The sequence below is a fragment of the Macrosteles quadrilineatus genome, unplaced genomic scaffold, assembly GCF_028750875.1.
Source record: "Macrosteles quadrilineatus isolate MER2022 unplaced genomic scaffold, UCM_ALF_1.0 Scaffold_5__1_contigs__length_97177068, whole genome shotgun sequence".
NCBI classification, from domain to species: Eukaryota; Metazoa; Arthropoda; class Insecta; order Hemiptera; family Cicadellidae; genus Macrosteles; species Macrosteles quadrilineatus.
Genome location: NW_026542598.1, coordinates 3,864,795 through 3,918,004, shown reverse-complemented (window position 1 = coordinate 3,918,004; position 53,210 = coordinate 3,864,795). Strand labels below are relative to the sequence as shown.

Genomic DNA, 53,210 nt, shown 5'->3' with positions numbered 1-53,210 from the left:
GCTCTAATACCAGCTGGTTTCAGTTTTGAGTTGTGTGACGTATCTTTTGGCCTGGAGCCGGAAATCTTAGGGGGTGAACTATTAGAGATTGATGTCCCTAAGGATGCTGCAGTTCATCAAGCAATATCTTCATGTGGTTTTTAAACTCCCCAAATATTCATTTAGAATAAAAACAAAGAAAAAAAACAAAAAACCTAAAATTGAAAACTACAACAAATTAAACCTCGCCTAAGTTATATAATGACTTTGGATTCACCAAATAATCAAAACAGCGTGAAAAATTTTCATTTATTAAGTCCGCGCGTTTGATAGGTCTAGAATGTTCAATCCACACAGTAGCTAAAGCTACTAAATATACCACCGGCGACTTCCCATTGACGTGTTCGCGTTTGCAAGCGGTGTTATAAAGGGTTGTATTTGTTCGGCTACGGTATAATCGCTCATGCTTTCAATTTATCGATCCTTCCTTGGCGAGGGTGCTGACTCTAAGTTCACAATGCTGGTCGATTCTCGACTGTGAAGGTTAAATTGATTTATCGACTAATCAAGTACCCTGAAGAATCATTTCATTTGTCGGATTTTGCTCACGGAAAAATTCGTAATACACGACCTATGATTTTTAATGTTGAAGCTAGTTTTGACTATGGACACTCTACAGAGAAGAAGACATTTTTAAAGAGAGCTATTATAACTTTAATTTTAATTGAGAGTTTTTCGTATACGATTTTTTAATAAATTATTACATTAAACCGAAAGGGCAACAGGTAGTAAACTATGCAATTAGAGACCCTATACAACTGATAGCTTATTTTTAGGTTCTGATAAAATAAACTGACATTCTTACATCCAGTGGAGTGTGTATGATGGCTGGGTAGCTGAGTGTTAATAGTGTTAGCCTAGCTATAATGTGTTGTCGGTTAGACCATGGACCAGCTGTACAGAAACAGATGATAAAGACATCCCAAAGGGTTACATATTAACAAAGAACACTTTACGCTACACTCACCGCGCATCAACACAACATTCAGATTATGTACGTGCAAGAAGTATGTGGCTGCCTAAACAGTGACCACTGTCACAGAACATCTACCTACAGCCTTATCGAATTTCCATGTGTCTGATTGGGGTTTTGCTAAAAATAGATCCTTCAATATGTCAGATTTACTCTATATTTAAATAACATTATAGGTTAAACCCTTAGGTTTGCTGCTACAGGGAAGGCGATAGAGTGTTTTTTTGTGAATTGTAAATATCATGGGACAAAAAAACAATTAGTTAAATATGATCAGAATACATCCATAAACAAGCAAATCACAACAGTTGATTCATTCTCCACAAGAATAACATGCAGATTTTAAATTTACAATTCTTTGAATTTCATCCGTAACCATTAAACGTGAAACAACCCTTCAATATACTAAATTCTTTTTCAAGCTCAACAAAATTATTTGGAAATAATTTAGGAACATTTAATGTTTTGAGTGTAAAAATAGGAAAACTAAATTGTATTCCTATAAACTCCCCCATAAAACGCTGTTCCTATAATCTAATTATGGTGGTTCGCGAACTTGGTCGGATGTTTGTAAGTTTAAATGTTTGTACTAAGTTTCATAAAATCGCTTGATTTATGCAAACCAACCAAACTGTTATTACAAACCAACGGTCACTTAATGTGAATTTATTCACAGGAATGTGTTGATGTCCAATACCCATCATTTATTATCAACTAATAAAGCCTACAAGATGATCAAATTCGAGCAAAACCACTCGACCACATGAACTATATCAGAGTTCACCATAATTATGGAACAGAGGTTGCTCGGAAACATCACCACAAGGACTATTTTATCAAAGTAGTTAACAAATCTCTTTGTGACTTGATAAAATAAGGAACCTTGTCTAGTAAGTAAATATCTCTAAACAAAAAGTATAATAGAACGACCCTTGAAACGTAATAAATCAGTAAATATTCGTGTACTTTACACAGACGATCCGTTTATTTGATAAAGCGAGGTAATCTTTTAAATCGCAGTTCAAACACACTTTGATCTTTCGTTTGCGTGATCATTGCTTTCTGAATTATTGTACAAAATAACAACTCTGCAGGGTGGTCTGTTAGGTTTGATACTTGAGGTCAAGGATACAGTTGTATCAGTAGATTCTACGTGATACTTCTGAGAGAATTTTAGAAAAAATATTTTATCATACGCTTAGTAAATACAGCACTTATATTCAGCATCTACATTTTATAATAATTAAGTTTAAAAATCTTTGTACAGCTAAATAAACAGTTCTACTGGACTGATTTTGTCAATAGTTTTTGTTAGAACTAGAAGACTAATCCAAACAGCTGATCGTTATTTCATAAAATGTAATAGTAATATTGGTAGAAAATTGGACAAAAATCGAACAAAATTGGGTTTTTATGGATCGTTATTTAGTTTTCGAAGAAGCGAGGCCATGTTGTTATAGCCAAAGACACTCTCACCAATCCAGTAAATACATAAAATGATTTGAACCTTGATCGGTACTCTAGTTTTCTAGGAGTAGGCCGCGTAAAATGGAATTTTGGCGTCACAGACAGAATGACAGAATGGACAGACAGACAGAAATTAAGATAAGAATCGTTTCGGCTTTCTTAGGCTATGTACAATGTACAGACAAAACTATAATTTTATTTATATAGATTTATGGTGAAATATATAAAAAAAACATGTTAACCATGATAAATACATTAAAAACTGCTTTTCAAGTTTCTATTTGTTGCCAAGTTTAGTCTGCATCTTTGAGTATTTTCAAGAAGGTAGTAATTTGTTGGAAATGTTATTCTCTTTCAGGATATCACATTCCACTTTGGTCAATTTCCTCACCATTTAAAAGTTATATTTCCGAAAGAGCGACCTCCAAATTTAGTGATGAGAAAATACTGAATTAGAGATATTTTTGTTAAACTTTGTACAACTAAATCTACAGTTTTTCTGGTCCGATTTAATTAATTATTGTGTCGTTGGAAAGCTTAATTGGTGTAAATATGCAAGAAAGTTGGACCTTTTTAAGAGTTATTGTAGTAATGGATATGGCGGTATGCATCAGCTGATCATATGGAACACGAGTTAATAATTTAACAGCTGATTGTTGCATTGTTATTTCCTTGACCTTTCTGTGTTTATGTTTTGTAAATAACGCTTAAATATAATATTATGTGATTATGTACTATTTTTCTAGAGAGCGTTGTATTTAACCACAACGGGATCTGTTGCTAGTGGTTTAATAAAACTATCCGTCATGTCCGTGATAGCACATATTAACTAAAAGAGTGTACGTTTAATCTAAGATTATAGCAACTTCGGAAGCCACTTTATAGAGTTGTATATTTTGAACGCCACCGTCCTTTTGATTATTCCGAACTAAATGACACCTCATTGTAAACTATATCAATTTTTTATATCTTCAAATGACATATAGTGTGAACACTTAATTAAAAACTATCTTCAATATCACACTCTGTGAGAACCTCATTCAACTTGATTCTCTGTGAGAAAAAACTGATTGGTTTATATAAATGAGACGCTTTAATTCGGTATCCAAAGTTGATCGGTGTAATTAGTTATTTGAAGATCTGTTAGGTATCGATACACATAACAATGAGGCATTAAAAAACGTTATTAAATAATTTATTAACTTTCAACATGAAAGTTGATAATGTATGCATTGAATCCACGAACGAATTTTCTGGGTTTTCACAGTTTTCTATCAAACTATGACATTTTGTTCTATAGTTATGGAGTTGTGATGCACTCTTACATTAGATATTCAATAAAATATCACCGCTAATGTATGAAACATCACGGAAGGCTTGACACGCATAGTATAATAATGTTTCCACGTTACCATATGTAAATAAGTCATAGGCTGCATGATACAGTGCTATTCTAGTAACACACGATAGTAATTGCACTGTTGCCATATCATTTGGTAAAAAGCATCTAAACAACTAGGTTTATATGGTAAATTTATATATTTTTATTATTGTATTTCCGATCACTTTTTCTAACAAAATTTGAGAAGTTGGTGTCGTTAGATACAGTTAAAAAAGTCCCCAAAAGTTCACGGGTTGAAGAAGGTTGGGAATTAGGATATACTCCTAAAGATTCACATGGTTTAGGTTATAGCATGGTATGAAGTAAATATTAAAGTAGTTCCTAAATTCCTCCCATTGCCTTAGCAGTCAATGGTTAAGCGGTAAAAGTAATTGTGATATTTTATTAGCAAAATCACAAAAATTTGAAATAACTCTTGGACCATGGTTTTTACACATTGAGGGTCGTACCATATTGCTTCAAGTTAAAAGAACTATAACATACTACATTTTAATCTAAATCTTTTGAGTAGTTTTTTGTGAAAATCTGATTTTCCGTTATTTAATAAAAAACGAATGCCAAAAAATCATACAGTCATATTGCTCTAGCAGCAAACAGCAATTTTTCATTTCACTTGGCTTCGGAACAACTATTTTCAGTTTCCACAAAAAACGGGTATTTCTATCCAATACTCAAATTCGAACATTTTGACGAGTACAATACTTTCTCCGTTTAAGCCTACTACGTTCAGGGGGGACGAATTAAAAATCGAAAAACATCAGATCCACAAGCATTGTTTGTAAATTTTACTCAACAATAAAAAACTCGTTTCTGACAAGCTTAATGCCAGCTGTAAAAATCATCTTAACAATTAATTTAATCAACTATTTTAATTTAATCGTTATCCAAACTCCTAAAAATACTCCATAGTCCAGGAATACCCTACTGACTTATTTTGTAAACGAAGATCATGCTTAACTTATGCAAGCAATAGCTACTGCAGTTGTCTTTTAATAGATTACACTAATCATTGAATAAAAATTTGCCCTGATGTATGTCGTGTAGTAACTTTGTCTTTATTTAGAACTATGACTGAAAATACTGACTTATATCCAAATCAAACGTAAAAGACTGACGAAGTTCATAAAGAATTTTGCTAAATTTCATGAGCTTTTTCCTTTAGCTCCAGTTAGCAAGCCTATGGTAAACATGACTTTTAATAGTTCTTAGTTTACATAATTCGAGTATCTTTCAAAAACTAAATGACCAACTAAACTCCTATATACAGTGTATATAAAGTCTGCGTAGTGGCTCAGAGTTTACGTTGACTTGGCTAGTGATTGTAAATGGTTATTAAGGCTTGTCTTTAAATATAAAGGCTAGTGATAGTACCTCGAGCGGGAAGATGCTATTTGTCATTGTGCTATTCCTTAATAATGCTATCTTACAAAGGTCGATGGGAACAAAAGCTAAGCAAAAAATACCAATGGCGTAAACAAGTTAATGAAATAATAAATTAAATTAAAACAGCTCGGGACGAAGTTTACGTGTTATATTATTTACACCCTATTTTTAACTTTTCGACACTGACAGGATCGTTTGACACCAACCCATGTAAATCATTCTAGACTAGTGAAGTCGCGTGTGTTATGAGAGGGGAAACAGTTTGATCTATATATTCCCTCGGTTCAGGTTCCCATAACGGGATGTATTTAGTCCCATCTGTAATCATGTGACGTATTGTGCCAGTGCAGATGCAGATAAAACTTAAAATGTCCTAAACACACAACCTAAACAACAAAAATTCACCGTCATTATTTAGGTAATTCACAAAATAATTGCAACGAGAGCACGCCCCGTGGTCGAAAAATCGACCAAAAGTATGTATTGTACAAACTTCTCTATTTTCATCCCACACTGTAAATAAAACATGTGATTGGAATGTCTTCCATTTGTTTTGATTTTCTGTTTATATTGTCATCACCATAGCAACCCATAAGACCCATGTTAATTTTTTTAAATTTCAAATTCATTTTTTGTGCTTATTTTTGAGCCTATTTTAATTTATAAAGGGATTCTGCACACCTACAGGAAAATAGCTTTCTAACGGTATGCGTAGATTTTCCCTACGATACACACGAGCTGAGAAAAAAGTTTTTAAAGAAACATGCTTGCCTATTAATATATAGACTAGTAGAACCCCGTCGAAATCGACGGTTAATCTTGAGGTTTTATGTAAATTCAGCTAACTGCGATAGATAGAGTGAAGTCATAAAATCTTAGTTAAATGAAGGGAGGATAAGCATAATAATAAGTGTGACGATTGTGTTCCCTAAAAAACGTGATTGATGAATTCCTTTAACACAATATTTCCTACCTTTTTATTGGCATTAGGTTGCCTAAAAGGGTTTTTAGGAGTCTTATAATTGTTTGTTCATGAGTTTGTTTCATGTCAAAGCCACTTTCACTATATGGGAGAATTAGTTCATATAATTAGTCTATCATGTTACGGAAAGAGTCAATATTTATTACTAACAACTAATTCAATCTGCTTTAGGAAAATCATTCAGATTGTATCCGGATTTATAAGTAAATCTTCATCTTTGGTCATAAAATACAAAATTTTATCAGCATATTAAATCAGTTTTTTTTATTTGATAAAATTTGGTTTAAAGGTCTAAAGCAGGATTAACTTGAATGAGTTCACGAATCAGCATTATCGGGCCATGGGAACGGGGGTTTTACGGAGGGTTTTATGGGGTAAAAATTGTTTTTTCTCGTTTGTGACCCTCAAAACACAATTTTTTCCAATTTCTGTCTAGAATTTTTTTAAAAGATATAACAAATAATTTAGTATATCAAAGTGATTTTGTACGGTTATTGGTAACGGAGAAAATTCAAAAATTGTAAATTTAAATTCCCATGTTATTCTTATGGAGAATATTGTAAAATGTTGTAGTTTGCTTGATTAATGATACATTTTTTATCAAACTTGGCAAATATATTTATCTTGCTAAGCTATTGTTAAAAAAACACACACTTTATTCCTTGTAGCAGCAAACCTATTTACTCGTTAAACCTAATGTCATTTGAATTTAATTGGAAATCAGTTCAGACAAATGGAAATTCGCTTAGTCGGCAGGTTTGCTACGGTGGGGGTATTTAACAATATAACAACTACAATAAGAAATCTATTTATCATCCAGGAATGAGGCGAGTTTTCCGTCGATTATAGACCTACTGATTGGGATTGAAATCAATAGAAAATATACAAAATTACACATAATTCATTTGCCCATTTCCACTTGGTGTAACTTCTACGAAATTTGTATGTAAACTCATATGATAATAAATAGTCCAGTGCAATTAGACAAAAAATGACCTTGACCCGGACAAAATTGATAACAGGCTGAAAATTGGTGGAAACGTTCATAACAATGTCCTGAGTGGCCCACACAAAGTCCCAAGAAATCCCAGTTGGGGAACGGCCGCCATCTTGAAAAAACTTCCGCCATCTTGGAAATTTAGATTTTTTGCAGTATCTTTTGAAGTAATTGTCCCAAAGACATTATTTATGTCCCAAATTAAGCGTTTTGAACTCATGTATGAGGGTAATATATAATTAAAGAGTTTAATACGTTCTAAGCATAAATATTATTTATATTATTAACCTAAAAATATATCTATAATAATTATATAAATTTACAAATTAAAGCTTTTTCTCTTTTGTTCTTAATAGACTTCTTAAAGCCATTAACCCTTTCGAAATTTCTTGCAACCTACTATGCTTAGTCTTTGGAATTGGTTAAATACGGGGAGAATAACAAGTCAAGACCACCCCCTCTAATATTTTTCTTATTAAATATACAGAAATATCCTTTTGGTGGTCTTGCAATCTTAGTAGGAAGTTTCATTTAATAATTTTGAAATTTTTGAGTGTCCCTCAAAAGGGGGAATTTCGGAGGTAACTCAAAAATATTAAAGTAAATCCTATTCAAGTGACACCTCATCTTGAAGTGTTTACAAAAACTTAAAGAATGGTGAAAACCAGAATTTGCTATCTCTTCTCTATCTAAAATGGTAGCCCGTCAAAAGTTTAATGACTATGACATTACTATTACATTAATTTTCTTGTGCAATAAAAATTAATTTCCCTCCCTCTAATTTGTTCCTAAGTAAATATTACAGAGTAATCCTTTTGGTGGTCATGCAACCTTAGCAGGAAGTTTCATTTTATGATTTTAAAATCTTTGAGTATTCTCCTTTGTCCAAAATGGTAGCCATTACAATTACGAACCAATATTACTACTGATTTTCCATAATGTTTGACGGGCTACCATTTTGGTTAAAGATGAAATAGCAAACCCTCCATGCATCAATACATCCATGCATCGTGGTGCAATTAAGACCATAAGGGTTGTTGTACTGTTTCCATGAATCCATTCCAACCTGGACTTGGTTTGTTACTCAGTTGGTAGTTAATGAGCCATAGGGTGTCAGCAAGACAAGCATCTACAACTATTTTTGGTTTGGAAAGGGATATACTGACAACTCCCAACACTACGAAAGATGTCCCAGGCTTAGGCAGACGTTGGTAAGGTGTCAATGGCTGAAAGCCATGAGATAGAAGGACACTTTTTGCTTTTGGGATTGTAGATCGTGGTACAGGAGCATTTGCATTGACACATTTCGACTGGTGATATCCACCAATGGCGTGAAGAGTTCCATGTCCATCAAGTGTTTTAAAGTTGTAATCCGCGTTGTTGAAAACATACTGAACGTAAGTTCCGTAATTTATTGAAGGTAAGACATTATCAGCTATCGAAGTCTCATAATTGACGACCTTCTTGTATGTCGAGCAAACTCCAAGCTACGATAGAATGTTTAACGGCAACTTCGAGCCATACCGTCTGTGAAGCTCGAGCAGCAGGGGCAATATGAAAATCGTGGTCTATAGCTGCAGCAATATTACCTATTGCATGAGCTATATTAGTTGTCTCCTCTTTAAAGCTTTATCATCGTTAATTGGATATTATATTTATATTTAACCAATTCCAAAGACTAAGCATTGTGGGGTGCAAGAAATTGCAATAGGGTTAATGGCTTAAACAAGTCCATTACGAAAAAAATAGAAAAAGCTTATTTTGTATATTTATATTAATTATTTAAGATGGAAACGCCCCTATGAGCGTATTTTACCCAAACATGAGTGAAGGATGAGTAGGATGAGTGGCGCGATCTTGTGGTCTTGTTAGTGACTAAGGCCGACATGTTCCTTAGACACAGATGTTAATTAATATCCCATACAGCAAATGGCAATTAAGGGACCTACAGTTTATAGTGGAATCCGAACCACATTTTTTCCTTGTAATTAACGAATTGGTCTAATTATTAGGATAGTACTGCGGATAGTCGTAGTACTCACTAGTGCGGACGTTAATCCACACCAGGGAGCATCGCATCCACCGTGCATGACTATAAATATCCACAATTCGTATAAAATGGGGGACATAACCGTATCTATATCATTATTATAGATATTTTTTAGGTTAATATAAATAAAATGAATGCTTAGAACATAATAAACTCTTTAATTATATATTATCCTCATACATAAGTCCAAAACGTTTAATTTGAGACGTAAATAAGGTCTTTCGGACATTTACTTCAAAAGATATAGCAAGAAATCTAAATTTCCAAGATGGCGGAAGTTTTTTCAAGATGGCGGCCGTTCCCCAACTGGGATTTCTTGGGACTTTGTGTGGGCCACTTAGGACATTGTTTTGAACATTTCCACCAATTTTCAGCCTGTTATCAATTTTGTCTGGGTCATAACCTAATTGCACTGGACTAAAAAACTTGTTCAGGGGTTTTTCAATCAGAATTTTTGTTTTTCGTCGGCGCGCGGTACTAGCGGTTATAGTAGTAGTTTTCTATGGGTACGGTACTAGCCACGACTTGTAAAATTTGTTTGGAAATAAATAAGAACCAAATTTAACTTTTAGCTTATTTCTGTGTAAACAAGGAAAGCAAGTTACTCAGACTTAAATAATATTACGTGGGATTTCTTTCAAACAATGATAAGTTTTAGTAAAACGTAAAATACAAATCTAAAAGGTTGCCTAAATGCTTAAACAGAAATATAATTATACTAACTTATATATAAATTGTAAAATGTAAGAATAAGAAAGTGACAGTCGTACATCAATAAATATATGAATAAAAAATAGAAAAAAACGTCAATCAACAAATAGTTAATTTTGTTAAAAACGACTGCAAAGGCTTCACCAAGCTACTAAATAAATTACAAAAGTGTACTAACTTATAATCTTCGTAAATTGATCAATAAAACATTTAATCTGTTACAAAAAGCATATGTGTAGGCCTGCAACGCTACTAAAAAATAAATTAAACATCTCAGCATTTTAAAATCTGATAACAACCTGTACGTTGCGGTGTTGACTGTACCGTGGTCTGTAGTGCACTGAAATCTGACTGAGGTTAAAGTTTGTTGTGGTGGTTGCCATACAGAGGTCAATGCCCAACAATCGATCAGCTGTTACATTGTTGCCCTTCTGTTATTTCACTGCTAATTAAATCAGCTGATAGTGAGGACAACCACTTTCCATTACACCACACCTGCCTGCTACCAATCACGACAAGTTGCGTCCTATCATGGCGATGGTTAATCGGTATTGATTGTATTGGAAACAAATGATCAGAGTTCAATAGATGTGATTGGCAGTAAGAGTTTTAAATTGTTTTTTAAGTAAACTTAGGAATTGGTATGCAAAATGTATTCTGTTAGGTAAGGTTAAACAAACAAACAGTGCCATCTACATTTTCTCTCAAACTCATTGCAATGACACAAAATGACAGACAAAAAAAGGAAACTTACTATATAAAATACCATTCACTTATGTTTAAATGGAGTAATATTACAACTTACATAGTTTAAGCGATTGACTTAAACAACTTTAGTTTTTTAAATTATTGGCTGAATAATAAACACGATGATTAAAAACAAAACGTTTAAAGATACATTAGGCATTTATTTAACTACTCATAGAAGAATTTTGAAGAGGTAAATGGAAGATCATTCATAAATAATAAAGTTCAGGTATCACATAAGTTGCAATAACTTTTGAACCGTAAATTTTACACCAATGGGGATTGTACCATTTTGTTTGGAATTATGAGGACAGTGGACTATATCATAATAAAATTAATCAAAATATACAGGCTACTCTACAATGGACTCTCTATTTTTTATTGAAAATCCAATTTGTTTGTTAATTTATGTTTTTTTATAGGAAAATCAAATATTACAATCACTTTTAAACCGTAATTCTGACAGCAATGGGATGTGTACCAATCTGTGAAGAGTTGAAAGGGCTATACCATATACGGTACTACATTTTAAATTTTAATCAAAATCATTCAGGCTATTTTTGTAAAATTCCGATTTTACCGTATGTTATGGGGGAATCACCATTAAAAATAACAATTTATTCAGACAATTTTACCTTTTCAAGTACCCGTAATGTAGCCTACTTTTTATAGTCGTCACTTTTCTCGAAAGCGACAGTTCCTCTGCCACAAAATCTCAGTTTTGTAGAATTTCTCTTTGGAACTACTTAACAAGACGATTTGAGGGTTCATCAGGAAGTTGGAAAAAATGACATAGCACATTACAGTCTTGCGTTTTACTGTATAATACCAAGGGCAAACAGCTTCAATGAGCATACTTAAATTTATTCAAATGTAAACTTAAAAGCCATATTGAAGTGAAATTTGTTTTGTAGTTTTACACGAGCTGGATAGATGAAATCTGAGAAACACTTAATTTTAAATACATTTTGATTTACTTATTTAGGTAAACTGTTCCATCAATGAAGATCAGTTGACCGATATAGCGGTGATAGGATATGGTTACCTTTGAACAGAGTATCTATCTATCAATCTTTTAATGGAAGTTTATTTTCAAAACATTATAGGTATTTTCAATCATGTAAATGAGGTGAAGCAGCATATAGAAATTTCTTTTCCTACAGTCATCTGACAAAGCGGGCTTCCTTGCACTGATTATAGTACAGAAAGTTGCAGATTGCTGCTTTTACTTACTTTTCCCGCACACCAGTATTCCAACCAAACAGCACAAAACAGCGTGCTTTTATCATGGACGTAATCCGTGTACGCTTGGAGATAGGTTGGCAAAACTTAAACTCATTTCGTTCAACGCTTGAATTTAAACTAATCTAAAACGTGTAGGTAGTATAGTGTTTGTAAGACTAATTAATTATATGCTTTATAATTACTGTAGAAGAAATATAATGTGTAACACGAGTGCAAATTGCCTTTGCTGGACTCGAGAAACTTTTCACACTCGCCTTAGGCTCGTGCGTAAACATTCCTCTTGTGTGCAGCAAAGTGCCACTTGCACACTAGTAACACAAAAAATTACCATTTTCTTCACCGTGGGACATCCATTACAGTAAAATTCAGAAGTGATTTCCTTATGATTATTCATCCCCAGGATGTGTTCTCCCAATGGGATTTTCAATTTTGTCTCATATTTTGTTTGTAACACTGTACATTCTGAAAAGGATCCTTCAACCTTGGAGCTTATCACAACTGGAGATGGCCACTGACTGATCTGCCACTCATTTCTATACGACACCCGTAATTTTTCGTACAATGACCAAATAGAGGTCACTTTCCAAATAGCTTAAGGCGGCTCCAGACATGCGCCATTGGCCAAGCACCGCCGAATCGGATAGGTGGATAGGTGTTTGTCTATTTGGCAAGCAGCAAACATTCGTGCTTGTGTTTTCCGTTCATTGTCGGTATTTTGCACACATCAAAGTGAACAAATATTTGTTATCCCCAAAACAAACAGTTGCTCGGATAACAATACATGTGTGAGTAGACAGACGTCTGCTCGTTAATCGGCAAATAGCAAGACATCTAGATCGCCGAATGTCAAATATTTTGTGCTTGGCGAATGGCGCATGTCTGGAGCCGCCTTTAGGTACATTCTTATCTTCGTGTTTTCACCCAGATGTGAAGCATGGGCAAATTAAAAAGTCGTGAATAAATATTTGGGTATTTTATATCCTTCAAAGCATTGGTGATCTAACTAACAAATTGGTAAAATAGGTGTAAATGAATGTTTTGTATAATTCGTCATAACATTTAATTTATTTGGTTAAACAGTGATACACCACTGAGCAGTTTTAAGAGTATACATCAAAAATATTAAAATTAGTTAAAACTGAAGTGCTCAAACTTAAAAACCGACATAAACTTAAAAATCTACATAAAAATTGCCTTTAAGGAATGCCATTTTTACTAAAACAATATAAAACAAGTAATAAAGGTCAAAAAGTGTAAACTAATTGCACATACTCACATTTTAATTCAGATTTTCAAATGTACAACTTATAAAACAAGTAACTGTTTTGGGATGTACTGGCAAATTTTTTTTTAAAGTAACATATATACTTTGGGGACAATCTACTTTTTACAAAGCATAAAATATTTACTACCAACATTTACTTAAACTTTATTCATTCATTAAATTTAAGCAACCCTAAACCCTAAATATACCTTGGATCAAGGCCACCCAATGACTCATCACATTGTAAGGCATTCAGTTTCATTACGTTGTAACAACAAGAAACTTAGAGTTTCCAGAACCACAATACAAACATTCTACTTCTAAGTAGTTTTAAAAAAGTCATACAAAGCTCTATAATATGGAAAAATCTTTTAAAATCATTATATTTGTAAAACGGTCAATATAGACTTTTTCTTACTCTTTATTTTATATTTTATACTTTATGAAGGAATTAAAAAATATCTTACGTTTAATAACAAAACCTTTTATACCTAGAAAATTCTTTGACTAATAAAATTTATACTTTTTTTTATAGTTTAAATTAATGGAAACATATGGAAACAACAAGCATTTGGATGTAGTTTTCATCAGTAGCCGATAAACTAATATGGAAGTAAATTAGATCAAATACCAAGAGAAATAGGAAAAAATAACAATGAGACATAAACTGTACACAGCAGAATAGACAGGGCCGTATGTAGAATCTATGAGGCCCCCAGCACCTCACACCAGCTGAGAGGCACCTCTATTCTGATTCTTAGAGAGGGATAAGAATAAAAAATAGTATTACTTAAACTCGACCCATGGTTTTTGACAATCTGATTAGCGATAGGCCTAGGAGACTAGCTAATTAAATAGTTGCATTTAATTTTATAATAATAATATTAGGGGTCTGTAGGACAAACCTTTCAAAATGTTCAGATCTAAGGCCAAAAAAGGTCGGGTCGGGTGCTTTGGAAACTATTCATTATTTCTATAATCAGTCCAAACGACTTCTACAACCACGGCAAAAAATTAAAAACAAATGAAATTGATAATGAAATCTTAGGTCACGAGAAAATCGTGATTTTTTTTCAAGTTTGCAGTGACATTATCTTTGCCTCCCAAGATTACAGCAAAATCATGGACGTCTCCTGTGGCAGCAAAAATCATGAATATCTTTTGCGGTCAAGGAGGTTTTATCATTGTCTCTTGCGATCGTGGTAAAATTTTCTGTCAGAAACCTTAGTAGATGCTTTCATTGATCACAGAATTAAAAGCTCAGATCAAAAATCAAACCCCTGATAGGTTATCAGTGAAATTCACTTTTAAAGAAAAAAAGCCCTTAATGATATCCCTTCCCAGGCCGAGGCCTTTGGCAACCGCCAAGGGAGATACGGCCCTGATAATAAAAGTAACAAAGACAAAAATACAATTTCCTAGTGAGTTGATACAGAACTAAATAGCAATCAAGCAGTCATTTTTTTCAAAATCGTTCAATTTATTATTGAGGGAGATAATACGATATGATAATAGAAGTAAAAGCAGATTTGTGGGAAAAATATACTACATGAAATTATCTAACATAAATTAATGCAAAACTTACAAAGCTTCTAGTGGCTAATTGTACTCAGTGTTGCAAACAATAACACAAAATTATAAAATATAAAAATACATTTCTCCATTGGTAGCCTGCTGTAAATTATTTGTTTCCTTGCTACAATCAAGAATGAACAGAGAATAGTTTTGCTAGATAGTGCATTATCACAGATATCACATTATATAGGTTACTCATTAATTACATTGATTACAACATAAAAACAATAATTCTTTAACACACATTATGGTTTTTTACGTCAGTGTTTCAAAATGAATATTGTTTTGAAGCTTTACATAGAGAAGTTATATTATAATGTATTAATAAGTTATTACAGTGCTCTTCTGCCAATCAAAAGGTTGTGCATTCATTTCAGAGAAAAGATAGTTCAAATTTGACCAGCTATCCCTGATCATTGGTCTTTAAATAAATGATCCTGGCTAAAAAAACAGCAACAACAGCACTCAGTAAAGAATTTTCACTCTATTATACTATATTCATTTTGAAACACTATGTATTTCTTAACATAGATTAAAAGTGGAAAATACAAAGTATAATGTAAAGTTAATGTATTGTTCCAAGTAAAATCTGACAATACTAATTTATTTAAGTATTTTTTTTTAAACTTTTGAAGCCAAACATCTTTTAGATATTTCTAAAGCTTTAAATCACAGTTATACTAAAACCATACCTACTTATTGTTCTAAAATAGTATAATTCAAATAGAAAAACAAAATAAATATTACAATATAAAATACTTCTTATATTTTCAATATTCACGAGCGTATGATTATTTGTCATGAAACCAAGACCACATGCATTTAAAATGACAATGCATTAAATACTGACTTAAATTAATTATCGACAATAACATGTTTCAATTAAAAAATTGAAAATGCAACCATTACATAACAAATATCGGAGTGAGTAAATAACAGTATATATGTTAGACCTTCTTACTTATTTGATTAAAATTGATCAGTGTAATTGCATGTAAAACCTCATTAACTCGCCAATTTGTGGACTCAGAGGTAGTCAAGTTTGGGGGTTGTCCAGTATACAGATCATTGATATTATTTAGTAAATTACTGCTGACAATTTATATTAGTAAAACAAAGTTAGCATACCGTTTCGGGACTCGGGTATGAAATTACGTAAAACCTTGTTATGTTATGCAGATAAATTTTTGTAACAAAAGTAAATAAGAATTTCAAATACACTTTTTAAATTTTAGTTACTATACTTGAAGAATATTTTTTGCTTTTCATTGCGTTGTGAAATTGTTTTCTGTTTTCAAACCGTGACATTCATATTTATTGGCACAACAGAACATAAAAGTATTGTACGATTATCGAGAGCGAACTACTGCATAGTGTTTTTTGTATAGAACTAATCATGTAATTCAATTAGTACCTACGCCTCAACATTACCAATTACGATAAGCTTGACGCGGAACCAAGATAAAAACTCTCTTTCTACATTTTTCAAGTGTAAAATCAGTATAAACATAATTCCATCAAATTACGAGTTTTTGAGTAAAATAAGTATTGATACTGATTAGACCAACAGATCAAGATTGACTTTTACTGATGTTTGATCTAAAAATAATTTAGTTTTTAACTCACTCCACTCATTGTTATACTTAATATAGTCTAGAAATCTCACTCGATTCTTGTTGAATTGAGAATGTGTTGCAAGAGGGATCGCTAGTACGGCCAATAGCATGGCTTGGTGATTGAGTCCGCAGAGAAGATCGACTGAACGGCGCTGTACGTAGCAAACGCTCCCCCCACCACCCCTATGATAATCAGCTCCCACATGTACACTCTCATGTGCATAGGGATAGTCCTGCAAGTAGAGAAACCACAGTTAGATATAAGGCTTTGACAATTGGAAGTAGACATCTAATCAAGAGTATGAGTAGACAAATATGAACTAACTGTAGCAAATTTAATTTTCATTCAAACAGACATAGAATGAACCACTCACATAGTTATACACTCTAAATTGTATTTCCTCCTAATTTTTGTTGTTGTGACAGTTGATGTGACATAAAAGTTGCTACAGTCTACGTTGGTTCGATTTAAAGCAAGATCCTTACTGGACCTAGATGCCAGGTAACAAAAGGTAAACGTTAGATTGCTGCAAGCCCAGGGTTTTGACCGTTCCCTTATGAAAAACGCAAATAAATGCCTTTGGTTTCAAAACATACATAAAAGTTACGTTCACAGTTTTGACACCATCAAGGGAGACAATGATATAACCGTGTCAACGGAAGATGTTCAAGATTTAGAAGTAACCTGGAAAGATTTTAACGATTTCGGAATTACCGTACCACAAAAGACGGTCATGATTTTTGCAATGGCTTTCGAATTTGCCGTTACCTCAGAAGATGGTCATGATTTCACCACGATGGTAGAAGATGTGCTCATTGCTATTGCCATTATTGTGAGAGACATTCACGATTTTGTTGTTACCGCAGATAATACCTACAATCTCACCATGACCTCTGAAGATGGTCTCAATCTCGCTGAGACTGAGGGAGGTGTTTAAGATTTTGCAGTGATTTAGGAAGATGTTTACAATTTTCCTTTCACCACAGAAATGTTCTCGAGTTTGCTATGATCACGGATGACAAGTTGACTGTGATGTTTTAACAGTCAGGATTTTCATTTCCTAAGGGAGTTTCATGACTTTTGGTACCATTTTTCATGACATTGAGGCCAAGTACCATTTGGGGCACCAGTGGCCACAGCAGAAAGTAAGTAAGTAAGGGAGTTTCATGAACGTTTAGTGTGTTAATGCAAGTAAATACAATTTTTGTAGGTGTTCAATCATAAATTCATCTTAAATATTACAACAAAAAATAACTAAAATCACAAAAATTCACACATAATTCAAAGTTTTTCCCAAGTACAGTACAACCAATTCAAGAATTATTCCCAACTTTACTGGAATAAGTTACCTGGTCTGTTGTCACCTTGAAATATAAATTTTGGCTATATGAAAGCAAACAAAATTGTGAACAGAATCACAGTATAAAAAACCCAAATAAAAAAATAGAACCAAAAACATGTAAATGAAGTGATAAAGGAACTTCTACTGATGAAAAAACTAACAAAACAATAAAATCATTACTTTTCGGGCCACTCAACGTTCTTCTGGTCGCAAAGCCGCATGTAGAACAACGGTGGCAGCACGAACGTAGTGAGTGTGATGGTCGACCCTCCGACTAGTGAAAGGATCTTGCCAAACTTGGGGATAGTTTCTCCCACCACCACCATGAGCAGCACCATCAGGGAGCGAGTCACACACCGCTTGTAGCAGAACTCTGTGTACATTACTTATGTGTTATTGTGTACTGTTGATTCACTAACTTAACAGTATAGTTAGTAAAGCATTTTCATGAAAAAAGAACTGATAACTAATAGGACAAAAAGTGTGAAAAGTGTTCATCGTCTTAAGTTCATTTCATAGACCAGTTTTAATAATGCACATTTAAAGTTGGATTGTGAAAAAATTAAAGGTAATTTAATCCTGTTTCTTTCCTTTACCATAAAAACATTCAGCACCTTAAAATATCTACAAATAGCAACCAATTTATTTATACTTAACATAATTAATCAAACAAATCAACATAAATCTTTTATTATTTCTAGTGCATTATTTTTCTTTCTCAGCATTATAAATTGAAACCTTAAAATAATTACCATGAGGCACTTCAAACACGTTCTCAACGAGTTGACAAACGGGGTTGACAACAATGAAGAACGCCAGGATGAGGTGGACGGCCATCAGGATGTTGGCGAACGAGACAAACATCCCCCGACTAACTGACTGTACGATGTTGTCATCGATGTTGTCTCCATAGACGAAGTATCCCCCCACCACCACAGGCATGTACAGGCACAGCACCACTGAAACGTAAACATTCATAATAAAAAAAAAAAAACTAAAATCGTTTTACAATAAACAAATACTTCTTGATTATTATCACAAAAAGCTTTATGAAGCTGACTCCATCTGGTAAGGCTAGCCTTAAAATGGCATTGAGTTACCCAAAATATGAATCAATCTAATAATATAAAATCAAATCAAAATATCTCTATTTTGCAGAGAAAATCTGTATATTTCCCCTTAACCAATTTTCCCTTTAATTTCTGGTAGTAAAAAAATAAAACAATACCAAAATCTCAGCAAACCAATTTCCAAATTGTAGGTACATAGTTACAAATTTTAAAATTGTCTGATAGCATTTTTAATTATAGCTGATAGCTGTATGGGCTATTAATTAACAGCTGTGTCTAAGGAATGTCGGCCTTAGTCACTAACAAGACTACAAGATCGCGCCACTCATCCTACATTCATCTCCATTCATACTTGGCTTAAAATACCTACTATGTATGGTCGCCATTTCATTGAACAGTATTAAAAGTATTAACAGTGTTAACAGTATTTACCAAAATCTTAAACTAAATTATGTCAGATTTATTCCATATTTAAATATTAGGTTTAACAAATACCTAGGTCCACGAATTGTGGATATTTATAGGTATGCACTGTGGATGCAATACTTTCTGGTAAGGATTAACGTCCGCACGAGTGAGTACTATGACTATCTGCAGTACTATACTGATAATTAGACCAATTCGTATATATCAAGGCAAAAATGTGGTTCGGATTCCAGTATAAACTGTAGGTCCCTTAGTTGCCATTAGCTGTATGGGCTATTAATTAACAGCTGTGTCTAAGGAATATGTCGGCCTTAGTCACTAACAAGACTACAAGATCATCCTACAAAGACTCATCCTACAATCATCTCCATTCATACTTGGCTTAAAATACCTACTTTGTATGGTCGCCGTTTCATCAAAAAGTATTAAAAAAAGTATTTGGATTGTAAGTTAAACTGTTTTGCAGGGGTGCCCATCCCCCCTAGACTCATGACGCAACGCAACCCCCCCCCCCAATTGAGCAACAGCCCTCCCCTACCATAAATGAAATAATCCCCTACCATTTTAAAATTTAAATAAGTCAATGTAGTTGTTCTAGTTGATTTTACTTCCATGCTCTTGAGATATAATGGCAACACAGTTCTGTGTAATCTAGTAGTAATGAAATGTGTAAATCTCACTATGTACTTGTTTTGTTACACATACTGTTCATTTTATTGTCATTGTTTTTTTGCCGTGTTTTGTTCGAGTTTTTTTTTTGGGATCTCTCGATTATAAGATGCTTTCTGATAGTCTTAGAACACACACAAAACATTACTGTAGGCTAATCTAGTGAAATGGGTTGTCCTTCAATAAAGAATATTGAATGTGCAGGACAAGTATTAAAACTATTAGTCCGGCAGAATTGACCCGAACCTGGTTTTGTCCTATTAAGTTTTTTTTATTGTTGATATGTGATATCTAAGGTAAGTAGACCCTAAAACCACCGGGTACTTTTTTGGTACCCTTGGGCAACAGCCGCCATCTTGGAAAATGGCGGGAAACGTAAATTACAGTGTAAGCTTTTACTTAAACCAATGTAATAAAAAAACTATTTAAGATGGAACAATGCATGTTATTTTAAAATGATTATGGTTAAATTCCCTACTCAGAAATACCATATATTAAATATATATAATTTGTTTTAAGGTCAGTATTACTTTTCAAAGTTTATAATTAAAAAAAAAAAATAATGTCATATTTATTTTTATTTCAATTTTGCGCCTTAAATACTCAAAATATGACTATAATATATATTATAAAGTTTGTAGAGCTTTAGATTTAGCATCGAATACATCTATGGGATGTTTTGTTGGATCAAGGGTAACGCCAGAACAAAGCGTTAGAAAATAATTTTTTTATTGATTTTCAATAAAAAATAAGGATATTTTATATGTTCAATAAAATTGTAACATCTTTCCTGAGACCACCCGCCACTTCTCTCTGGCTGTTTTTGGTATTAAAATGTTTGTAAAATTACCAAATTTAATTTGAACTATTAACTGTTTATATTTAAGGTCTTTAAGGCCGATCTTTTCATCTTCACTCCAAAGAAACAATATTTTTTCAAAAAGAAAGGTTTAAATTTTGACCAACCCATTGAGTTATTATTATTAGATGTTGTATGTATTGCAATAAAAACACTCAGTAAACAATTGGCATCCATTTGACATGTAGATCACTGAAATCGAACGAGTCGGAGGTGAATTACAAGACTTCAACCAACAAAGATTTTAATGGTTGTATAATTTTCTTTTAAAAAAATATTGTTACCTCGAGTACTGATTATGCGATGTTATGTTTTTTTTTATGATAAAATACTCAGCAAACTACTGGCTTTCATTTGAGGCATATTGGTCATTCAAATCTATCGGGTTTGAGGGGATTTATAGAACTTTAACCAAATAAAATTTTAGTTTTTCCAAGATTTGTCTTTAATTTAAGATATTATCTCAGGTTATAATTACGTTATATGAAATGTTATATACTATGAATACTCAGTGAGTTACTGGCTTTAATCCAAGCCATTGACTATTAAAATCGGCTGAGTTGAACATGAGTTGTGGACCCCAAACAATAAAAATTTGATTTTTTTTTGTACAATTTATCTTTAGTTAATGATTGTGTCTCAAGTTATTTTTACGTGATATTGTATGTTGTGGTATGGGAATACTCAGTAATTTAATGCGGTTCTTTTCAGCTATTATTTATTGTAATCTGGCGTGTTTGGGGCGAGTTATAAGCTTAAACGTAGAATAAAAGTTGTTTTTCTTAACTTTCTTCTGTATTTAAAGACATATTTCTCAGCTGCTATGTGTACTATGTTATTCGTTCTGGTCTAAAAACACTAGGCCAACTTAGCACTTTCATTTGAGACAATTTTCATTTAAATATGTAGAGCTTAAGGTGAGTTGTAGACCTCTAACTAACATTAGGTTTTAAATTTTTAAGGTTTGTCTTTTATTAAAGATCTATATCTCAAGATCTAAATGAGCTGTGTTATTCATTTTGGTGAAGAAAACCTCAGTAAGCTATGTGTAAACTCAGATATGAACCTAACCTGGTTTATTCCTATCAAGTTTCTTTTTTGTTGCGTTTGATATACACCAGTGAACAGAATTAAAAAATATGTAGTTGCGTGAGCTCAGGCTTACCTTGCATAGTATTTTGTCATTGTGGATATAATACCAGTTGAAATAGAAAAATACAAACTCAAGACTACGACAATGTAGAATAATGAGTTAACACCCCCGCTGCAGCAAAACTGACGAATAAGCAAATTTCCATTTGCCTGGATTGATTTTCAATTAATCTATTAAATTCACATTTATGTTTAAAGAGTACCTAGGTTTGCTGCTAAAGGGAAACTAATAAAGTGTATTTTTTATTAAAATATTAATAGCTTAGTATGGAATAAATATATCTGCCAAGTTTGATAAAAATATTAAAAAAACAAACCAACTAAAACGTTTTACAATATTCTCCGTAAGTATAACATGGAATTTTGAATGAACTATTTTTTAATTTATATATATATATATATAAATTTGAGCAAAAGAGTGTTTTTGGCCTCTGGGGACATCAAAATGATGTAAATGGGTCCCGGGCCAAGGTCTTACCATGAGACCTACAGTAATAGCTACTTCCCTATAGAGAAATCGCTAATAGTCACTAAGGTTACTGAAACGTTATTTACAAGTTATTTCTCCATGTAGGCCTATTATGTAAGTTAAAACTTTACATGAATAAAATATTTATGTTACAATACAAAATTATAAAACTCAACTATGTTGAAATCGCTTTTATTAATTTTGTTAACTTATTGTATTTTTTCAATGTAACGCAAATACTAACAAGCATAGCCACAAGTGCTACGGGAATTCAGTTAACTTCAAAATCGAGTGTTATTATTACATGCCATAATAATGATGTAAACAATGTATCTTGCTAGTAACTTATATAAGCTCAGGTTTAAATTGGCAAAACTTATATTTTGTTCGCTTATAGGTAACACTAAAACAAGGTCGTATAACAAGTTTTTTTTTTAATTGGGCAAAAAATTCAATTTTTAAGATAAAAACCACGTTTTCCACCACCAGTTTAATTTAGCTTTGATATGGCTAATATCTGGTCAATTTATGAGTAACATTATAACGAGGTTTCATAAAAAATTTCATGATATTCGAGCTAAAAACGCATAGTTTATAGCTTAACTACCATGTTTTAAATTAATCGATTTATTTATTAATATTCACAATTATTATCTCAAATTCTAGAAGATGCCCAAAGGTACATTGTAAGTACCCGCTATTTTCTGCATCTATATACTAAAACAAAATATCATCAGTAAAAAAACGTAATAGAACAAAAGAGGGTTCAAGGAAAATTCCCTGTTTGGTTGCCGGACTATTCCCAATTTACAAATCAACAAATTACAAGAAAAATTATTGATTTATTGATTGATGATCTATACCTAAAATTTTTTGAAACCCAATAATTAATATCTTCCATGAAAGCCAGTACGTTACCGACTGTTTTCTTATAAATACATAAAACATAACATAATCACTAAAGATATAGGTAGGGCTTTGATGAGACTTTTTTATAACTAAAATTACTCTTTTTTTGGGGGGGGGGTCCATAACTAGCTACATCCTATGATTTGAATTATAATTAGCGTCAATGAAAGCTATTGGTTTATTGAGCATTTTGGTACCAAAAACAGTAGAAAAGAACTACAGAATATTCTTAGGAAGAATTATATAAATGATTTTCATTTATTAGATACCCCTCTTTGTCATAGAAAAAATAAATAAAAGTTATTTTTTACACATTGTTGTGATGTTATCATTGATCCAACAAAGATCCCTATAGGTGCATTAAATGCACAATTTTAAGATCTACAACTTTTGTAACATGTATCATGGCCTTTTTTCAGAGATTTTAGCACAAAGTTGAAAAAAGTAGGGATAGAACATATTTTTTATCTAAATGATTAACTTTAAAAAGAAATACTGGCTTTAAAACACACAATATATAGTTAAAATATGATATTTTCCTGTATGGAATTTCACTGTGAGTATTTTAAAAGTGTTTGCAGTGCTGTAGGTAGCATGGTATTTTCAAAACATAGTTTTAAGTAAAAGCTTACACTGTAAATTACGTTTTCCGCCATTTTCCAAGATGGCGGCTATTGCCCAAGGGTACCAAAAAAGTATCCGGTGGTTTTATGGTCTACATACCCTATATAACTCAAAACAACAATAAAAAAAACTTAATAGAACAAAACCAGGTTAGGGACAAAATCCTCATTTGGCTGCCGGACTATATTAAAAATGAACTAGGCCGAAGAAATATAACAAACCTAATCTAGAAACATATCAAGCCCTAGAAATGCAAAGCCCTTAAAAGAATTACCTTTTTAGTTACCATCTGTCCCTCCACTAGATCATTAGCTTTAAAATTACACCTCAACGGTAAAAAATTATCAAAGAGACGTTACAGAGATAACCCTATTGTATTAAGTAGGCATGCATAGATATGAATTTGAACAAATGGCGTTTTTGGATTCTGGAGACATCAAAATAAAACAAAATCTGTCACGAGTCTAGGTTTTACTATGAGACCTACGGTACCGTAGTTAATTCCCTTCATGGGGAATTTGCTTAACATCCACCTCTGATCGATGACTCAACAATTCATATCTAAGATAGGTGTACATGGAATGGGCACACGGGATGGAATAAGGCTAAAGGTGTAGTGACGTCATATCTCTAGTGGCTAATGTCTACTCTTGAGGCAACACGATTACCGTAACGAAACAATGTGATTTCAGCGGCGTTCGTGGCATAGTTGGTAGTGTTTCTGATTGTTGTTCAGGAGGTCCCGGGTTCGAAATCTGCTGGCAGCACTATCTTTTTGTCAACAAATTTGTCACATCAGCAAGTTTGGTTGGTTAGGTTAGGTTATGACAGTTTAATTTTATAATAGGTACTAAATTTTAAAATTAATTTTATAATTAATTAAAAATTATAAGTAATCATTAATTAGATTTTTATCTTATACAGTTTTTATATTATCAGCAAGCCTGGTTGGTTAGGTTATGTTATGACAGTTTAATAAAAAAAAAAAAATATTTTATAATTTAAATACAATATTTTATAATTAAAAAATTAATTTTATAAGTAAAAATAAAATAAAAAATTAAATGTTTTCAACTTAGCGGTTCTAGCGGCGAACGCTGACACTACAAGATATGTTAGCTTTAGTCCCTCCCGTGTGCCCCACCGAGGTGTACATGGTGCAGTATCATTTTATGATAAGAATGTCTATCCACAATTTCACTTCAATTAGTTGACAAGTTTTGGTTATCGAGTAATCATCATAACTACCAAGCACAAAAGACTTGGTCAGAACTATTTTGAATATCCAAAACCGATAATTGCAACTCACCGATAAATCCGATGACTGCGCTCACAGAGAACTTGTCCCGTCGGACCATGTCGTTCTGAATGGTAGGGAAAGTGGACGCCCCACCATAGGCGAACAATATAGTGCCGAAGGAGAAGAAGAACTCGTGAAAGGAGTGCGGCTTATGAGGCACTGGCTCTGTGCGGCGAAGTCCGTCCATCACGATCTGTGTGAAGAGAAGAACACACGAGATTGCCGTAGTCAGCAACGCACCTACTCCGACGATCCTGCAGTGATTACACTTGGAGTTATGTTTGGTGCAGACAAAACAAAATTCACTGCGTACTATATCCTATGCAAATAGTCAGTCCAGGGACTTCATTAGCAGGCTATATGATAGCTAGAAGTATGTGTTTCATTCAATTCCACTCAGCATGCCAGGAAAATGTAAATCCCCGCTATCTAATGTGGTTATCAATGACTAAATAACAGTAATCTTAATGATAACTTAAACATGCATGCAAACATCAGGATAGAATAATAAGATTTAGTATATGCCATCAATGAAGATTTTGATATAAGATAATCCTGTTCCCTTCTTCACTATTTACAGACAATTTAAAGGAACCAAAGTAAGATTTTTCAGTAGGTAAAAAATCTTGATTGAATTACTTAATCTGATTAAGAAAACAGAACATGAAGAAAACTGAAATATATGAACCCAGTGTAGTAAATGAAGGTTAACTCACCAGAAGTCTTTTGGAGACCCCAGCCACATGGGTGGAGTTATCAGAATGGCAAACAAGAGAAACCAGATGCAGTAGTTTACCTGGAACATTCATTGGAATATGTTAAATCTCTACATCAGTTTGAAGTCTCAAGTTTATGTATGTGAAAAATTACAGTAAATTACATTACATTTTAGATGAAAAAGTAATCTTCTAAAGTTCACAATATCTCGAATGTATTTTTTTCAGCTGACATTCAAGTTCAAACAAGGCCACACTAAAAAAACAGGCCGTAATGCTCGTCAAGCATGACGTCACGATAGAAGACGGCAATGACGTAGTTTGTCGTTTGTGACAGCTGCTTGTTTTAATCTTTCCTTGGAAAATAAATAAATACCCTTTGTCACAAAAATATTAAACATTATGTCATTGCCGTCTTCTATCGTGACGTCATGCTTGACGAGCATTACGGCCTGTTTTTTTAGTGAGGCCTTGGTTCAAAACAATCAGATCTTTAATTTGTAAAACATTTAGTAATATCAATATTAAATAGATAATCTTACTAATATTATAAATGTGAAAGTTTGTGTGTTTGTTTGTTTGAAGTTCAATCACACATTAATCACTGGACGGATTGGGCTGAAATTTGGCATGATGATAGCTTACATTCCCGATTAACATAGGCATATTATTATCTCAAAAATCCTTTCAGGCTCCGCCCCAGTGGCTCTGGAGTTTCCGATGTTAACCTTATGAGTACTCATATTTAAATGGAATTAAAGAATTTAGTCAGCTGTTGCAACTAAAAAGGTAGATTCTGTGGTATGCAAAAGCATTACAAGTTATAAGATTTACCTACAGGGTGCAGCACTATTATTTTTTTCATTTATGAAAACAACTAATTTGAACTAAGCAGCAACAAAAAACAGTGATACGCAATGGAGAACCGTCTGTTTACAGTTTTGTTTATGTTTTTAATTTCACGAATAATTTGTGATATTTTGTGAATCTTTAATAATTATTTTTTTCTATTGTTTGGGTGAAGTGGTAGAACATTATAGCTATGGTAGATGTGTAATACTATAGCATACCGTAAAAATAAAGGAGCAAATTTTATCATACTGTGTCCTCCCCCATTGCAAACGCAAAGGTTGAGTATAACTGTACTAAGCATTTTATACTTATATGAAGTTCGTTCGCTACGCTCACTCACCTTTTAGTTGCAAATTAGCTCTTGTCATAAATAAAAAAAAAAATAAGGTCCAACTTGTTTAATTGAAACAGCTGTTAAGATTCATTAATTCCTTTTAAATATGAAAAATCATAAGGTTAACATGGAAAACTCCAGAGCCACTGGGGCGGAGCCCGAGAGTCCGATCAGAATAAAAATAACTTAGTTTTTTTATTTAATGCCTAAAGAATCAATGTACCAAATTTCAGCCTCCTAGGTAAATGGGAAGTGGGAGAATTAGTGATGAGTGAGTGAGTGAGTGTGTCAGTGAGGGCTTTGCCTTTTATATTTTATATACTTATATGCCAATCCCGTACGAAGGACGGGCACTCTGCTAGTAACTACATAATTCTCTAAAATACACACTTGAAACAAGCTTTGCATTTCTTAATGCCAATAGTATATGATTAAGTTTCAAGTCTGGGTAGGGCCTAATTGTTTTTACAACAGAATTGCATTCAGAATAACCCATGTGCTGTAGAAAGAAATTATGTATTAGTTTCGTACAGTGGATAAAGACTAAATCATATCTATACCAATGAAGATTCTGCCCATTTTTTATGAGGATGAATGAAAATAAAATCTGAAGTGAGAGCTAAACACTTGTGGATCGTGACGAATAGCCTATCCATTTAATTTATTACTAACACAACCCTTATTACTTTAAAAAAGTAATACCTGGGGGATGAGATCTTGCAGTAACTCTTGAACTATCTCTGCAGCCATCAACAGATACACAATGGCGGCTCCGAACAGAGTAAACTGTAGACAGCCAGAAACCAGCATACTGGAAAATACCTATCTGTTAAATGTAGGTCTAAATGAAACTGCAACTTATTAATCAACCAGAAATACAGGGCCTACCTTTAAATAAACTGGATGTGAAATCAATTTAATAAAAGAATACAGTTAGTATTTTACTTATACACGCACGAGCGGTCCTCTGACATCACTATTCATTAATCACTAAACAGCACCAAAATAACAGTTTTAGGTTAGCTCAGTTGTTTTCTAGTTTTAGAAATTAGATGGTTTGAGCTTGCCATACAGAATATCCAGATTGTGGTGGCTGCCCTGATTTAAGAGTGTGCGCACAACTTTGGACTCTGCCCCAAAGCGCCCATTCTAAAGCATTGGAATGACGTCATGACAGCCTCAGCGCTGTTCGGTTGTTCTGCCATGAGACTAGATGTATTGGGATTGGGACGGCCTGGCCGACGTCCTTACTAAGCAAGCGAGGATCAAAAATAAGTCATTAGGCTACTGAATTGAATTATCCAATTAGTTGATAGGCCTATATTTATACTGTATATTTTTTTAAGTAGGCCTGCTCGTTAAATTACTTTTAATTTGATTTAATTTAACTGAAGAATAATAAAATGAAATTTATTTATGTATTGTTGGGAGGGCGGCGTCCGAGAGTCCTTATGGGCTAACCGCCACTGACTCAGCCTATATAGTTTATATAATAAATATAGTTGTCACTTAAAAATTTACTTTGATCAAGAAAAGAAGTACAGTTTGGCCAAAACTTCTGTGCGCGTGGACGGGTCGCTACTAGCCGAACTAAAACATACGGGTACTGGCTATTGGCAGTGCTGGGGGTAGGGGTGAGTGAGTAGCAAGACACAAATGTTTTCACAAAAGTACCCCACCAACCCCCTCGCCTAGACCCAACCAGATCTGGTCGCGCGCACAGAAACTTTGGCCGAACTGTACCACTGACTTCATTATCAACGGATCATTACCTGCCCCATGGTCCTACAGCGCGGTAGGCTATGGTCGGGTAGGGGTTGCGAGTTTGTCCTCGGTACTCTGGGTATCTTTCTTCTAGAATGGCCCAGCAGTGACCTAGTCTGGTGCCTCCGTAGGCAGCGTTGACACAGAACACCACCACCAGCACCAGACCTATCCATCCTACAACACAACCATCAATGCATTAGTAGATAGGTTTGTCAACTAAAATAGAGTTTTAATTATCTTATCAAAACCAGCACTGCAAGTTTGTAAAAGAGAAAAGGAAGAAGGTTAACACAAAAAAGGTTTTTTTTAAAAAGACAATAGCAAAAACTTATGACTCAAACAAATTAAATTTCAAAGTTGTAAAACCTATTCAAGGATTTCACTTACATTGCAACTAACAATTTTCTATTTTTAACCTATTATGATAAAGCAATAAAATGCTGACAAAGGAATAACCCCACTAATGTATCAGTAACATATCAGATAAATCAATCTTCATCTACATGTATGTACTGAATACAGACAGTCAGTAAGGGGTTGTCTAGACGTTCTCACTACGGTGCTTAGTTACAACACATAGAACTAGTGAGCAATTTCTCAGAACTCGTGCTCAATAAAGTCAAATAACTGTAGATTGCTAATTAAGGCTATGTAAACTTAGATGAACTATAATTTCATTGTTTTGCGTTTAGGCATTCTGGGTATTTGTTCAATGGTATGTGAATGCCTGCATCAGTTCCAGGATTATTCTCAAATCATTTACATTGAGTTACTTTAAATTCTTGCACAAATAGTGGTGGTCAAAATAAAAGTATAAAATATTTTACGTACCGGTATAGTTAAAAAATATGTTAATGCAAACTTGGATAATTTGTGAAGGATAACTAACTTTTTCGTAAAATTATGATACTTCTCAAGAAACTGACATACTTTTCTCTTGGTTCTGATCTCACAGGTTGACAACAAAAGGGATTTATTGGATCCGGTAGGCTTACAAATGTTTAAACCGTTAGTCGGTTCAAATATTCGTAATGAACTGTAAAATAAGATATGATACATTGGTGACTGGAAGAAACGGATGGTAATTTTTCCGACAAACTGACTAAATTCCCTAGATCCATTATAATGACAAGAATAATCTAAATGAGTTACAAGGTCACAATAAACTGCATCATAGCCTTAGAGATAGAGCACATTATGTCAGATACAAGGTTCCATGCACATCAGCTGATTTGTTATGATGTCATTAATTAGTGATAAGTAGCAGTCCACGAGAGGTCAAAGTTAGCACACATAATTAGAGATTTTGAACAGCAGCAATTAGTGCAAAGAGAAACCACGAATAATTATTTAGTTTATAAAAAGTAAATCTAAAAATATAGCTCGTAACATTTATGATGTTAACATTTTAAAATATTTTATTTGCTTACAAACAGTATACAAAATGTATCTTTGAAAATTAAATGAAGTAAAAGACGACGCTGATGAATTTACCTTTCAAATCAGTGATTTCTCCACTCAATGAAATGAAATGAAATGAATGAAATGAAATGAAATGAAATGAAATGAAATATGCTTTATTGTCTTTTGAATTTGTACAAATCATCGACAATGTCAAGATACAGCTAAAATTATAGCATAGTCAGGTAATTAATTAATAAAATACTTATAGCTAACTTAACAAAGGGAGACATATTATAATACATATTCTAAATGAATAATTACAACTGAAGAATCTTATTCTTAAAAAAATCTTCCAAACTATAAAATGGGTTATTGGTCAGCCAACAATAAAATTTACTTTTGAAATCCTTTATATTGTGTAATTTAATTATGGATTCAAGAAAGTTGTACACTTTAAGTGACAAAACTATGTGACTATTTAGAGTTTTACTTAAACGATGGAATTCTATTGTGGTGTGGTTCTTATTTCTGGTATTATGATCATGAGTATGGTTTCTAAATTTTAAAAGATGTTGATTTTCCAAGATATAAACTATTAAGTCATAAATATAAACGTTAATAATAGTAGGGATTTGAAGATTTCTAAAAAGTGGTTTGCTGTGGTCTCTTGAGCCTTTATTAGAGATAACTCTAACCGCTTTCTTTTGCCAAACAAGAATTTCCTCTACCCTAGCACAATTGCCCCAAAAAATTAGCCCATACCTGAAAATGGATTGAAAATATGAAAAATATGCTGTTCGGACATAATTTAATGGAATGCATTTTTTCAGACGACCTAGTAAAAATATTACACGAGAAAGTCTGGTATTTAAATAGTCTATATGAGAATCCCAAGTTAGCTGACTATCTACATATATTCCCAAAAACTTTGCTGAAAAAACTTTACTACCCTTATCACTGTTCTCAAAAAACTCTCTTGAATTATAATTTAAGGAAAATAACAATTTTTGTGATTTTTCTTTGTTAAGCAAAAGTCCATTACTATGAAACCAATTTTGTGCATTATTTAATGTTTCATCAGCCAATTTTTCAAGTTCTTTATAGTTTTTACTAGTAGATAAAAATGTAGAGTCATCTGCGTACAGAATGGTTTTACAATCAACAGAAGAGGGTAGATCATTTATATAGATTAAGAAAAGAAGGGGACCAAGGACTGAACCCTGTGGCACTCCCCACTCGACTGACACTTCATCTGACCATCTTCCTTTTATACAAACTGCTTGTTTCCGATTTTGCAAGTAGCTTCTTAAAAAAGATAATGGAGGGCCATCAAATCCATAGTACTGTAATTTAGAGATGAGAATATTACTGTCAACAGAGTCAAAAGCTTTACTGAGGTCACAGAAGGTGGCCTGAGCATAAGTTTTATTTTCAAAAGAGAGATGAACTTGCCTGACTAGATCGTCCAATGCATTGATAGTGGATTTTCCCTTTCTAAAACCGTATTGGTTGTTGTTCAAGATGTTGTTTTTTTCAAAATAATTTCTGATTTGATCGTAAATAAGTATTTCTATTAGTTTTCCCAACACAGGTATAATTGAAACTGGTCTGTAGCTCTGAGGTTGGTCTTTAGGACCTTTTTTGTAAATAGGACAGACTCGAGAGACTTTGAGCAAGTCAGGAAAAACCCCTTCTGATAAAAGGTTATTTATGCATATTGCCAAGGGGTTAGCCAAACAGTCAATAATAACTTTTAACAGATTGTTTGACATATTGTACACATCCACACTAGCTGATCTTTTCATCCTTTTAGTGGCACTAAGAATATCACTAGGTGTGATGGCTGACCAACAAAATTTATTACAACTATCAATTTCATATTTTTTCAAAAAATCATTACAAGAAGTGATTATACCTGGAATTTTAATAATTTGTTTGATCTTGTCTACACTGTCAACAAAAAACCTATTGAAAGTATTTGGCTCAATTTGCAAATCAGCTGTGTTTTTTATTTCACAGTTATTCTTTATTACCTCCCATGCGGCTTTACATCTGTTATTACTTTCTTCTATGTATTTAGCATTGTTTTCTAGCTTTGCTTCATTTAAAGAGTTTTTATATTGACATTGATGCAAATGCTAACAAACCACCAGCTCTGGTTGCATTTAATCATCAAAGTTAATTGCATCTCTGCCTCAATAATGATTATCAATTATCAATTCAATGAGATGGGGACGCCACCTATGTGTGTATTTAACCGAAATGTGAGTGAAAGATGAGTGTAGATTGAAATGCGTTAGAATTCTTTATAAATAACAATCTGTGTTTTAAATAAAGTATTTTCAATACTCTTTATCAATTTCCCATTAAATTATCACCACAAATTTCTAGTCTAATTTGACTTATCTAAAGTGATTCCTGTACATAGTTATTTCAAAATTATTCGTGACCTAACTTAAGTCAGTAAAACCTTTAATAGTCGAGGGTAAAACCGAACCGATTTTCGCTCAGCTGCAAACTCAAATTCTATCTAGGAAATAAACTAAAACTGAATTTCCGGAAAGGTACAGAAGTCTTACGATTGTATTGTTATGCAACAAATCACTATTGTTTGAAAAGCAAAGTAAACAATTCCCACTTTGTCACTAGGCCTAATATTTAAGTTTGTTGATAAGGCACAATACAATGCATAGTTACACCCTGAAGGTCATTGACCACAGCTGTACAATATGACCTGGATATTTGTTCAGCCATTGCTGATTGTTAGTGCTCATCAGTAATGATCAAGCACAGACAACACATCATGCTAGGCCTTCATTACTCCACATTTTGAAAGTCTTGATGAGTTTTATGACTTTTCAAAAATAATAATGCAAATATTTAAATTTCAATATTATCTTTTGGTTTAATCAATTTTTTGAACACTTTTAACACTATACATCTTCTTTTTTCTCATTCCCAGTGAGTTTTTCAGTGCCCCTATGTATAAAGTGATGACACATATATCCAAATATTTAAGCATAATAAAATTGGCCAAAGCTGGTCCATATAGGTGTCTACTTCTGTATCCAATAGTCAATAATAAAGCCTAACCCTTATGGATCAGTTGAAGACAACTACACCTCATCTGCTGGGAAATATAAAATAAAATCAAAATATCATTTATTTCACATATTTTTGTTTTAAAAATTACATTATTTATAAAATGTTTACAATATTTAGTTTTGTACCGGTAGATAGTATTAAACATTTTCTACAAAAGCTTTTTAAATTTCAATAAGCGAAATTATCTTCCACAAAGGAAAAAATACTCTGGTGTGTGGAAGAGAGTTGTTATATATATATATATATATTTAATTAAGGGGTGAAAAAAAAATATTTTAAAACGGCTTTGTAGGTAGAAAGTTATGCTGGAGGACTTAATGATAAGTGGCTGACTTGATAATACTTGACAACTGATAGACACCTCCCCCTCCCACCACCCTTCCCCAAAAAATAAGTAACCTGCTTCCAAATACGCACACACACTCATAAACACACACACATACCAAAACGGCCACACACGAAAACACTGCTGTCCTCGTTCCGACATCAACAGATCCATATGATAAAAAAAACAATAAAAACGGTACCGGTAACAATAAAATAAATAGTTCAGCAGGAGTTTTATAAACTTTGTAAATACAAATAACACTGCAAACCAATTAATCAAAATTTTTGGTAAAACTATGTAGCCTAGAAGTGACATTTTTAACAATTAAATCACTACAGTTTGAATGTTTAAAATATGTATGTACTATTATACGTTTTTACAGTAAATTAAAAGACAACACTCAAATCAATTTATTTAAAAAACCCTTGATTATCTTTAAACTGCTGTTGAAATTAACTAGAATTGAGAAGAAATTCTGAAGTTGGCTGATTCGATTGTCAACACAAGTTTTAAATACTTACCGCAGTCCACAGCAGCCTTTGGTACGGCCAGGATACCACTCCCTGCCATCTCACCTGCCACAAAGATTGCGGCGGAAATGACATTGAGACCACCATCTGGTCCTGTTGATATTTCACGTTTTTCAGGAGGAAGGGCTTCCTGAAATAAATATATTCTCTTCAAATAACAGATAAAACTTTTGCATTCGAGAACATTGTTGGTTTATTGGGTCATTGATTTAAAAATTATATTAGGCCTACCTTAAGATTTTCAGTGGATTTGAAAAAAGAAAGAAAACATACATTTTAACAGTTGAAACTAAATCCAAGAACAAGTTACGTTTCATATTTTGCGAGCTACAAATGACATTTCTCTGTCCTCTTCTTCAAACAATAAATATATCGATACAAAGTAGAACTTCAATAACTTGTGTCTTCTCAGTGTCGTAAGGGGATTAGAGGGACAGTTTTGTTATTGAGATGTTCTTGATGATGGTTCTTATCAATGTCATTTCAACTCTTATGCAAACAAAAAGTTTATTTTCAAATTATTATTTGTACTATTAGTATTGTGTAACAAAGCTTCAAATAGGTTACAAAATAAGGTGTTCGCTAAAAACCCTAGCTTTTAAATTTAGTGTAATGAAGGGGAGTGGAGTGGGGGTTTCAAGCCTAGACTTACATTCTTGTACCTCAGTCTTAAAAATTATGTTTCTTAATTCTCCTAAACATCCGTTCTAGTGAATTCTTTTGGGAACTGCTCGATGTTCAATACTGTTATGTATAAAGTTGTATCAAGATTGATTTCTCAAACGACTTTTTACAGAGGTTCAAGTCAGGCTTACATTTTGAATTGTGAAAAGGCGTGCTATTGAGGTTGTTTCGATAGAGTTGATAATTTTATAGAGGTCACTTTAGTTTTTTAAGGGGATTTCAAAGTGCACCTTGAATAATTGAGGTGTTCTACTGTATTAGAATTACTAATTGCTTTAAAAAATATATCATGCCATAGCCAAAGTACGTACTCTCATTGATAATTTGTGATAGGGTTGATTATAGGCCTATTTCTTTATTAGGATAGTACATAATTTTGCTAAATCAAACAATTCATCTAAGTGAAAAACTTCCATAAGTCAAGTGCTATTTTGGAATTGTTGCCATATATAACCATGAATCACGGATCCAGACTTAGGTAATATGTTTAACCTTGATGACAAACATCAAAATACATCACAATAACATCCATTATGTAATGGTCTAAACATGGAAACATATATTCAAGCACAGATACCCTTAACAGTGGATCAAAAACCCCTAGAACATATGACAAAACAATTCTTTCCTCATTTACTTGACGGGCAACAGAATTAAAAATGTAAAAATGTGTTTATAGTTGATCTTTTCATTAAAGGCTAAATACAATATTACTCACAGTCCCTTGCACATCGTCAGAAGAAGAAGAGCTTGACCTAGAAGTATTTAAACTGTTTTGTGACATTTTTGTACTTGCACACTGGTCAACTGCCAACCTAACACAAAGGAGTGATAAGGAGTCCCAGATGTGCTCTTATCATTTGTCAAGGCTACATACATAAGTCTGGACCCGTGATTCATGGTTACATGGCAACAATTCCAACATAACACTTGACTCGAATGGAAGTTTTATAAACACTTGAACCCAGTTTTGGTTTAGAAATTAGGCCTTTAGGTCAACGAGTTATAAGTTGTTTCAACTCTGTATGATTTTATAAGTACCCAAGGAATTTAATTTAATGATTGAGGCAGTGTTTATAGACTAAATTAATTATCTTATTGTTTATTATAATAGGCCTATGCTTCCATTCTTAAAAGTGAAGCTCAGTGAAGTAAGTTAGTGTTAAGTTATAATAGAGTGTATAACTGTTAAAGTTGCTATTTTAACGTTTTTAATAGTTTAGGATTTAAGCTTGTGTAGCCTAATATTCTTTGAGTTATTGCCAATTATTATTGTTACCTAGTTATAGTCTATTTATATCCTATCGCCAAACAATTTTTATTTAATCCAACTATTAATTCTTCATTGTTATAATAACTGCATGTTATTTTCATTGTAAAATTCATCTTTGCATCTATCATTGTATGTAGCTGCACAATATTCAACAGCATGTAAAAAATCTTGTTGCATATGTATCAAAATGTAAAATTTATTGTAAAAATGGTGTTTGCCGCCATAATAATTAAATAAGTTCATGAGCATCTGGAGGAAGAAAGCAAGAAAGGGTCAATGTCTAAGTCAAGTAAAGAGAAAAAAATTATGAATAGTACTTTGGTGTTATACGGAGGCCACATATTTTACAGCACGCTGCAGCGGTTATGTTAGGTTGGGTTATCATAAAATATGTTTGCAGGAATTTCCTCGTTTTGTTATGACTCGAACGATACCAGATGAGTCATACTTTCTATTTATGATAACCCAACCTAACATAACCGCCGCACACTGTATAAGGGTGGCCTCTGTACAATACCTACGTCACCCTTTTTGTTAGGTCTGCGCCAAACTTAGAATCAATAATTGATAGCCTGTTGACAAATGGTATCTGGGTCTAGAAACAATCTTGATTGGAATTGAACCAGCAACCTTAGGATAGGTATAACTTAGCCTACATCCTGAGGATCTAAGATTTCAATTCCTAGAGCTACTAATTAGATCTTGTCAAAATTGTTGCTATTTATTATTGTTAAGTTATTGCGTTCAAATCTCTTTATACATATGTTATTGTTATATTATTTATTATATTTATTGTATATTTATTGGTTGTTTTAGTACTTAATGTGAACTAATAGAAACTTTAATATCAACTATCATGATTTGCCGTAAAATGGTGTAACCGTTGAGAGGAAATAAAAAAGTAAATTAGATGTTAAATATTCAGGGTTGCCACCTTTGGTATGGGGGAAAATCGGGAACCTCCCCCCCCCTCCCGCCGAATTAACATCGGCACAATGGACCGAAATCAGAACTGTCCCGAACAGAATTGGGACGGGTGGCAACCCTGGTTATATAGCATGACTACCTAGGCCTACTAATTTTCAAAGGGTCCAACTACATTTGATTGATAAAGACTATTGTTTATAATTAAGACATGGGTTAGGCCTCAATGAATTAGCACTTGCAGTGTTGTAGTGGCGTAGGAACACATCGAAAGACGTTCACACTCTGCTCTTTCTAATAGTGATATAAATTATTTCTAACTTAGGCCTATATGTTAAAATACAAAAATGAGCGTTTCCAGACAGGACATTTTACGACTCCACCACTGAGTACTTGGACACCATGGCTTAGGGGGCCTTCTTTGGCAACGTTTGAGGTTAGGTTTTTGATTTGTCCAAAATAGTGGTCAATCACACCCTTTGGCCATTGTAGGCCCTAACTTACATTGAGGTTAAGGACCTGTTATTTGCAATACATTATAACTTACAAACGAATAATTAAACCCTAAAAGTTGCTTTGATAACAGTAACAGGACATGGTTATGTAACAGTAACAGGAAGGTTTAGGCAAGGAGTTGAACGGATTAGCTTATTTATAACTTACAATAGATTCTCCATAAGATGTTCTGTCCCCTGCTGGATCATTTGCCACTCTTGTCCATATGGGATCTCTTGAAGAACTAGTGGACTGATAGCCTATGGACCCTTCGCGTGAACTAGATCTACTCATTTGTAAACAAAGGACTTGGTTATCACAAATTCACAGCACTAAATTTAAAAGACTTATCTTGAGTTAAAATTATTTCAACAGCACTGATCAATACAAGAGACGATGCGCAACATAAAACCACGCTTACATTGCAAACTTCTTGACTTATGTAATCATTTATTTGAAAGACCGACTAGGCTAAACAAAATAAAATTACAAAGCTTTTTGGTCGTCTCGGCCCAGTTGATTTTTGATTACACACAAATAAAAAAAATATCAGCTGATCTGATGTTCTATCTATTTCTGTCTGCAACGATTTGCTATATCAGTGCTGCCACCACTGAAAATATCTGATTTTCCTTAAGTCCTACCTGTACCATTGAATATAGGTACACTAACTATCATTACTTTCTTATCTGGCATTTACGCTTGTGGCATTTGCTATGGCATTGGTCAAATACATTAAACACTTTTGAGTTAAAACATTAATTAGCCATATTCCCTTATTTGTTTGTTCCTTTTCACCAGTTAAAACAGTAAATACTGGCAGTACTGGTTTATCCACTTTCCACGAGCTCTTTATTTTTATTTTGTGGATATCATTTCGTTCACGCCACTTCAGGCAAAGAAGAAAACTAACCATACTGAGCTCTAGCTCAGTGGTGGTCATAGATGCAGTAAGTAAGGAATAAACATAAATCTTTCTAAAAGAAGAGAGCCCTGATTATTTCACCTGTTTTACAGAACCCACTCTTTAAGAAAGTCAGCTACAAGACTGGAAGGCCGGATGTTATATCATAGACATACTCATATCATCAACATACTGCTTGTTTTATCTGTGGTTATTATGTGCAAAACCTGTAGATTCAATTTGAAAGGGGGCGGAGTGGGTATATGAGGCCGGTCCAATACGAAATGCCAAGCCTTAGAGTGTGAGTGTGAGGTGAGCTGATGGTTGTGGGAATTTGTGAACTAGCCACGGTTTTGTTTCTCACCAAGAAAAGAATAATGTTGATTGTTGCATAGTAAAAGGCATCCAATAATGGAGCTGAACCAAGAATAAATTGTGCAACCTTTACCAAAGATAAAAGGCCTAGAATCAACTCATTTCATGAGTGAAAATTACAGAAGGTTGAAATATCGCTATCGTGCAATTATAAAAGACGAGAAATTAGATAAGAAACTACACCGAATCTAGTCAGCCGATAACAAAAATCAAAAGTGATTTGGCAAAGTTACTAAGCAGAAGGCCAACAAAGAATAATTAACTAGGTGTTTATTGGAGAAATTAATTGTGAACTGACTCACGACCCATAATCATTTCCATACATTTACTATTTACTATAATACTTTTTAAAGCAGAATGACTCAAAATCAGTAAATACATGTAAAACAACCGTAGCTTAACAGCCAAAGGAAATAATAAGCAAGTCTGAAAAACAAAAACATAGCTAGAATTGATGAAAAAAATAGCTAGAGTTGATCAGTTAAAATCTTAAAGAAAAATATACTGACTTTGGCAGAACCCATCAGCCACCTTATCAATTTCTCCTTTTTATTCTGGTTATTTTCCTTACTCCCCAAAACTTGCAATAGTCAGACCAATCTTCCTGACTGACAGCAAAATTTAAATAATCACTGAAAACGAGAGTAGTTTTACTTCATCCTTAGTAAACCTACCTTTTTGTCTTTGCCAGTATAGCCTCGCAACACTGCCTTGGACGAAGCGATTTTCAACTGACGAAAATATAAATAATTAACCGCCGCATAACCGATGGTTGAGCCTTCTTCAGCAATGTTTTCTTTCCAACCCCTGATCCTCACCATCACAAAGCAAAGAAAAAAAAAACTGTGTGTAAAACTCGTTTATTTAAGATAGTTTATGTATAAACTACACATAGAAAATACATTTCTAAACTAAAATGTTTTAATGATACATTCTGATTGGGTTTGAACATTTATCCTCTAGATAATAATAAAAAAAATACACTTTTAAAAGATTAGATTAAGCTCCACTGAAGCTCCCTTTCCGCCACTTGTCGCACCAGTCACAGCCCGGCGTGTTCTGAAAACAAGAAAAAAATAAATAGGCCTACATACAAATGAAGGTGTGTGCCTTGCATAGACTCAAAATGCGTAAACGATTTGTCAAAGAATCAACATTTTAGCGAATTTACCATATAGGGAATAAGCTATTACCGCAGCTGACATAGTAAGACTTTGACCCAGGACCGATATAATTTTTCATTTTAATGTCCCTAGAAGCCAAAAACAATCCGTCTAAATTCATATGTGTGTCCATTAGCACGATAACTCGAGCAAAAAAGATGAAATGTTGAAATGAAATGAAATGAAATGAAAAAATGAAATGAAAAATCCTTTATTTTTTCAGGCAAAGTTAGGGCCAAATGTTGTACAAACGTGTAAACCTACGTTTATTCGAACGAGTTTGCGAACCAGCATGATCGGACCATGGGAACGGGGTTTTATGGGGGATTTATGTGGTAAAAATTGGGATTTTTTGACCCTCGAAAAAAAACAAATAATTTAGTATATTGAAGTGTTTCTGTATGATTATTGGTTACGGAGAAAATTGTAAATTAAAAACTCCCATGTTGTTCTTATGGAGAATAAGTTAACTCTCGTAGTTTGTTTTTTTATGGATATTTGGGTCAAACCTGGAAAATCCATTTATTTTATACTAAGCTATTAATATTTGACTAAAAAAACACTTTATTGCCCTCCCTGTAGGCAGCAAACCTAGGTACTCGTTAAACCTAATGTTATTTGAATAGATTCAATTGAAAATCAAACGAGGCAAATGGAAATTCGCTTAGTCTGCAGGTTTGCTGCGGTGGGGGTATTTCATTAGTCTCTTAAATTTTGAAAACAGGTATTTCTAAAATTTTGAAGCTAATTTTTAATTTGTGCCTAAAGGTAGTTTGCGGAATTGATGCTGTTACTAAAATACTTAGAACAACAGAAAATGAAAAAAAGATAGAATAAAGTTTAATAGAAACAATGGTGTTTATACCTTGACGTACTCAATGACTTCACTTCTCTTGCCGAGGAATTCCGTGCCGACATTCCTCTTGTCGCCGTATCTGCTGTTGTCTGGGCAGTTCCCGGTGAGTACACAGAGTAAGGAAACTGAGGGAGAGTTACTGCGCAGAGTACGAAACACCACTTCTTGTCCTGCATAGACAAATGATATGATATGACCAGGATCCTTGTTAAGAATATATGAAAAGTTATAAGAAAACAAATACATGCAACTACCTATTTGTATTCTACACTAAATGCTATGAATGAAACCTATTAATTGTAGTTTCTCAGTCTCACTAATTCGAACTAATTGTGACCAAACCCTGATGCGTATGCCAGTAAAATTACAATTTTAACTGTAGGCGTACTGTGATCTATAATCCCTCCCCCTATTACTGTTCGGATTATTGAGGTTCTGATAAGTGAGATTCTAGTTTGTAACCATTAATCATAAGTCAATTTGTTGGTTGTGTCTGGTTTGATTGCTATCAACTAAATAATCTACTAACAACTAAACTAAGTACCTATTGTACCAGTTACCTACTTAATAACTAACTACGTTCTACCAGATACATTCATTTAGTTCTAGGCTACAAATAAGCACACACAAATAATAGATAAATATCATTGGGAGAATATGCTAAAAGCATAAGGCATAGTAACAAAAGAAATTTGTTTGAAGGTGTTGAATTTCCACTGCGATCCCCAGCATCAGAATGCGTTTTGACTGAGGAGAGCTGAAACAATCAATACAGCTTTGGTAAGTTTGTTGACTTTTCTATATACAGGGAGCAAACTTTAAAACAGATTAAACAGGATGTTAAACAATATTATGAACAATACTGTATAAGTAGTTCAGTATGTTACAAAATCACTATTGCTACATTATATATTTTTTCAATGAATAACAAAATAATATGTGTTAATTATAAAAACAGTGAAGTAGAAAGTCCATTCTTATGTAGCAAGTTATAGAGGAAAAAAATACAGTTTTGTAATAATAACGATCTTAGTTCAGTTGAGCTCACCAAAAAATATCTAAGCAAGGGAAAAAAGTGGCAACATATGTTCTAGAAACATATGTATGTGGTGTCTACACTTCAGTATCCAAAGTCAATAGTTCTGGTATCTCTGGATTGGAATATTGGTTATATAACTTTTCGCTTTAACCTTTAGATGAAAATAACATGGACAATAATGGCTTCACTTTGTGTTTAAAAATAGCCATAGAGAAATAAAATATTTGGCACAATGCACAAACAAATGGCATTTATTAAAATATTTAACGTAAATCAATCCAAAACTTCATACCGACTCAACTGTAAAATTGATTTGTAGCTAAAAAAACCTAAAAAAATAAATTGCTTTGTGTAATAAAACCTTATTACACTTATAACCACTCTAGCTATTAATTAATTAAATTAGAAATTGGTACAGTTTGACGAACATTGACGTAATATCCTACACTACGTTGAAGGTCCTAAATATACAATTTAATTAAGTCGGGTATTATCAGTCAGTTTTAGTTTGGAGACAAACAAAATTTAAATATTATTTTAAAATGCTTTTAACTGATTTATACACGAGTAGATTGTACAACAGAGAATGTTAATTATATTGCATAATTCAGATTCCCGGGATGGCTAATTTGATTTTATTAATGCTATTTTTCATTATTTATATTAAGGGTTTAGTTGAAAAAAAAATGATAGGAAACAAAAATTGATAAATTTGATCCCTAAATATAGAATAATTGTTATGATAATATGTTGTCACTGCCATTTTAAGTGGTCCAAAAATTCTTAAGTTTCAGCGAAAAGAGAGAAAAACTATGATTTGTGGTTTTAGGTATAGCAGATGATATGGAATGATCAATGGTTGAAATAATTATTTACTAAAACTAATAAAGATTAAACTAAATCAAACTTGAGGTTAAACCAAAGTGGCACACTATCCGAACTGTATCTTCAAAATAACATAGGCCTAAGGTCAATAAAATTTTAGGCCTATATGTCTCCTAGGGTTGGTCATGTAATTGACCCTATTTTTGTTAGAGGTTTAGAAACAAAATTGTATACTGTTGTAGCTATAAAAGAAAATAATAATTGGAAAGGTATTCATTTGTAACAAATTATTTATCCTGGACTTAAAGAGGAAACATGTTCGAAAGTTGAGGTATAAAGAATAATAGTTGATTATGCTTAGTAGAATATCATAATTTATTATGATTATAATGATTGAGTTACAGGTCCTTAAGATTGAACTGTCAAGGATTTTTTATTCCTTAAAAGTTTAGTTTTGTCAAAGAAGTTAATGGTAGAGTTATTATAATTTCCTCAGAATTTTAAGCATTTTAACGATAATATTGCTTGACTAATATAATACCAATTGCCATCAATGAAGAGATAAAATAGATTTATAACATTTAACAATGGTCCAGAGTTTATATTACTAAATCGTGACAAACAACATGTTATTCAGTATATATGTATGTAACCAAACAATAATTTATTTTTGAAAGTGGTTTTTTGAAACGCAATCCAGTTTTTGTTGACGTTTACTTACTTACTAAGTATTTAAATTGACATGAGCTGTGAACTAAAATTGAAACGTTATTTTATCGACAGTAAATAAATAAATTAATTTGATCGAAACGATGATCAAAATCAAACCTACTCCAATTTAATATGTGGTTATTTAAATTATTGTTTCAATTCAATTGGTGAGAGAAATGTAATAATTAATGTTAAAAGAAAGGTTATCTTGACTATTTACAACCAGCCCTAACGCTGTAAAATCTCCGATAGTTAATACTTCATTGAAGGGGGGGGGGGGAGCTAAAACAACTAAGAAAACATTTATCTTTAGTTTTTTTTACCCAGCCCTGAGGTATAATTTCAATTATTTAATTTGGTTCAAAAAGTGCATTGTATTGTAAAATAGGAAAGTGATATTAATACTTCTAAGTATCCTCGTAGGAAAGCTTCAAATATTTAATTAACAGGAATACAAACCAAAGAGAATAGGATATATCTATCATAAAAAAAAAAAATCTTTAATATTTGCAACCAGCATCGGGGATATTTAATAAGGTGGAAAAGAAAACAAAATGATACTTATCGTAAAGGTCCTGGAGGTGAAATGAGACAGAGGGTGCTTGAGGCAAATATATATATTGCGTTAGCCCACCCCCAGGACCCTTATAAAATAATATCCTTGATACTCGCTGTAGCCGCCCTTCTTTGAGATAACTGGGATATCAGTGACAAAAGAGGCTGGGTTTGTCTCAAATTGTGAGACAACGATATGCATTATGGCCTCTTTACCTTTTTAGTTTGATATTTTGTAAAAAAAATAATATAATCTGTTAAGAATTGTTAAGTTTTTGGTTTTTTTTGTTAGTGTCCGAAGATAATATTATTCAATTGTGTTAAAAATAGACAGACGTTAGGTAGCAACACAACCATCAGGGTATGAATTATTTATAAAAAATAACCAAAAGCACGTCAAGGTAGTAGATCAAGACAATTAAGGCAAATAAAACTAGTATACATACATTCTTTACGACACAATTATATTTTTCAAAATTTCTTTTACCATTGTCATCAAGACGGAAACGGACACCTCGGTGGATACTTTACGCTGAATATTAAGGTGAATGTGGAAGAAATGTGGAGTTAACATTTAAGATTTCCTACTGATTGAGACCAGCTGTCTCTTTAGAGGGCCAATCAATGAAAAACTAAATCAAGGTCAGCTGGGTTTGGTTTAGAATCATCCACGAATATTTATTCGTGGAAAAATCAAGAAGCCATTGAATATTCTCAGAATAAAACTGTGACTTTGGGTGCTAGGCAAACACTATAGTTATTTAGCTACGCAGCTGTAATAGGCATTCACGTGTTCGAAAAAAAATTGTATTAGAATGTTCCCTTATCAGTATTTTTGTTGAAGCTTTTCATTTTCAATGGTTAAACGAAACAGTATTCAATATTTTTATCTTCCTACAGCGACCAAACATCTTCCTACAGCTTTTGTTTTGGTGGTATTGAAAATAATAAAAGTGTACAAAAAACTTTTTTAAATTCAAGTAATTGTTGGTTTCACATTTATTTTCTACCTTGTATTTCAAGAAAATAATTTTAGTAAAATTAACGTTTCAGACAAATATTGGAAAATCTACACAAATATTATCAATATGTCATGATACTAAAAAATCACATTTGAAATGAATCATAAAAAAAATAGTACCTTTAGAAATTCACGAAAACGATATAACTGTAAAATTTTGAAATTAAGCAGAAACTAAACAATACGAGGCGCGTTTGTTGAGGCACTTAACAGCTTGAAAGATCGTCTCAAGCTGTGGAAATAACGACTCAAGAGCACGCAAGTTCTGGTTCTTGCTCCCCAAATTGTCAGAGCGATCACGCCTAGTTAAAGGAACTTTGCTCGAGCTCAGCTATTGTTAGTGGAAGATAAATTGAGTTTAGGGAAAATTTAAGATTTACAATGTCTTGGTCTGATAAAGTGAATATAAATCATGTAGTTAGTAAATGTCATATTTGTAAAACTGTAAGATCACAAACATACATAAATTTACTTTATTTACTGAAGTAGACAAATTTGGCCGCAAATAGCTTTACTCAAGTTAATAAAGTTCAATGATTATCGCATGGAGTGTGCTACTTTACTATGACTGTTGGCAAAATGTTATAGTTTACGGTTGTATTACGTAACCGTTTAGCCTAGGTAAAGAGTTGGTAAATAATAGAAAAACTAAGCTAAAAAGATATACTTGACCTAGGGGGTGTGGGATTGTACATACATAAAGTGACGAGCCATTTAGCTGATTACCCTAGTTGGTACCAACATGTTCACAGCAAGCGTCTCAATTTTCTAGCAGAGTTGCCGTGTCAATGTTACTTCCAGTTGTATCTCTAACCACAGAGAACAGACAATTTCTCTAACTCGGTGAGGAGAACACGTATTTTACATCAGCACCATCTAGTCTGTGGCTCAATTGATGAGTGAGTTATCGTCAACTACAAAACTGTTTACAACTGTATCAAGAGAGTTGAATGCCAACGTCACGGTTGAGTATCTATGATGAAAAAATGAATTGTACGCAGCTGAAATACTCGACTCAGTGTGTTGAATACTAAAACCATAGACAAACCAACACAAGTAGACTTCTCATCTCATTGTAAATTTTGAAGCTCGTTTTCGTGACTAGTTCATGTTGGTGTCACTGATCGTTAGTGTTGAAGACATTTTGTTTCATGATTTTAGGGTTAAGTAAATTATTCGTGCTTTACTATTTGGTTATACAGGGTGATTGATATAAGTGTGCCAGCCGTTTTATTCGAAAACCATAAGAGATATCAAAAAAAGTTAAATGGTAAGTGCCTTGGACTTTTTGTTTATAAAATTGTAGTCAAGTCGAAAAAATTATTTTAGCCACCATTTTCCAATATGGCCACCAACTTTGATTTTTCTTACGGAACACCCTGTATTTTATTATGTATTCCGGTAGAAAATGTAATTTTAAGACGATTTTATTCTTGTAATTTTTTTCATAAACCTAACCATTTCAAAGATAACAATGGTTTAAGTTGTGAAATTTTGAATGGTTTTCGAATAAAACAGCTGGCATGCTTGCTTAGGCCTTTATCGGAAACTCTTTCTCATGCAGAAATTTCAAAACTTTAACCATTATTATCTTTGAAACGGCTAGGTTTATGAAAAAAACCACAAGAATAAAATCATCTTAAAATTACATTTTCTACCAGAATACATCATAAAATACAGGGTGTTCCATAAGAAAATTCAAAGTTGGCGGCCATTATGGAAAAATGGCGGCTAAAAGAATTTTTTTGACTTGACTACAATTTTTTTAATAAAAAATCCAAGGCACTTACTATTTAACTTTTTCTGATATCTCTTATAGTTTTCGAATAAAACGGCTGGCACACTTATATCAATCACCCTGTATAGCTAGGGGATGAGTTATGGTTTATGATTAGATCGTTTTATTTGGTTTAACGAGGTTGTATATAAATGGAATAGCAAGAAACAAATTGTATGAAAAAACATAATGCTATTGGAACCGGACGGAACCGGTAAAATTGTGTTCAACTGGTCCATAAGGGTGGCAAATCCACTCAGGGACTAAGGGAGTACGCTTTATCTATGCTTATACTCACTGTGTTGCAGAAAGATAAACATGTCTTACGATCAGATAGCTTGTAATATAGTTCAAAAAGGTAAATTACATCAGCAAATTGATTCCAATTATGGATAATTTCATCAAGTAACCAAACGTCCTCTTTAAAAAAGAAATATTTGTCATAAATTAAGGAAATCTGTACTAATTATCTAATAAAGATTGAATCTAGATGTACATTATCTACATTATTCAACAGTATAATGTTATGGACATAAAAAAAAACTTTAATCTTGAATTGTTAAATAAACTGCTTCAATACTGACCATATCAAAAGAAGTGAAACACGATAAATTAACCACTTGGGCCATTTCTTGTTACTTTCTAAACATTCACAACGCCAGATCGTTATATCAAGACTTGTTAAATTCTTCCAGGTCGTTAAATGTAACCAAGCTATCGTTGGTGGCTTAGCTTACAAGTTACCCTAGATTAAATGTCCTGCTGCAATGCTAGAACCATTATTTCACTCTTTTTAAATCCGATTTATCTGGAATAGTTTCTGAGCTGTTGTTTTATTTAAAGAGTTTAAAATGAGCACGATATGTGATGAGGTTACAAATATATGGTTATTTTTCTAATATTTATGTAATATATAAAACAATATCCAAAATGTCCAGAGAAGCTTTTTTAACTAAAGATGAATTACATTTTTCCTCCTAGATGCAATGGAGATGATACACGCGTGAACAAAATTTTATAATCAAATTAATTAATGGTACCTAAAATTATATCACCTAATTTGTATACGAACAGAATAGTCATCAAACGTATCTGAGGAATTTAAGACTTACAGTTTGCTTGTTTATCTTGGTACTAATAGATAATGGTGACAATGACACATTAGTATGTACTGAATCAGGGGGTGTTTTGCATGATAAGTTTGGGGCGAGAAGTTGTTGATCAGAAATGATTATTGATTAATACTACACTTTAATAATAAAGTTCTTTACCAAACAGCAATAGAAGTAGCATAACGTTTTTTTTTATTCAAACTCGATAATGCTGCATTGAGCTTGTTGAAATAAAAAAAAAGTTATATGAATGTTTCTAAATAATAAAAAAATGTATCTGTAATAATTGAACTACTATCTATGTATCAAATATTTTAAGACTTAGTCAGAGGTAGAAACATAAAATTAGTATATTAAATTTGTTTGGGACCACTAATATCGATAAATGGGCCAACTTCATACATACTTTTGTAAAAGCACATATCAATAGTTTACAGATCTACATGGCTGACAGTTTATGGACAATGTAATGTCTCGGCCAGCTTAGGGCCTACGGGGACGTAATTTTTTGCCTCTGGTAATACGATATGAAAAGAACTAGCTGTATTATAAACATAGGTCTTACTACGTGTTTCTTGTTTTAAAATGAAACTAAATCTTTAGATTAAGAATTCCATTTAATGAACTACAAGTTAGTTTGTTTACAAGTAAGTAAGTTTGTTTACAAAAACAATATAATAGTGCTTTAGTTGGTCAGCGTGTTTTTTAAAGATTCTTCTATCGTTACCTTCAACTTTCCACACGTTTCGCCCTAGTCTCTTCAAGATTACGCCGGGTTTCCACACAATATTTCCGTTTCTGGTTTCTGCCCAAAACACAGGTTCATTTATTTTGAAGTTTTTTAGGCTAGTAGTGGCTCCTTCTTTATTCTCTTTCTCTTTTGTTTTATCTTCTTTATTTTCTTTCTACTAGGCTACATATCTACATCTTTAACTCCATTTCCAGCTTTACTTCCATTCACTTTACTTGTTCCTGCCGGTTCTTCAATGTCATAAAAACGTTTCTTCAAAAACCAAGAGTTCCTTCGATAAATATTCCCATCTGGTGTTTCTATAAGGTATGATCTTGGCTCCGGACCTTTTCTAAGGACTGTAGCTGGCTGCCAGTCTCTGTGTTATTTTCTATACAGTACTTTTTCTCCTTCTTCAAATTCTTTTTTGTTCTGTTACTGTATTGTCTGGATTTTCCCCGAATATTTTGCAATTCATTGTGAATTATTTTAGGTTGCAGAATTTTATCTGTGCTAGGGAGCAGTGTCCTTGTTCTGCGCCCCATTAATCTTTGATCTGGAGATCCAAGATTTTTCCGGGGTATATTTCTTAAATGAAGTAGGGCTAGATAAACATCCGTCTTTTCTTATAGACATTTCTTTACAATGAGTTTTGCTTCTTGAACATACCGTTCTGCTAATCCATTTGATCTTGCAAACAAAGAACTTGAAACCCGTTTATTGAATTGCCACTCTTTTTCAAAATTTTTGAACTTGAATGCATTGAACTGAGTACCTCCATCTGATTATAACGTTTCAGGAATTCCATGTACTGAAAACAACTTTTTGAGCTCAGTTAATAACATTTGAAGATGTTGTAGATTTTAACTCAACAATGTCATAAAACCCAGAGTAGAAATCCGCAACAACGAGATAATCTTTACCAGATATGTGACAAATGTCAGTTCCTATTTCCCCTTAAAAATTATATTTTCATGAACAGCTAGTTCATCGCGATAATTCCAATACTTGTGTAAGCATTGGAGCAATTCTGATTTTTCTTCAGGCCAACCACTTAGAATGATGTGCTTAAGTTTGGAGAGTTCAGCTTCTTTTTCTGTGAGATGTTGAGCCTCCTTAAGGTTTTCTTTTGGCATGGATATTACCAAGTCTACTGCAAAAGAAAGTTCTTCTTCAGGAGTAGCCTAATTTATGCAGTCTCTACTCAGTGTGTCCGCAATATACCATGTTTCTTGTTTTAAAATAAAACTAAATCTTTAGATGAAGAATTCCATTTAATGAACTACAAGTTAGTTTGTTTACAAGTAAGTAAGTTTGTTTACAAAAACAATATAATAATAATTAACAACCATATGACTTTATAGTCTCATATGTCACTACGTTTACTAAAGTTCCCGGGAATGATATCAATACAAATTAAAAGCGAACGAGAAACTAGACTAACCTGTAATTGTCCATCAACTTCGCCTACGTTTTTCTCAAAGCTTACATAAAAGCTATGTACGTATTCTTAAAACTACCAAATGCCTACAGAATGTTAAATTAAAGTCCGATTTATTCTTTCAAATAATGAAATAAATAATTTTAATGAAAATTGTAGTAAATGTATAAAGATAAGGCCCGTGTTAATTTTATTTAAAATTAATTTTTGTCATTTTTTAGCCTATTTTTAATTTATAAAGGGATTCTGCGCATCTAGAGGCAAATGTCTTTCCAACAGTATGCGTAGATTTTCCCTGAGATGCGCAAGAGCTGATAAAAAAGGTTTTCAAGAAATATGCTTGCCTTTTAATACATAGGATTTGTCGTTTTGTATTAATACCATTGTTTAATAATAACCAAGACTATAATTTTACTTACAGTAGGTTGCGTTTAAGAGCTAGTCGAACAACAGGTATGAGTTTCACTCAATGTGTCGATCATGGCAGGCGTGTAGGATGCCGACATGCCCTATTTTCTACTAATGACTGTGCTAACGAGAATTTGACATGCCAATGTCAATATTCTTTATGTCCTCTTCCTCACAGCAAACATACTAACTTCTGGTTTCAGTTGCAAATATAATTGCGCTTTGAAAATGTGATGAAATTAGTTGTAAAATAAAGTACGGCTAGTGTTGGTTATTTTGAAGAAGTATGCAAAATAAATTATTTGATTCAATACAGGCATTATGGAAATTTGATTTGAACGGTTTTTTGGTACGATGGTCCATTAATAAAATACACAGGATAAAAGGGATAGACATTTATTCATTGATTGATTTACTAATTTAACTGTCAATAATTATGGTTATAACTAACAATTAAAACACCTATAAATATAGGTTAAACATCTCTTATTAGGTTTAGGTTTACCATAGACAAATAGAATTAAATATAGACTGACAGTAGTGCTGCGGTTAGCATAGGTTCTGGCGTCCACCGCTGGGAGCGCCGTGTAGTTAAGTAGCATGTTCGCAACTACACTGTGATCCTGGTGGTGGACGTCAGGACATATGCTAACCGCAGCACTGCTGTCGGTCTATATTAATTCTACTTGTCCATGGTTTTACTAAATTAAAAGAAAATTGAAAGAACAATTAAAAATAGCATAGTTATTGATGCCTACAAATAGGACTTTTAAACAGTGAACTGATAATGATGCTATCAAAATAAGTGCCGACAAGTGTAACAAGTCTAGAGAATGGAGAGTTTCCTTACAAAAAGCGTAAACAAGACACAATGGAGTAAAAAAAGAAAAAGAAATTATTTGAATATTTTTTAATGGGTTATCAATATCTCTCAACTGGTTTTGGATTATAAAATATGTTTAGAACTGCTTACTTGATAGAAACACGTTTTATATACCTTGGTGATTAAACTATTTTTCAAAACCATACAAAAATACTATTATGTCATCTACTTTCGTGATGAAAATTATGTTTGTCGATCTTTAATGTTTATTTCCTTTTTAGGTCACAGGAAAACTAAACATCTTTACTGGTGTAAATATAAATACTGTTAGAGTTAGACCACACCAGAGTAAATTGTTGTCTTGAAAATAGTATTATTCTGTAAGGATTTTTAGGATGATAGTTTTAATCAAATCGTGTGTTCTTGTCTGTATTTTTGAATCCCCGACGTAGTTCTCGTGATAACCTGAAGAATGCGTTCTATGTATTACAAGTCGCAGGTCTATAACACCAGTATGACAGTATGAATTTCTTATCTATAAATGTTTGGATATGAATGAGAGTGGTTTTAATTTTTAGATCTTTGTTATTTAAAATCAGTAAAACGACGGGACCTTTTTTTGTTTGTGGGATATACTGCTTGAACTGTTTTTAATACTTGAACTAACGTAAAAGGAAGAAAATGCTTTCAAATCAATAATTTATGCTCAAGAGACTGATAAAATACTTCAATTGGCATCTTTATTTTTAATCCATTTAGTTTATTTTGAATTCAAGCAAAACATTTAGTCTAAGTTGATAAAAGGAAAAAAATATAAATTAAAAAAGTAGAAAAATGTCATCCCTATAAGAATGAAGTTGTTTTTGGGGCATCAATATTAACCACTGTGTTTGAATTCATTGACCTGTTTTGACATGTTTACTTTTAAAATTCAAGTTTACCACAATCTACATAAAAGTTGCGTTTTTCAACGAATATGTAAATTTATATTAAGAGTTCAATAGTAATATCAGTTAACCTTATATACATTACGAGTATTTAGTATAAAAGATTGTTTTTAAGCCGTATTACCTTTACTCTTCTATGTTTTCATCAAACCTGTTAACACAATTCAATATTAATATTGTTAGTCTATACAAAATTAAGAACACTTTTAGTATACTTTCACTGATTCGATATCAAATATAAATGGATTCATTAAACTAATTTTAAAGTGAAATAACTTTCATTGTTCAAGAACATGGGTTTCATTTTAAACGATATTCAACTGTGGTTAAAAATGTTTGCCAAAATAAATTTCAAAGGCTGAAACATCCCTATTGCTTACAAAAATAACCTAACTACATTAAACTTACATCTTTGTAATTACAACTCGACAAACATGTCTAAAAGCTAACTGTGATATATTCTTTTTCATGGGAGTTAAGCTTAAAACTAGTAAACCTACAAGTTTGAAAGGGATTTGATTTTGATATTAATTTGTGTAAGATATTATAATAACATGGTAAAAATGAAAGTTCGAAGACTTAATTAAGCTATAGGTGGTGTTGTCACAATATGTAAACTAAACGTAATGTAGAGTGTAAGAGCAACACCAAACATCTTAACTCTTTACTGAAACCGAGATTTTAAGAAAATCAGAGACTTAGAAGTCCTCAGGTCTCGTGAAACGGAACAAGGAAGTGAAGCTAGAGGAAGTTAAATAACTTCACCAACTTCTCTTACCGCATTGAGAAACACACTTAGTAGGCCTACTACTGATTGTGTCTGATTGTGTCCTTGAATT

The 53,210-nt window shown here is 32.9% G+C and overlaps 1 protein-coding gene across 2 annotated transcripts; it reads right to left on the bottom strand.

The window, feature by feature from the left end:
• Positions 1–13,048: 13,048 nt before the first annotated feature.
• Positions 13,049–38,204, bottom strand: LOC128994869 (uncharacterized). 2 transcript variants are annotated; one of them, XM_054419689.1, is made up of 9 exons: positions 37,853–38,204; positions 34,300–34,438; positions 28,947–29,115; positions 27,877–27,985; positions 25,989–26,068; positions 25,282–25,526; positions 18,547–18,753; positions 17,975–18,167; positions 13,049–16,684 (listed from the first exon to the last, which is right to left on the bottom strand). In XM_054419689.1, the coding sequence occupies exons 1-9, from the start codon at positions 37,976–37,978 to the stop codon at positions 16,543–16,545; spliced, it is 1,410 nt and encodes a 469-aa protein (XP_054275664.1). In that variant the 5' UTR covers positions 37,979–38,204; the 3' UTR covers positions 13,049–16,542. The 2 variants fall into 2 exon arrangements, with proteins under 2 accessions (XP_054275664.1, XP_054275665.1); XM_054419690.1 differs by lacking the exon at positions 37,853–38,204 and adding an exon at positions 35,711–35,799.
• Between the last annotated feature and the right edge of the window lie 15,006 nt (positions 38,205–53,210).

What these genes read in the sequence shown, in the direction of transcription:
- LOC128994869 (XM_054419689.1), bottom strand. Translation starts at nt 37,978, where the DNA reads ATGAGTAGATCTAGTTCACGCGAAGGGTCCATAGGCTATCAGTCCACT. An exon ending in GCTGTAGGACCATGGGGCAG is followed by an intron (nt 27,986 to 28,946) that starts GTAATGATCCGT and finishes GGTATTTTCCAG; the next exon opens with TATGCTGGTTTCTGGCTGTC. An exon ending in CGCAGTCATCGGATTTATCG is followed by an intron (nt 18,754 to 25,281) that starts GTGAGTTGCAAT and finishes TTTACGTTTCAG; the next exon opens with TGGTGCTGTGCCTGTACATG.